Genomic DNA, 72,089 nt, shown 5'->3' with positions numbered 1-72,089 from the left:
CATAGTTGAGCTGTTTTCATTGAGTCAACGGTTATCTTGGTTTAATAGCTTTTAATGGGGTTTAAGTCATTCAAAGGTCGTGGTGAATTCTACTGTAGACATGACTGCATCATGATTATTTTAAAGTCAACAACATTCAACAATATGATTTTAGCTCCGCGAAGCGAAAAGTAAGCTACGCGTAGCAGCTCCACGTTGTGGCGGTTACGGCCAGCCATATACTGATCCTGCGAAAATCGTAAAAACATAGAATAGAAACACTGTGGCAGACTCTCAAAATCTCACATTGTATGCTTAGCCTGAGTCGCTCGGCCTATCTCGAATAAAATCACCATGCGTAGCTGTTGAAAAACGTGAGGATTCATCGTACTATCACGGCAATTTTTGACACGAAGATATAGGGACGATGACGGTGTGCCACGTACCAAGTATCCAAAACGCAAATAATGGCAAACATACAGAATCATTTGAACATGAAACAGGATACAATGAACAAGGTGGTGATTTAGGACTACTGGCTACTCAACATAATAGACTGTCCTCTCTTACACCAAATAAAATCCCCGATGTTCGGAAAGCTGTAAAGAAGTATAGTAAAGATGATCTCATCCTGAAACGTAGGCGGGATAGTCTGCTTTCCGCATCGGTATCTCGACTTTTAAGCAAAAGTGCTGAAACTGTAGCGGGAATTAATTCACATGGAAGAGCTCATACCAAAACGGGGATATCCTATTCAGATTTGGAGGGAGAGACTAGCGCCCAAACTAGCAAGCGACGCGGGTCTGTTCGTTTACGCGCCTTTGTGACTGACAACCTAACGTCCCCGAAACAAACCTCTACATTAGGAACCCGTCTTCTAATGAGGCCAGTTGTTGACTCGTCGTCTAATCTGAGTTTCTCTAAAAGTGTAAAAATCCACGATTCAGACTCCGAAGATGAAGGTAAGCCTCTAAGAACTACGCCAAAACTTGACGTTAAACGAGTTCAATCCAAAATTGCTAGTAAATGGCGAAGCGGTAATACTTCCGGCAAACCACCTGGGTTAGAACGCGATAAGGAACAGCTGAAAATGCTTCACGTGTTATAAGAGGGCGTGATTTAGAACGGATACAAGGCGAAAAATTCGTGGATCCTAAAAAAGAACTCGACGATGGAAGGAAAGCTGGTATGTTTTCCAAAGTACAAGCATTTAATGCTTTTTTGGATAATAAGAAGAAAGAAGAAGATCGAAAAGAAAAAGTGGTAAAACTTATATTGAAGATGGCTTTTAGTTATGTAAAAGAACGCAAAAGAGGTCCAGTGTCACCTGCATTGAAGAGGTGGCGTCATGTTGCCAGAAAAGCAATTGGCAAAGAGTAACGTTAGGCGACAGAGTCTTTGTGGGTTTTTACCCAAGATAATGTTAAAACAACATTTATATTTTTGCAATCAAGTTTGTAAAAGAAAACATAAATGGTGATAATAGTTTATAAAAAAATGGATTCATTCTCTCAAACCCGCGACCAGAAGTGACTACATATAATTTAAGGCTACAAAAAAACAGCTATGCCTCAAAGTCCATGGCAAATTCAAAAGCGAATACAGATTTTCTTCCTTTTTTTTAGATTCTTAAAAACTCAATTTTGAATATGATGTCATTTTCGAATGTTCAAAATTAAACAGCATATTATTGTGGTTGCTTTTCACATTTAAACTACAAACATCAATTGTTTTATACCTGAATAATGCGGCTTTGAGACATAGCCCTTTTTAAGCCTAAAAGGGTTTTAGAGTTATAAGGGGTAACTAAGTATTGTTGGTCGAAGCAGCCAAAAAGGTCGATTTCCATTATCTAAATTAATATTATTATTGAAAAATAACACATTGTTAATAAAAGTTCATTGTTAATGTTTTGAAAAAGTTAATTCTACAAATCGTATACTTGATTTATTGTTGATAATGAGTTACATTTTACAAAGGTGATGTTGTTTCAACCCTCTTTGCAACATAACTCAAGAACAACAGGGCCTACAAAAGTATATCTGTGATATTTGAATTCTTCTACACGCTCGCCATGAAATGATGAATGCAATTTTTGCCAAAGTTCACTACCATTCACAAGATGCTATGAACTACCAAATCGCAATAGTCTGAAATAGTTACTAACCTTTAGCTCTGGTATGAACGTTTCGACAATATTTTATGTGAGACTTGCGAGCACATCAGATATATCAAATTGAATTCTGAATATGAGGAATGTCCATCTGATATCAAATAATTTTGATTTTTTGTAATTCGCGATATTATACAAATTTTATGACAAATTATTAAAATTTGATATTTTAAAATTGTTGATATTTAACAGTCCTCGAAGTAAACTTTTTAAATCTAATACTCAAAGTGTATGCAGCTGGGATGAAAAGCCGACGATCAATTGAAAATTTGAACCTTTCATATTTAAGATATACATTTTCCCCCCCAAAGACCTATTCTTTTGGGGTTTTTTTGGGGGGGGGGGAATCATATCGTCAATACGAAATGTCAAAAATTTCAATTGATCATCGGCTTTTTATCTCAGCTTCATACACTTTAAGTACATATCATTAGATTTAATTCGATGACTGTTTTAAAAATATCAATTTTTAAATATTTGCCATAAAATACTGTCCAACGTTCACACACCACCCTTTAAGTCAACGCAATAAATTTAGCAGGCACTTATTCTCATTTTGGAGTACACCAACATGCTTCTACAGGTCCCATGTTGGACACATTTAAATGATGCCAAAAATGATAGTGTAATCACAGTTTGCAGAATGCTGTACAACTTTTCTGTCAAACCGAAAATGACGTTGTTCACTTGATTAATTTCTGTTTTAAAGTATCTTTGTCATTACCTAACTCTCCTGCACCTAATACCAAAGACGCCTTTTGCCCGTAATTTAGATATCGTCTTTTTATTATACATATGCATTAAAAGTAATGATGACGCAAGGAATCCATCTAGCATAACAGATTCCTGCAAAAATGAAAAATGAAAAGTTTTTAAGGACAATAGACAATACCGATATCAAGCATTTTAGGCAATATCTGTTTAAATTCACACATTTTCTTTTAAACAATTTGGTTTAACAAGTTTAAACAGAGAAGTATAAGATCCGTTAACTTTTCACAAGTTAAAGCCTTTAAGGAAGTGGGTTAATTACAGGAAAAAACCTAGTTATTTAAAGGGACATTTTGTGAGCATGGTCACTGGAAATTTTTATAATGTTAATATTTTGATGTGGTGCAATCAACATGAAATAACAAATGAGAGTTGCAACATTTATATTAACAAAATAGCATGATTTGTGAAAGTTTCTCATCACTAGGCGTACTCAAAACTCACAGATAGATATAAATATAACTAAAGGACCAATCACAGGACGCTGGAGGAATGACGGGTATATACAAACTAGGAGATTGATATTTATGTCCATGGTGTAATTTTGAAAATGACGAACATTTGCACTTTTGTTTTCATTACTACACCTTTTGCATTTTCTTTGATTTTGTTTAGAAAAATAGACTTAATTTTGTCCAAAATGAAATAACAGCGTGTTTTGGGATTTATTCCGTATTGAAAAACGTTTTCAAACGATCCTGGTTATCTCAACCCTAGTAAATATCAATTTATTTATACACAATGCAATCAGATTCAATTGGTTGAAAGCATTGTTTAATACAAACCACTTGAAAGCTGCACGCTGTATCAAAAACATCTTATACATAATGCAAGCCGCTTGGTATTGGTAAGCAAAGTTTAGTTGACACCACTTAAAAGCAATGCGCCGAAAATAAATTTCGATAGATGCCAGTTGTTTTTTATCTTGTAAAGAAGTCACCAGCTGCGATAAAACGCAAGCAACTTTATTTCACTAAAGGAAATTATTTAAATAAAAGCGAAATGGCATTTTATTTCTCATAAACAACAAACAGTGGACTTCGGGTATATATATAAATGCGCATTTATAAATGCGCACGTGACATCTACAAGTCGCCATACCTTGTTCAACGATGTAAGGTACCCGGATGTGCACAAATTCCACACGCAAAAGTATAGGCGAAAATGACAGGTTACAAGGGAAATTGGTTTTGCAAAATAGTGGCATTGATTGCAAAGGGCAAAATAATTTGACCCGAAACATAAACTCTTTATTTGGATTTTCCATTACGGAAAAGCTAGATATAGCGGATTTAAAAAGTTATATTTCATTATTTCCGTGCTAAATGGGCGTGGCAATTGGCCATATTGATGACGAAATGTGATTCTTACTGGCATTAAGGTCAGAACTGGGTAGCTGCCGATGATGTTATTTGATAATGTTTGCACTTAGGGAACTTAGGGGGCTGTCATTTTCTTCGGAAGGAAGGGGTCATGGATTTATTTATTTGGGAGTCAAGATACGTACCCCCCGTAGCGCCGCCAATGAACATAACTCTGACCCTAATTTTAACTCTAATTATAACGTAAATTGAGGAAACTATAACTTTAGCCCTTTTCGGTATAATAACCCTCTCAAACTAATAGGCTAGATGTCCCCGCCCGACCTCCTCAATTCTAACTTATTCATTCGCTCGCAAATGGACAAAAAACAAATTCAAAATGTGTTTTTAAGCACCTTTTTGTGTCCCCCATGCTAAATCGGTAATCTGTACACCCCTTGTCACCCTTTGACGTACAATTTAGAGTATAAACACGTAGATGACTGTACATGATCTAATCATCCCGGCTGGAAGATGTTGAGGAAGACTCGTATACTATACATCACGCTCATACGTTATATGACAATATGACGTACAATCACGTATGCTATGTATGGTTTCAGGTTTATACTTTACACGGAAGGGGAAAGTTAGCAAAAAACAATTAATTTATGAGTGTAAAAGCGGGGAGGGGTGGTTTTGGGGGGACAAATAATATTTATAAAATTATAAGTAAGGCGAGAAAGAGAGAAACCCTGTTCTACGGGCGAACGGACCTTTCAATAACCCAAAAAATCACAATAATCTGTAAATAAATTTCAATTTGAGAAAATACACAAAAAAAATTGTCCTGAATTTTCCGAAATTTGGGGTCGGCATTCATTTGTACAGGAAAAAATTGTTTCCCAATTTGTTCAAAATATAACAGGGTTTTCGTTTTTCGTCGAATAAATAAATAAATAAATAAATAAATAAATAAATAAATAAATAAATAAATAAATAAATAAATAAATAAATAAATAAATAAATAAATAAATAAATAAATAAATAAATAAATAAAATAAATAAATAAACATTAGTTATGTTTGTACATGGGGTGCTGTGCAATAATCATGATCCTTTGATATCCATGATTTATCCTTGCAAATTTATAGCATCGAACCTCCAGCCAATGTTCCTTGCCAGTGCTAGCCACGAAACAAGGTCACAACTGTAGCCACTCCTTCAATGGTCGCCATTTCAGTGATTGACAGTGATGTAATGCAAATATGTCGCTGGCCATCTGGTCACGTGCTCATTTATAAAAGCGCATTTATATAATACAACCGAAGTCTACTGACAAATATGTCTCTTCCGATTCGTCACAAATCATCGGTTCTTATCTTTGAGCTCGTAATATGTTTCACACCAAACGATGTGAGCGATGGAGGTAAGTTCATTTAGCAAACAAAAACAACCTCATCATGAAAATTTACTTAATTGGGGAGGAGGATGGATTTAGTAAGCGTACATATTATTAGTATGAGTTTATTAGACCCAAAGCTAATTAGACCAAAGATATTCAATACATATCTTTTGGTCTGGCTAATAATACATAGGTCACAATTGGGGAATAATCATAACAAACAGTGCAGTGATTTACTCAATAGTGAAAAGATGTTCATTACAAGTGTACTTGGTATGATAATTTTAAAGGCTAAATCCTCTCTTAATTTACTATGTTTTGTAGAACCGAGACTGTAGAAGTATCTTTTTAAAAACCTGATTTTCGCAAAGCAGGTTTCAAATTTGATGGCACCCCTGTGCCTTATGTTGGGAACACCATGGGATCGTGAGAATGAAGTCAACAATTATTTTGATCTGTTTTAAAACGTACGTGGTCCTTGCGAACCTTAGTCTTATAAGATATTTTAATGTCAATTTCGTTGTCATATTTCCATCTTGTTCACAACATTAACATTGCGAGTATACGCATTTAGGTCTAGCAAATTCTGCATGGGGTCAGGTCAAAGGTCATGCAGGGGTCAAATTTTAGAAATGCATTTTTTTTTACATCTGTAAGGGGTACGAGGCTCAAACTCGGTGACAACAAACTTAAAGGAGTATTTCGTGGTGCACCAGAACGAAATTCAAATTTCACGATATCTTTGCTAAACGAATTAATCTGCAAGAAATATTTTGTACATAAACATTATGTAGCCAGAGGTTTCCAGTGATATAAAAATCTCAACTTTTTGAGGAAAGTGGGGGATGAGGCTGTGGATCACGAAATGCCCTTTTAATGACCAGGGAATATGTTGGAACACTTTGCAAGGGTCAGGTCAAAGGTTATCTGGGGTCAAATCTTATACCGTAATTTCATTTTTGTAAGGGATACGGGGGCTCAATTTCGGTGACAACAAACCTCGTGACCAGGGAAACCTTAAGGTCAAAGGTCAGGTCAAAAGGTCATTAAAGGGTTACATGCCTTGCGATTGTCTGCGCTCTGTGACCGCAAATTATCCCTAGTTCTTCTTTCTTTCTTCCTTCCTTTCTTTCTTTACCTAGTTGGGGGTTTACACCCCCGCTAGGTATTGTTATGCTATCCGATTCTTCTTTCTGGCAACAAAATGCAATTTTTTTGCTCTAGCTCAGACATACTTCGACCGATTTTGACCTAACTTGGTCACAAGCATCATTGACCACAACCATATATGTCACCTGACTTTTAATGGGTTAAAGGTCACCGAGGGGTCAAATAGGCCAAAAATGTAAATTGAGCTAAAATAGCTTTTCTTCCTACATACAACATCCTACAAAGACGTCACTTGCACATAAGAATCGGCTATATCCAGTGTTTATAGGGTGCACACCGAATTGGGGTCAAAGGTCATTAAGAGGGCATTACCGGTATAAAACCAGCAAAAGGTCACAACACAATATGAAGACAATCATTGATATGTTACAATGATTAAAAAAAACACATTGAAGATACAAATTTTACCATGTTTACATAAAGTTTCCAAAAAAGACAACAAAATTGCAAGTTGAGTGAAATTCAAGAGGTCCTGTCCTCAAATGAAACCTGAATTACGATAATAAACTACAAAGTTTATGTCATGTATGTTTCAGCTATTCGGTTCATAAACCAAAGCAGGATCCGACGTGTAAGGTTTGACGCGAAAGGATGGAAAGGTACTGGAAGAAGTCGTCTGTTTACGGGCAAGCCAGAGGTCCTGCTAAACGGTACAAAGTGGATTAAAACCTGTTTATCAGCATCTGTAAGAGAGAATTTGGATCTTCTGTGTGATGCTATCACTCCTTTAGTTACATTGAATGAAAATACTATTGACGTTAATGAAGAAATAGTTTACAAAAATTCGCAACTTTTTCTTTTCGCTGAATATGACAGAGATGAAAAATCGCTATTAAGCTATCTATACCAAAATGTCAGCGACTGTAGTGATATAGATACAGATGCAGAAATTTATACTGTCGAAGTTTTTTGCCACGAAGGTAAATATGACAAATTGTTTAACTTAAGATATCTATTTACTCTATTGCAAGTATCAAAAAACAAATCGTTTCAAATTATGATATCACTAAAATGAATTTACTCATAATAAGTGGACATTTTTAAATTATTATTATAGTATTATTATTATTATTATTATTATTATTATTATTATTATTATTATTATTATTATTATTATTATTATTTATATCATTTTAGTATTATTATTATTATTATTATTCCATATTCCGCTTTTCCATATTATTACCTTTATTGTTATTATCGGGTTTTTTTTTTATGTAGAGGCATTCATAAAAGGCGAAAGTATTCGTTTGCTAGAAGGTGAACACAGTTGTCTCGGAAGTTGTGGTGAAGATAGATATGGTTCCCGCGTATACCGTTGTTCTTGTGATCCTATGTGTAAAGTGTTTTGGGACTGTTGCTTTGACTACGATAGCGTTTGCTCTCATCATGGTGACCCAACAGGTAATTCCACCATTCAGCAGGACGTAAGAGATTTCCATCTATCGTCGTGTACACATCTTTTCAGATTATCTATAGATATTAATAATGTCATGGTAACTAAGTGCTCTCCAACTTGGAAAAATGAATTTATCAAAGAACAATGTGAATTTACCTATGATCATGATAATATGTCCTTATCGTTAGGTTGGCCCGTGATAGACGTGCCGAGTAACCTTTTATTTAAAAATATTTATTGTGCTTTATGCAATCGGGTTGACTTATCTGAGCTCGAATTATTTATTATTAATGAACCCAAGATACCACATGACTTCATCTACGATCCCTGGGGTGTGCAAGACTCAGTACCCATATCAAAATATAATAGGTATCGGGATAGTATCTGATACTAATACCGGAATAGTACCCGCTACCTAGTGGGATATTAGTATCGGTATAGTATCCGGATATGTTTCACATGCACATTTTTTGCCCATATATGGACATATAGTATCCGATACTGTTACTGGGAGACACTGACAAATAGTATCGGAATAGTGCCCGATACTAGTATCGGGATAGTACCTGATACTAGTATCGGGATAGTATCTGATACTATTTGTTTCGCATGTAAATTGTTTTGCCCAAATATGGTCATAGAGATATGTCCAGAGATTTACATGGTATACGGACAAGGTCACTGGAAAATTTCAAATGATTATAGTTGTACATACATTAAATGTGAAATGTGTAGCAATTGATTATTGCACATACATGCAGCATTGAAATTTGTGGCAAAAAGCATGAAAATGTACCTTATGAATGCTCAATTGCATGCTAAAAACATATAATATACACATTCACATTTATTGCATGCATTGAGCACCATTTTGTCTTGGGTGCAGAATTCAACATACTCCGTGGTTTGATATAGCCTACATTGTACGATGTTCTTAAGCTTATACTAAATTTAGATAAAATAATTATAAAGTTCTGTTCAAAAACTGTCACCCAATACAACCATACCTGTATTGTGAAGCCCAGAAATAGAACACACTGTACAATTCCTTGTACAACAGTATATATTATCCTTTGAATCAGAGGAACTCATTCCTTGACTGTATAGCAATTTGGCTCCAAGCCGATATGGCAGTTATTCTAATTAGTCATGTGACCTGGATTGGCGCCAGCTGAAAGCGGGTACTATTCCGATACTATAGTATCAGATACTAGTATCGGGATAGTATCGGAATAGTACCACTATACCGATACTTAGTATCCATCTAGTATCTGCTAGCAGATACTTTTGGATAGCTCCAGAATACCTACCGGATACTATCCCGTATAGTAGCCGCAACTATACCGATACCTTTTCTTTTTGCTATGGGTATATGCTAATTATAAACTGAGGTTTTGTGGTTTTTCAAACCGAAGTCAATGTCAACAGAATAATAACAACACGTTGATTAAAACCCTTTGTGAAAGTTATCAAGCAACTGTTGCATGTGGAAATGACAAAAGTTTATTTCACGGCATAAACCCAAAAGATGTTATCATATTCTACAAAAATCCACATTGTGCAATTTGTAATAAGAAAATTGATGATGTTCGATACTGTGAGACCGATCATCATTGGCATCTTTCTTATGTGTTCATGGCGGATACACCATCGTTTGCAACAATCTGGAATTTCCAACCAGTAGACAAAAATGCATTTAATCAACGTGATCAGTTGTGTATTAATAAAAATCAAGTATACGATTTTGTGAGTAAAACTTGTCGCGATTTAAGTTGTTTAGAAGGTTTTACTAGAAATGAAAATAAATGCGGTCCGAATTTTGAAATTCCTTGGATACTAGACAATGGATACTTTGATTATTCATTCACCGAGATCATGTACGAAGTGACAGAAAAAAATCGTGAATGTTTCATGGATATTCTTCTTGGAAACCACTCTAATGCCAACCAGGAGGTGTCTGGATTAGCTTTTCATGGGTTCAAAATTGAGTTTAAGCTTGTGCTTACAAATCAAAACGATGATGGTGTTACTAGGGGTGATTATGGAGTAGCTTTGGTGCTAGATGGGGAGATAAACTTGAACTTGTCCAAGGTGACTGAAATTATTGATGAATTGTTACTATCATCTCACAACAATTCGATGTGTGACGTATCAATGGTGGAAGTCATTACTTTACTTGAAAACAAAGGTGACGTAACTAGACACCCCGGGCTAAACACAACTGCTCAAGTAAACAATGGTACCAAGCAACTCCTGAGGGGATGGATAAACGGCGAGTTATGAGGCGGTAAGTTATGGGAGAGTTACAGTAAGGACAGGTGGCGAGTTACAGTAAGACCAGGTGGCGAGTTACAGTAAGGCCAGGTGGCGAGTTACAGTAAGGCCAGGTGGCGAGTTACAGTAAGGCCAGGTGGCGGGTTACAGTAAGGCCAGGTGGCGAGTTACAGTAAGGCCAGGTGGCGAGTTACAGTAAGACCAGGTGGCGAGTTACAGTAAGGCCAGGTGGCGAGTTACAGTAAGGCCAGGTGGCGAGTTACAGTAAGAGTTTTAAGTTCTCTATTGCCTTCATATTTCTGAAGACCATGATCATTATTGGTCCATTAAGGGAGAAAGGATGTCATTTAATAGTAATTCTTTTAGTTTTATAATGCTTTCATATTTCTCATCATGATGTTAAGGATAATAATATGTATCTACATGCTATACTATAAACAATAAACTGAGAAAACTGAATATTATCTACTCAAAGGCGTTCTTTGTCAGTGTGAGCACTCATAAGCAAGTTGTGATTTATCATTTATGGTATTCACAAAGAATATGATGATGATGGTATGATAGGCTACCCCAAGTGATTACAGAATACTGCTTCTGTTTCTCAGTCGACCATCAGTACAAGATATGTACCGTAATATTAAAAATTTAATTGCGAGACTTACCGTTGTATTTTCAGAAATGTAATCCGAGTATTTTACATCCCCCCTCATTAAAACTAGTTAAGTTAATAATAGGCCTTGGTTGATCTTTTGGTTGGTTAGGACAGTAATTTCAGTGTGTCTTATTTTTTTAAACCAAAACTAATTTTAATCCTAAATCCTGTATGTGAAGATGTAGGCCTATATGAATTACGTATTAATTAGGGAACATAGAATATTAATGCTAGGAGGGAGGAAGAATTTTTTAGTAACAGACACAGAATTGGCTAATGTTATCAAAATCACTCATAAAAAGGGAAGGAATTCATAAGGTATATTTTTACAGCAAGATCATTTAGAATTGCATGCTCTTTTTTGGAATTTTTAAGATGCGTTATACAGTTGCGATTTTTTAGTTGAAACTATATTGATTTGAGACATCGTTTTACTTAAAATTACACAAAATCCTTATTATTCAATATGATTAGATAACATTTGCCTGTCAAATTTAAACTGTTCTTTTATGCATGTGGATGTAAATGAATGGGATTTTACTATACCCATTGCTTCATTTAATCAAGATTAAATATGCTCTATTCCTCAAAACAATTTAGCAAATTTTGTGTCTACACATAACTTCGTTGTGAACTAAAAAAGAGAACATGCAGTGAATTTAAACACAAATGATATATTGCTGAATTCCTGATATATATATATATATTTTATATTGATGTGGTTTCTGTTAATTAATACAAATTTGTATAATCTACACCCTTTGTCCATCCTAAACAAAGTTATTGGCATTAATTTTTTTGTACCATATTATAAGGTTCTATAAGGTTCTTTTTGATGTAGGCCTACAAAGAACCTACACAAGCCTTTGATTAGAAAATTATAACTTCGCCCCTTGTCCTTACTGTAACTTGCCGCTTGTCCTTACTGTAACTCGCCACCTGGTCTTACTGTAACTCGCCACCTGGCCTTACTGTACATAGGGCCTGCACTTTGGCTCGATATTTGAAAGGGGTGTGAATTCATTTTTGGATACGCCCCTATTATAATTAGGTAATACTCGAACACATTCCCTATATGTATATACATGTACCACATGTAGTAGGTCTGCTTTATCTGTATTGTGCCTTTCTTAAGCAAATAGTTAAACACGATTTCATCAAACATTATAACAATAGCTCTTTTACAGTGTGCAATCATCCCGGGCAATAATTGGGCAATAATAGAGGATGTGCGTGAAATTATTGATTAGCTCCATACAAAGGATTTGAACCGGTGTCCTTCACCGTAATCATGGCGCAATGCAGTGCATTCAATCAAACGTTGTCGTCAACCTATTTGATCCTATAGTGCATTTGTTATGTGTGTGAGACGAGCTGTCGCGGTAGATTGCAATAGCTTGTAATCATGCTTTTGTTGAATGAATTTGAGTACTCCGCCATATTTACGGTATGAACGTCATAATCTAGGTGATTATTTGCATTGGATGTCTTGAATACGCTGGCGAAGTTGTGTAATAATCGGATTAATGCTATAACAGTAGGTGAATACAAGTTTTGAATATATCGCGTTGCAAAGCCCCATTCAGTGATCTTAGCGAAAGTGAAAAAAAAATCAAATTGTTACTTTTATAAATTTTTTTAATGAAAAAAATGGCAAAAAACCCCAGAAAACGGCAGTATCGACGAAGTTGAAGCCCCATTCAAACAGGCCTACATGTAGCTAATTTATATATACTGTCAGTATATAAATTAAATCAGTTCAATTCACGCCGAGTGTCCTTGACAGGTTTGACTCTGCTTCAGCGGTCATGAAAGAATTCAAAAGATAACCTCTGCCCCAACAATCCCAAGCAATTGTCTGAAACTGCTCTTCGGATGATGATAGTCATATAATGATCAAAAGATTATTACTGACTTATAATGATCAAAAGATTATTACTGACTATATCATTGTACAAAATCTGAATTTTGATGATTTTTACGATCGTCCAGATGAAAAAATCACTGAATGGGCCGTTAGTGCCCTCCACTCCTTACCCTGGCAATATGAATCAAAGAAAAATAAAGAAAAATTAAATAAAACAAGAAAAAAAAAAGAAGAAAAAAAAAGAAACAATAAAAGAAAAACAAATATGAAAAGTTCGAACAATATTTGGTTTATAAAATTAATGTGACCGTGATGAGGCTCGAACTCACCACCTTCCGATTTAAAGTTCGAAGCGCTCGTGTACCAAATTCTGACGCCTTACCAAGTGAGCTGTGCTCCTGAGATACGAAATAAAATAAAATAATACACTGTATACCTGCTTGTGTCGGTAATTGATTTGCTCAAATTCCATAATGGTACAGTGCAACAGAGCAAAAATGCCCAAAATTTAAAAGCTATATAATTTATGAACAATATACACTACACATAAAAATACTAATACAAGGGAATTTCAACATAAGAATCCAAACAATTAAGTACCAACATGCACAGCTTTGTCCTTATATCACATTTGGGTTTTTAACAAAATGTTATCAAACCTCTACTGTGATTGGCAGCTGCACAAGGCATCTCTTTGATAGCTGATAATGGCCATCCATTCAGCAAGTGGCTACTAACTGACCTTGACAGGCTTGAATGAGCACTGTCATCTGCTACAAAACCATCACACTCTAGGACTACACCACATTTCGCCATACTGCATTTTAGAAACGCTTGCTGTTAGAATAAGAAAAATTTTAATTGTAATTATTGCACAGGTCACGGCGACCCTGTGACCTTTCCGGAAAAAGCCGAGTGGCAGGTTTTTCAAATAAATATTTTCTGTGTAAAAACTGTACCATCAGATAGGTAATGGAATATATGAATATTAACTGTACATCTATCACAACAATTTTTGATAACAACTTGCGTCACAATTGATCTAGTATAGAAGGTAGAGAATTTATTTCAATCTTATATACGCCATTTTTTTTTTGGAATTAAGTGAAAATTAATTTTGTAAAACTGTATTTTTTAATGTAATTTTCACATTAGACCCGACAAAAGATTACCGTTTTGTTGTTATGATAATCTAATCTTTTGATTTCGTAAGTAAAATTAGGGGTCTAATGTGGATTTTGGATGCAAACTGGAACAATCCAATGCCTTGTCAAAAGCATTTGCTTCAAAATGGAGTTCGGATGCACTTCGTAATACAACTTCCGCCACTACGGGAAAGCACATGCACAGCAGAGCACGTGGCCGATATCAAAATCGATTTTATGTATTGTGTATGTAGACCTATTCATAGGACCCTCGTATTAATTATCTCTATGCGCTTGAGAATTCAACAATATAAATAATGGTAGCTTTATTATAAATACACATTAATGTTTTAAGCAGATAAAATTCCGAAATATGATGTAGTAATGAAGTTGCGATTTATTAATATTATATGTTTAAATTTTCACGATGACACTATCAAGTCCTTCGTGGTCGAGCGGTCTAAGGCGCTGGGCGTATGGTATACGTGATAGCCAAAGCGGTGGGGCCGTGAGTTCGAACCCCGCCTCTGCCAAACTTTAAAAGAAGTGAAATTAAAATTTACTTTTTAAAAATTTCGTATTGGGGAAATGTGACTGGGAGAATTTATGTATGGCGTGGAGTGGTGTGCTCTAGGACCTGGTCGCCTATATTAATTTACTAGTCAACATTTGCATAGGAACCGCATAGTCGGAGGCAAGGTTCATTATTGATTGGAGATTATATACGTATTTATTACTAATAGACAAGTAATATATATATATCGTGTGTTTGCGATTTATTCCGTAATCAATAAGTATGATGAACAAACGCATTTCTGGCAGAAGCACTCACAGCGTAGTGGTATTTGATCTCGAATGTTAAATAAAAGGTTGTGGGTTCGAACCCTGGTAGAATTTTAATTGGAATAAATTTGTTTTTCTTTTGTTAAGTAAGAGGTAATAATTATGGCAATAAATCCGCCGTATAAAACTGAACACAGCTCAATCCAGCCTCATATAGGCCTATATCATGTAAATGTATTATGTGATGCAAATGTTGACTAGGAAACAAATATCGCGACCTGGTCACTATAATGCTACAGGGAGCACAGTACTTTGACAATGGATTGAAAGACAATTATTATTGATTAGGCGCGGATTCTAAAAGTACAGCTCCTATGCGTGTGTAGCAAAAAATGGAATAGAAGGTTTGGCATCATGTAACTAAAATACTAAATGCATTCTGCAAAATGTGCTCTTACCAATTTATAAAGCATTTCATTAGCTTTAATTTGACATATTGTTTGACATGTTTGGAATTATGGTAAATCATTAAATAAAATATTTATTAATTAATCAATTATGTCAATTAATAAAAAATTTAATGCAAATATGCATATTTTCTCTGACAGAATTGTAGGATTTGACAAGAGCCATCTTTCTTGTAAGTTTGATTCTTATAACATACCGGTATCGTATTGCGTCCCGTTATAGTTGCAGAAAAATACGCGTGCAGGACACACATACGCACACCCCCACACACACACCCAGAGGATCGTACCGTTTTACAATCGTATAACATTCATTGGCGCTAGTAGTAGTAAATTCCAATTTTCTTTGCTTTACATAAATTGTTCTGTACAAAATTAAAAGGGGACATATCTGACAGTAAAAGCTTACATTTTATGGAAATTATGTTTAAATTTGCTTAAACAGCACAAAACAGATAAAGCAGACTAATGTACTATACATAGGCCTATACATGTATGGTATGCCAGGGACTGTTTAAGAATATATCATTAGATTTATGATATTTACTTCGAGGACTGTTATATATCAAAAATGTGAAAAATATCAAATTTTAATAATTTGTCATAAAATTTGTATTATATCGTGAATTCCAAACAATGAAATTTATTTGATATCAGAAAGACATTCTTCGTATTCAGAATGCGTTTTCTTTGTCTTCTTCTTTTCGTGTTTTTTTTTTTTTTTTTCTTTCTTTTTCTTTGATTTATATTGCCAGGGTAAGGAGAGTAGGGAACTAAAGGCCCATTCAGTGATTTTTGATTTTTTTTTCATCCCGACGATCGTAAAAATCATCAAAATTCAGATTTTGGATACTAGACTGCGGAACTCAGTCTTCAATGATAGTCAGTAATTTTTATATTTTGGACATTATTATGACTATCATTTGAGGACTGAGTTCTTATGATCCGAGGAGCAGTTTCAGATAATTGCCTGGGATTATTGGGGCAGAGGTTATCTTTTGAATTCTTTCATGACCACTGAAGCATAGTCGAACCTGTCAAGGACACTCGGCGTGAATTGAAAGACCATGTCACTCGCCACAAAAGAATGTCAAAGGTCATAAAAGGCCTATGGCTGATTTTGTACGTTTCGTCATTGTCATAGATGTGCTAACATAGCTTGCTAGTGTAGTGGTTCAGCCGAAAGCCGTGTGTCTAAGACAAAAAAATAATGCATTTACGTGAGTCTGTAATTTATATACCGGTACTGACAGTATATAAATTAGCTACATGTATTTGAATGGGGCTTCAACTTCGTCAATACTGTCGTTTTCCTGTTTTGTTTTTTTGCCATTTGTTTTTCATTAAAAAATTTATACACGTAACAATTTGATTTTTTTTCCTACTTTCGCTGGGATCACTGAATGGGACTTTGTAGCGCGGATTATTCAAAACTTGTTTTTACCTGCTGCTATATAGTATTAATCCGATTATTACATAACGTTGCCAGCGTATTCAAGACATAGGTTATGTAAGGGATAAACTGTACATGGGTATAGGGTATAGAGGCCCTGCATGCTTTTATCAATTGGCTCCAAACAAAGGATTTGAACCGGTGTCCTTCACCGTAATCACGGCGCAGTCCATTCAATCAAATGTCGTCAGTGTGAGAGACGAACGATGTATAAATCTGGAGGTCACATCATCACTTATCATGCTTATTGTAAAAAGTTTGTCCAATGCATACACTGTGTGTATTGTTCCCGGTATTGTCAATGCAGTCAAGCAAACAGGTATTATATTTTGAAAAGGCCGCTATAGTATATTCACAGGGGTGTCTTGAATGGCCAATCATATGGGACATAATCAAATTGCAGTGACTGCTTCCTTTGTTACCACATGTCAGTCATCTTGTGATTATTGGACCATGTAAACCTGCAAAAAACGAGCCAAAGTGCAGGCCCTATGACTCGCCACCTGGCCTTACTGTAACTCGCCACCTGGCCTTACTGTAACTCTCCACCTGTCCTTACTGTAACTCGCCGCCTGGCCTTACTGTAACTCTCCACTTGGCCTTACTGTAACTCGCCACTTGGCCTTACTGTAACTCGCCACCTGGTCTTACTGTAACTCGCCACGTGGTCTTACTGTAACTCTCCCATAACTCGCCGCCTGGTCCTACAGATTTTTACTAAAACTCTCCCATAACTCGCCACCTGGCCTTACTGTAACTCGCCGCCTGGTCTTACTGTAACTCGCCACCTGGTCTTACTGTAACTCTCCCATAACTCGCCGCCCCATAACTCGCCGACTTACCGTACCCACTCCTGACAATGTAACTCTGGTTAATACACCAATCAACGAAACAGCGTATCGTGTCAATGGTGAACTTATTATCCCTCAATTTGTCATGCATTCATCCACATATACATTTCAAACAAACTCACAGCAATTTCTTAAATAAAGTATGTTATTATTTTGTGGCACAGCGATTCCTATACTGAATTGTCCACTATTGATTTTAAAGGAAGAAGACTTTCAGGTACACGGTGTAGGTGATAATATCTTGTTGTTTTATCGTAATGAAACTTATGATTCAGATCATTTTATTTTATTTAAAGATGGTAGAGCTCAAGTTTGTAACAAGAAGGATAACGAGATGTCAAATAGCTCAGTAGTTAGCAATGATCATGGTGATGAGGAAGTTATTTTACCAATAGACGTTGTTAATACGTTTGGCATCGCTTTATCATCATTTGCATACCTCCTGACAATTGGTGTTCATTGTATGTTGTCGAAGTTGAGAAATGTTCATGGTCGTGGTATCATGTCACTCTGTCTATCGATGTGTCTGGCTCAAATATTTTCTGAGTTTTCTACTAGGTTAGATATTTCAAGTTACACATGCATATTATTGGCAGTCTTGACCCATTATTTTTGGTTGTCTGCTTTCGTCTGGATGTCCGTAATTACAGGAAATTTGTTCCACACTTTCGTAATCAGTTCGTTGGTACAAATGGAAGACAATCTGTTTAATGTTGTCGGTCATCAGCTGCTTGGTTGGGGTTTACCACTTGTTATTGTCTCTACCACTATCATATGCCATTTCACAAGTGTACCGTTAGAATATGCTGGAGGCAATACCTGTTGGATATCTGGTGGACAAGGACTGGCAAACTTTTTTGCATTTGGATTGCCTGTTTCAGTATGTCTGATAATCAACGTAGTTTTCTTCGTGGCTACAGTGGTGACTTTGTATAGGAAACAAATGACATCGCGAGAACTTCGGAGCAATCAGTCAGCTGAAATTTGGGAGCAGGTAACTGTTTTTGCGAAGGTAGGTAGTAGAAATTCTTAGAGTAAACAATTTCGATCTTAAAGGTGATCTACCTTGACCACCTAAACTCGGATATCTGGTACGTACACTCTAAATGTGACCTGTTTCCATAAAATGAGCGGAAAGATGGAAGTTGGTGGTTTGTTCCGTTTTGAATAGGGACATGACATACTTTACTCTGTATTAAAGTCTTCATGAGTAAAGAACATCTACTCAACAATTGAAACGTTTCAAAATTTCCAAACTACAGTCATTTCTTGGGAGCATGTTGCAAATAATATAGTGGTAAATGGCTTCCTATGCGATACACAGGTCTGTAATATGATTCACTGTGTATATCAAAATGGCCTATCAATATTTTCATTCAAGGAGTTTCTTTGTGTGGGGTGTGTGGAGGTGCGTGGGGGATGGAGGTGTGTGGGGGTGTGTGGGGTGTGTGTGGAAATCTTTCGGTAAAATAGAATAGCATGTAGAGCTACGTAATAATAAATAATAAATTTCGGATTTATATAGCGCCTTTTTCCAGCTAGATCTTGAAGGATTCAAAGCGCTGTAATTTCGCTGCCATGGTGAATCATCACAATCAGATCGCATCATCTAGGCCATTTGCAGCCGAACCTCAGGCGCAGACCTATCCGCACTTAGATTGTAACATCCACAAATTATCTGTGCAGCTCCCCAAATTCCATTGGGTGAATGAAGTTTTTGATAACCAAACAACTAATCACCGATAAACCAAATGCACATGAGTCCTTGGGCCGCGCCAGGGCTTGAACCCGGGACCTCAGTGGTGCAAAGCGAGGGAACTACCGCTGCGCTAAGTCGCCCTCCCATAAAAAAGATCGAACTATCATGACGAAGATCAAACGATGCACATACGTGATGCTTGGGTTCCAATACAAATTGGATGTACACTTGGTATTTAATCGAAAACTGAATTAATAAAAATTCCCTTTAAAAGGGAAAGCCAGCCTCAATGTAGAAGAGGTCTTGTAATTAGTTTTGGTCAATATGAAAGTCATTTTTAGGATCACGGCTTACATCCATGTTACATGACAGTCCACCAAACCATCAATGATGAGAACATGTACACTCCCTCATTTCAAATATATAGTTTTGGTTTCTCTATTGTTCAGAAACCAAAAATCAAGGGATTAAAAAGTAGAGCTGATCTGGTTTGCAATCATAACACTATTATGCTGGAAGGACACAGTATAGGGTATATAACCAGAAGTATACAATAGCCTATTGTGCTAACATAATTATTATCATGATTGATATCGGAAATCTATCCCTCGGACGACAGTTGATGCTCTCTGTCGAAGGTAGGTGGCATATTACACTCACGAGTTCTATGCCTAGAAATCATATACATGCGCGTATATTGAAGGATGGGGTGGGGGATTTGTTTGTTTGTATGAAACATAAACGATGCATGGAGATGATTTGATTATGAATTAGTTTATTATCCCCAGGAAGCACAACCCATACCTCTTTAAGAGGGGCTCCCTCCCTATATAACCACCTCTTCCCTAAATTACCCCTTTCCCCTCCTCCTCCCCTACATTCGATATCTTCATCTCGAGCTCTCCTCCCCTTCTCTTTCACTTCCAATGCTCTCTCTCATCTGTTTCTCTCTCCCCCGGCCCATATCCCCCTTCCCCTCCAACCACCCCCCCCACCACTCACACGCACACACACCCCACACAATCTCTTTTCCCCTCTATCTTCTTTTTTTTGCAGTAAAAATTGCTTCAGTAAAAGTCATTAGGTTATTAGAGGTCATATAATGGCCTTCCATCGATTCTGGTACATGGGATTAAGGACATGAATCGATTTTGTTTATAGCACCTATACAATTACAATAGTGACCCCTTTTGTAATGTCGAATGCAAATATTTCGATGGTCTATATTTTTTCACAGGTGAATTAATCTGAATGAGTCTTACTTTTGACGAAGTCTGTGGTATATAGGTGGCGTACTTTCATATCACCGTCAACTTGACATGTTTGAAGACTATTTACCAGACATGAGTAATAAAAATTCCCTTAAAAAGGTTAAGTACCGGTTTTGTTTTAAAATTATTATCGTAGGCCTATGAAAATCATAATGGGTCGTTTATCCTTACGCCACTGCCCCCCCCCCCCCCCACACACACACGCTAGTCTCTCCCCGAGTCCCTCATGTAATATTGCCATTGAGATATTCGTTGTCCTGTTTTTAAACAGACAAAGCTACCTGGTATACTGTTGCCCCACCCCTCGATCCGTGCCTGTGTCTTAGTAGGTTTGTGCCCCTCCCAGAAGCTGAAGAAAATTGCAATTTTGTAACTTAATTTGCACGATTTAGCCCCTACCTTTTGATGAAAAATTGATTCCTCTTTTTCCCTTTCTTTCTCTCCCTCCCCCCCCCCCTCTCTCCCCCCCTTTCTCCACCTCTTTCTGTATCTCCCCCCCCCCTCTCTCTCTCTCTCTTTGCGATTCATACCCCGGGGTGATGCAGCCACCAAAGCAGCTCCACCCCCCCTGCATGAACTGTTATCAATCTACTCCACTCTCGAGCCCTCCTCTCCCCATTATTTCCTTTGCACTTCCAATGCTCTCTCAAATCTGTTTCTCTTTCTCCCTCTCCTAACCCCCCCACCCCAACACACACACACACACCTTCTCTCTTTCCCCCTCTATCTTCTAATTCATTTTCCAGTAAAAATTGTTTCAATAAAAATCACTAGCCTGTATCGGAAGTCATAAGGGAACAAACCAACAGATCGATGACGTCCTATAAACGTAACTAGTTTCGTTTCTCAGCCGACCCCCTCCCTCCCTGCCAGAAACGTAATAATGAAATGTTGACAATTTAGACATAATAATTATAATGACACATTCTTCAGACCGATGTTTTGTACAAACGTAATCGAGTATTTTACCCCTCCCTCTAAACGAAACTAGTTTCGTTTATATGACGTCATCGATCTTTTGGTTTGTTCCCTAATGGCCTTCCATCGATTGTCGTATATACATTCGATCATAACATGAATCGATTTTGTTTATAACACCTGCGTGGGCGCCTTTGTAATGTGGAATGCAAATATTTCGATGGTCTATATATTTTCACAGTGAAATCAGCTTAGGCTTATTTCGTAGTCTCTTGTCAATGCTTTCAAACTAAATCAATGCTTTCAAATGTAGACTGCTTTGTTCGACTTCTCTGCTCGTGAATATTGCACTGCGAAATTTAAACATTTCTTTTGTATACTTAGAGTAGGTAACTTCAAATCAAATAATTTTACGATCCACACCACTTATAAGAAACTGAAACCAAAACCGAAACTGACTGACACAAATGTTCGGTTTTAAACAAAAGGTAGCAACAATGAGTTCGATATCTTATGATTCAAGTGGTTAGGCAGGACAATGGGAAACCACGTGACCAAAACCAAAACCAAAACTAAAACTATATATTTGAAATGAGGCACTGAAACAGCAGAAAACATTAACTCCTAATCTCCTGTCAACTCTTTAATTCATTGTTCATTATTGTTGATTCATTATTGTTCTCCAAATTGTTCTGTTCTGGTTTGTTTTGTTTTGTTTTGTTTTTTTTTGTTTTTTGTCTTTTCAGCTTTTTACCCACGATATCTCAATTTCCAATTTTTTAATACCATAACTTACGAACTCAATATCTTCGCTTAGGAATGCCCGATTTTTATTGGGGAAAACTGCGTTGTGGAGCAAAATAGCTCTTTATGTAAAAGCCTCAAAATTTATAAGCTGCCCAAAAGATGTCTGTTTTTGACATGATACGCCACATTTCTTAAAGACACATTCAGTGATTCCAGAGCAAGAGTAAAAAATTAAAAGTGTTTATAAATTGCTTCAAAGAGAAGGATAAGTCATTCAAATTGTCATTTGGTATTTTTGAAATGCCAACTTTGGCAAAAAACGAAGAAAACAGCAGTACTGGTGAAGTTGAAGCCCCACCATTCAAATACATGTAGCTAATTTAGACACTGTCAGTATCTAAAAAATATACAGATTCGTGTAAAATGTCTTATTTTGTCTTAAATAGGCCTACACGGCTTTCGGCTGAACCATTCGCAGGCTATGTTATCTATGTAATAACAAAGGTACCAAAATTTTGATGATTTTTACGATCGTCCGGATGAGCAAATCACTGAATGGGCCTTTAATATTAATAATAGATAAGCTGCCTTTAAAAATATTATTGACAATGTTGAGAGTAGGAATTACCTTGAAAAATGTCTCAAAAATACAAGATGCCATGCAGTTAATATTCCGGTCTGAAACGATCAGACAATATTTTAAACAATAACATGATTAATAACATCATAAACCCAAATCGTGAAAAAATCACCCCGGGCAGATTTTTTGGCTATTTCTCCATTTACGATTCTGCCCAAAAGTGTCTGCTTTCACTGCACTGACTGCAGGTTTCAGTTAATTCGCCATATAACACGATATAAACTCACCTTACATGTACATTTTATTTTAAAATAATTTGATATTAATTCGCAATGTATAGTGTACTATGATAGATGGTGGCAAGCACATTTATAAAGGACTGATTACTCACTGCAATCTTCACTCTTGTGTGTTTTCTCTTCAATAATTTTGTTGAATGTAAGTTTATGAATCAAATAAAAAAGATAGAAAGTAGCTTTACTTACGTTATGTGTTATTTATAATAAAGTAGTTATTAAATTAATAAAATAAGACAATTTATTTATCTATCAGTGCATGTCAAATGGGGTACATTGTTCAATACTATAGGCCTACATGCATAAGTCATTTATTTATAATAAAGAAGTTATTAAGGGCTGTGCAATAATTATCAGCCCCCGGGGAGGTAAAATTTCCGAACGGCTCGCCAAAAATCGCTTGCCCCCCCCTCTCGGCCTGCCAAAAATCGCTTGCCCCCCCTCCCTCTCGGCCCGCAAAAATTCTTTGCCCCCCCCCCCTTGAACATGCCAAATGTTTGGGATCACAAATTCCAAACTTTAAATGGTCTAGATGTATGTTGCGAGCGCAGCGAGCAGGAAAATTTGCATATTTAAGGGGGTACTACACCCCTGTCCAATTTTGTGCATATTTTTGCATTTTTCTCAAAAATTATAGCGAATTGGTGACAAGTAAGATATGTATATTATAGGGGCAAGGACTACAACTACTGCACTGAAAATTCAGCAACTCAAGACAATTAGTTATTGATTTATTGATCAAATATTGGTTTTCCCTCATTTTTGACTGTAACTCCACAACTGTTGTCTGCACTGAAATAAAATTTCCAGTGCAGTAGTTGTAGTCCTTGCCCCTATAATATACATATCTTACTTGTCACAATATGCTATGATTTTGAGAAAAATCCAAAAATAGGCACAAAATTGGACAGGGGTGTAGTACCCCCTTAAGCGTTTCCGTACCGTTTTCCTAAGCCTTTTTAGAGCGTTTTATTAAAAAGGCGCCCTGTGAATGCGTGCCAAAAATCGCTTGCCAACCCCTCTCGGCTTACCAAAAATTGCTTCCCCCCTCCTTTCGGCTCGCAAAAATTTCTTGCCCCCCCAATTTTACCCTCCCTGGGGCTCATAATAATTGCACAGCCCCTAAATTAAAAGAGTAAGACAATTTATTTATCTATAAGTGCATGTCAAATGGGTACATTGTTCAATACTATAGGCCTACATGCATAAATTATGCCCATATTATAGCTAGGCCCTAAAATCTTTATTTTTCCCGTTGAAAAGACAAAACTGATGTTTATGATAATAACTATTTCATCAATAACATTTTGAGTCATTTTTATCCATAAAACGACACAGGATAGGATAGATAATTACTTTGACATCAATATCGTCCATATGATGAAGATTTTGATTCTTTGATTTGTTATCAACATGATATCACACTGTTCAGTGGTCAAAGACCCCGGATCAAGGACACTATCAAATGACATAATTCATGAATTGGTGATGTAATTTTCTTCTGCTGACCATATGATGCTGTATACCTATACCTAGAAGTCGTAATTAATTCAAACATAACTTTGGTAATACTCACTCGTTTTCATTCGTTGAAACGGCAAAACATACTTACTTTTCCTTACAAATCGAATTACGATAATTTAAAAAAAATTCCACCACAAGAAATTTAAAAAAAGTCATTCCAATACCAATAAAAGTTAATCTCTTGAGCAAACTGACCCCATCCCAGAAATATATACCAGCCCCGAATGGGCTGGCGAAAAGACTAGTTTGCGTCTGACGATCAACTCAACACAGCCCGTGATTGGTTATTAGCGCGTAAAAGGGAGGTTGATTCATCTTCAGAAATGGTTTAAAAAAATGGCGGTACTGTTATTACAAGGCAAAGGCCAACATTTCTAAACATCGTTGGCAAAGTTTTCAAGTACTAAGAACTAACTTTTGAGACGGTTTGTATGTTAGAAATGGCAACCCAGCAAACACAAAACGTTTTCGACATCATTCGCAAAAGGTTATAAAAGGTTGTCAGAAAACGTTTAAATGTCGGGTTATATAAAGGGTATACTAAGGGTATAAAACGTTTTCATAACATTAAAAAACATTTTTTGATAATCTACTGCTCAGCAAACAGAAAATGTTTTACAGAAAACGTTTAAATGTCGGGTTATATAAAGGGTATAAAAACGTTTTAATAACATTCCAAAAATGATTGCCCAAAATATTTGCAATAACGTTTTTAAAACGTTTTTATGACCTTTATATAACCCGACATTTAAATGTTATTAAAACGTTTTGAAAAAAGAAAACATTTTAAGAACATTTCTGTGTTTGCTGGATGGAAATATTTTAACATCATATTATTTAAGTGTTGACAAAATATTTGGCAAAATATGTTTGCAAAAATAGTTTACAATAACAGTTTGAAAACATTTTAAAAATATTGCTGTAGTGTGTTTTCGTACAAAACATTTTAAAACGTTTTCATGACCTTTACATAACCCGACATTTTAATGTTATTAAAACATTTTACCTAAACCAAAAGCCAAAATATACCTTATTAAAAACGTTTATAAAACGTTTTTGTGTTTGCTGGGAAGTAACCATAGGGGACACTCTTTTACCGCTGCGTTCAGAAATTTCAATCATCACGACAAATCGTCAGCAAATCGTTTCTGAGTATATTGACAGGTGACGTCGGAAACAAACTAGTGTTTTAATTCGGTTTCCGATTATAGATTATAATTATTTTATCAGTAACAACCGGAAGTAACTATCTTTATTGTCTAAACTATTTTACTCAGCATAATATTTAACGTTATAATTTCCCATTAATTCTTCCAGATCAGTAGCATATAATAGGATTTACCTGGTTGCTTGGCTACGTAGCAGGATTTACGAATATTGTGGCGATATGGTGGATGTTCATCATTGTTAACGCTCTGCAAGGAGTGTTCATTCTCTTGGCATTTGGGATGAATAAACGTGTTAGATCTATGTTTCCAGATAGGTTTGGATCCATAAATCGTGATAATCATAATGTATAAATTCTAGTGAATATTGTTAAATAGAATGAAGACGGTTAGAATCTTTCTATAACGAAAGAAAAAGAAAAAAAAGAAATAAGAAAAGAAAAGAAGGAACGAAGAAAGAAAGAAAAAAAGAAAAAAAAAAAGAAAGAAAAAGAAAGAAGAAAGAAAGAAAGAAAGAAAGAAAGAAAGAAAGAAAGAAAGAAAGAAAGAAAGAAAGAAAGAAAGAAAGAAAGAAAGAAAGAAAGAAAGAAAGAAAGAAAGAAAGAAAGAAAGAAAGAAAGAAAGAAAGAAAGAAAGAAAGAAAGAAAGAAAGAAAGAACGAAGAAAGAAAGAAAAAAAGAAAAAAAAAAAAAAGAAAGAAAGAAGAAAGAAAAAAAGAAAGGAAAGAAAATAGAAAGAAAGAAAGAAAGAAAGAAAGAAAGAAAGAAAGAAAGAAAAAGAAAGAAGAAAGAAAGAAAAAGAAAGAAGAAAGAAAGAAAAAAGAAAGAAGAAAGAAAGAAAGAAAGAAAGATAGAAAGAAAGAAAAAAGAAAGAAAGATAGAAGGAAAGAAAGAAAGAAAGAAAAAAAAAAGAAAGAAAAGAAAAAAGAAAGAAAAAAGAAAGAAAGAAAAAAGAAAGAAAGAAAAAGAAAGAAAGAAAGAAAGAAAGAAAGAAAGAAAGAAAGAAAGAAAGAAAGAAAGAAAGAAAGAAAGAAAGAAAGAAAGAAAGAAAGAAAGAAAATTAATACAAAGTACATTTATCTGGGATTCAAAGCGCTAATCACTTGTATTTTTGTCACAACATGATCATCAGGATTAGTTGTAAATTGCAGACTTTTACAGCTATATAATTATATAGCTTATTATTTAATCTAGTTTCAGAATGAGCTTGCAACAAAAGAGTATTCAAAAAAATAGGCCAAACTTTTAAGAGTAGTGATTAAAAAAAAATGTTCTTCAGTTTCAGAAAACTACCCTTATTCTTAAAAATCAGTGTTTTTAGACCCTAAATGCGTAACGTGCGTAACTTGCCTTGCCTAAAAAAACACCCCTTTTTACTTGTTTTTTTTTGGTCACGCATGCGTTCAGACTATTTAGGTGAGTGCCCCCCCCCGGGGCATCCAGATAACCAAAAACTAACATTTGTCGACTCTGCTGCAGCGAAAACTGAAAGAGTTCTTGACCAACAAATTATGAGTAGGCCTACTTGCCAAATAAAATAATTGACCATCAAAGTTGCTGTGTATAAACATACCAACAGTTGTTTAAAGTCGTCTGTGTAGATTTTAAATCTTTATCGGTATTTGTCACGAAAATAAGAAAATATTGTGTGAAAATATTTTATACGTTACATGTTATAAAAGCTAAGGGCTCCTATGTGCAGGGCTGTCAACTCTCATGCATTGGCCGCGAGTCTCACGCATTGGGTCACTTTCTCACGCCAAGGTAGTATAATCTCACGCCTAGGTAGTAAATCTCACGCAAAAATCTGGTAAATTAGTAAAATCTCACGCATTGTCATGAATAATTTGTTGCTACCAGCCCCCCTTTTTTTGACTTTCTCGAGCACCGTGGCTCAAATGATCATGGTACAAAATGAACATTGGAGTCGGCAAATCCTGGTACGCCTCTGTCTCACGCTAAACAATTCCAAAAAGTTGACAGCCCTGACTATGTGTCAATCAGTACAAAAATTTAACAGGAGAATAGATCAAAATCACGCGTGATATTTGTTTGTAATCGTCAATATTTAATGATTATTTATTATTATAAACTAAAAGTAAAGCTAATTTGCTACGAAAATATTGTATTCGTTAACTCTATTATTAAAACATGTACTTCGGGCTGTGTAAAAAACGCTATTAAAAGCCCTTGGCAGATTCAAAAACGAATGCGGAATGCCGTGCGGTTCTTTTAAAACTTAATTTTAGATTTTTAAAAACTTAATTTTGAGGTAAAGTTGGATTTTGCTACAAAAACGGATATAAATCCATGTCCAATTACTGGTAATTACCCTCACCCCCTTTGGCCAATTTTACTCCCATCTGGTCAAGCCCACGTCAATGATAAACCAATAGATAAAACTATGTAATATAAATATTATATCACATGTTTACAGCTCTAATTAATTATGGACCAGCTGGACTATACGCTGGCGAAGTTATGTAATAATCGGATTAACTATCATAGCAATATGTGTAAACAATTTTTGAATATACCGCGCTGCACTGGTACGTTTACATGGTATCTCTGCATTGTATGAACATATCATGCTGATCACTCGCACCCGTAAGATTAGTATCTTTGAAAATACAGGTATTGTATTCAATCTATGATTGCAGACATACACAGGTAATGAGTGCAACCTGCTTGTAGTGAAGCGCGATATATTCCAAATTGTTTTCATCTATTGCTATGGTAGTTAATCCGATTTATACGTCACACTTCGACAGCGTATAAGATGTCATTTGCGAGTGATCAAAGTACACAGAATAAAATTGTGCTCATTTATATAATTGAAGTACAATCATGACAATTGAAGTATCACTTGTTTTATACCTATAATAGTACATTTTCTTCGAAATATTTCTTACAATTTCATGATTTTACATAGACTTCTCCGTAGTCCACTTGCCCATTTTGCATACTCTGGCTATTACATTTAAGCATAAAACTCTGATTTGTATTAATTTGTGTGCAATTTATAGATTTTCACATCTGATCTTTTCAGTCACCGTACTCCGCGCTAAAAAAAAACAAAAAAAACAAAAAAAAAACGTTTTGGACAGTGTATTATGAAGATATGATAATAAACACAGCCAAAAAAGAAAGTCTCCAGTAGTTCCATCACCATTTAATCAGATTCGGATGAGTTTATGGCAAAATAATTTATATAATAATTTTCCATACACTTTCCTGCGAAGATTGATACCAAATTTGATATCAAAAGTTTAATCATCATGAGCAAAGGAGCCGTTGTGTGGAAATTCGTGCAATTTTAAAAATGACAAATTACGAATTGACCACGCAAAAATCAATGCATGGTATCAGCTTATTATGTGGCCTGAAGCATGCCCGCACAGGAATCATTGAACCCTTGCCTGCGCACAATTGAAAGAGCGGGGTATTTGATTTGCATTTTGACATGCATGGGCAAACCTTTAACCTGCCGGCCTATTCAGGCGACGTAATTCTTGGCACTCACGCTAGCTCTGCTACGTGATACAATTCCTATGTCATTTTAAAATTGCACGAATTTCCAAACAAATGTTTCTATGCTCACGATGATTAAACTTTTGATATCAAATTTGGTATCAATCTTCGAAGGAGAGTGTATAGAAAATTATTATATAAATTATTTTGCCATAAACTCATCAGAATCTGATTAAATGGGGATGGAACTACTGGAGACTTTCTTTTTTGGCTGTGTTTATGATAATATGATAATATGATACATGATCATGATATGATATGATATGATATGATATGATATGATATGATATGATATGATATGATATGATATGATATATGATATGATATGATATGATATATGATGATATATGATATGATATGATGATATGATATGATGTGATGATATGATAAAATATGAAAATATGATAATTTATTCGAAATGTATTGTACAAACATACAAAAAATATATACATGTATAAATACATGCCTACAAATACATGTAACTGAGACGCAGTTGTGAAAACACATCATATAGCGCAGAACTGAAGAGACAAAACCACCAAAAAGACAAAAACTAGGAAGAATTGAGCCATTTAATTACAGGTATTAAGGAATGGAAAGAGGAACGGCTTGCGGGTTTCAGCTGGTTCGCCATCGAAGTATAAACTGTCAAGCTTTTATGTCGTCAGGATTGGCAATGACTTTTTTCAGGTCAAAACTAATGAAAGTTCTATACATGTCGACTGCCCTGTGTTTACAATGTCTACAGAGTATCATTGTGGGTTGCCCATTGTGGGTTGCCCAAGTGATACAGCAGATTGCTCCTTATCTCGAGATGGTGTCTCTGAAAAGAGCCGTGTGAGGAACAACGTCTTGGTACGCTTGGTATATTGAGTAGCTGGTAGTAGAAAGAGCATTTTATAACACAGCAGAAAGGTAACATTTACACCCATCCTTAGGTTTGACGGTAGTTTCTTCCACAAGACCCATTGACTGGTCTGGTACCCATTTAAACTCAAACTTTTGCAGCAATTTTGATAATATCACACGTGCCTGGATCTGAAAAAAAATGTAAAAATGTGTTATACAAATAGGTGAAGCTTGTAAGTAAAGCTTTATAAACGAGCAAGCAAACAACTGTTTCGCTAAAAATCATGAACATTATCGTTTCACATGAATTTTCCAGAAGTCATAGAAAGACAAGTAAGAGTTTAAACGTCCCATGAAGTTTTCGAGACACTACTCCCGAATATAGAGAATGCCCGATTCTAAAATCGTAATAGGCCTACTGTCAGACACACGTGCACCGGGCGCTACCATTAGGGGCGCCAAATCGGCTTCACTTAAAAAAGACTCCATCCTCACACCCCCGCGTCTAAGATATTCTCGGGTGGAGGGGGGCGCCAATTTTGTTTCTTACCCCGGGCGCTACCAACCCTAGTTACGCCACTGCAGATATAAATTGACTACCAACTCCAAAATGTTATCCGCTAGAAGCGATGTACATCACATCTCCGTGAGGGAATAATGGGGGGCGTTACAGGCATGCATACATCCAGGTACCCATTTACTATATGGCCTCATTTTGAGATCATAATAATTTAACAGATTTTGAACATTTTTCCCATGTCATTTAGTAGCTATGGGTAGGTAATCTTACCAGTGCGAATTGCTGTCCTATACACATACGTGGACCCAAAGAGAAGGGAAAATAGGCATACATGCTCGCGCTCCTGTAATATAAGTATAATCAAAATGCAAATACATATAGTCTTAAAATGTGTGCAACGCTATATATTCCTTTTCAAGCTTACACTAGAAATACGCAACTGCATACTGTTACATCAAAAACTACGATAACACACAATCAGTCCACACACAAACATCACATACAAATTAAATCGAGACGCATAACAATTATTGCTAGACCACTCAGGTATTTAATAGAAGACCACCAAATAGCATAGGAAACATCATATTGTCTGGGAAATTAAATACCATAAGAAAATACATAATAAAACAAGACGATACACTTGAATACATCGAGATGCATATCTAATTGCTAAACCATGTTTAACAGGGACTTAATGAAAAACCACCAAATAGGCTATCGATCACAAGAAAATTCATATTTGGCACCTTTGTCATTGTCATAGATGTGCTAACATAGCCTGCTAGTGGTTCAGCCGAAAGCCGTGTATTTAAGACAAAATCAGACATTTTACATGAATCTGTAATTTATATACTGACAGTATATAAATTAGCTACATGTATTTGAATGAGGGTTCAACTTCGTCAATACTGCTGTTTTCTTCGTTTTTTTGCATTTTTTTTATTTTTTTGTCATTTCAAAAATACCAAAAGACAATTTGAATGACTTTTCCCAGAGGGGACTTATCCTTCGCTTTTTAGTCATTTATAAACAATTTTAATTTTTTTTCACTTGCGCTGGGTTCACTGAATGGGTCTTTAGTATAACTGAAATTGGTTATAAAATTGTCACTTCTGAAAACAGCAACAATTAATTTCAAGAAATATCATCATGGTACTAGTTTTGCCAAATTGTTGTGGACAGCGTAATTTACTTAGTCGTAGCACCAAATTATCATTGAAGTACACAACATCAATTTTGGATTTGTAACCTATACAAGAATATCGGAATAGGAATTGCATCCAATCTCATCTTTTTGATTGAAAATCCTGAAGATCTTATTTGCAGATCACTAGTTGCATTGTTCTGAGGCACCACATCCAATTTGGTACTATAGAACTATCGGTGCCCGGTTAGATACCGATGACTCTTAACATCACACCATAGATATGTAATGCATTGTATCAAGCATAATAATTAACGTCTGCATAGTACAAATGTTCCAGGTACGAAAAAAAAGTGCCATCGGTACCTCTTCGGGCACCGAGAGCGCTACAGGACCAAAAAGGATGTTGTCCCTAATACTATACTTACTTGTCATCATTGTGCAAAAATCTATCTGGGTCATAGGTCTCCGCGTTTTGAAAGTACTCCTCCATCTTGGCCATTGTGTAAGAAAATACCTATCAAAAATGAACATGCAACTATTATTGCACTTAAAATGGCAATCACAAACAAATATAAACATTCCCTTTCATCCATATTTGTAGGAACACCATGCAAAAAATATTGATGTTTCACTTGGAAATAAGTCTGAATATGATCTATAGATCATGCGAGAATTATTCCACTACTCGTGTGTGTTACCAATCTGCCAAAGGAGTTTACAGGCTGCTAAATGTCAAAATGTCCATTTTTTGCCATACAATTTGTATTATATCGCGAATTTGACAAAATCAAAATTATTTGATATCAGAAGGGCATCGTTTTCTGAATGCACTTTTGTGTGTCCGATGTGTAGGTCTGCGAGCCCTTAACCCTAACCCGCCAGGGGCTTTTTCGCGACGGGAAGGGAAAAAAAGGAAGTAATAAAGAGAGAAAACAAAGAAAGAAGTGGTTTGCTCTGGGTGGGATTCGAACCCGAGACCCCTCGCATGCCAAGCACTGGGTCGGCGACACTTTGCCACGGGTCTTGGGATACGCTGGCCAGAGAAACCATGCCTAGACATCACTTAGGGCGCTTGCGTTATCACACCACGTGGGATGCACGCACGAACAGCGCATATATCAAGTAGTATTTTGTAGTACTCAGGTGCGTCAGGGTAAATTGAGCCTATATTGAGTTCCGATAGTGGTCACTAAGGCAGCAAAAAACAACAACAATCAACTCACTATAACTGGTGTTCCAGCAGGTATCTTCATCCCATCAAAAGAACAGTTATGTGGAGCTACACGTGTAGAACCAGTTGAAGGTGGATGCAATCGTAGAGACTCCTTAAGCACCTGTGTCGAATGTATGACCGGATAATGTAAGTTTACAGGTTTTATGTCTATCGTCAGTTTGTGTTTAATTTTTGACGTTTAAAGGGCATGTCTATTGCAAAAACAAGTTTATCTCTGTTCGAAGAAAATAATTATTACATTACAAGTTGATACTCGTAATTTTTTTATGTGTATTTCTCCTGAAAAAAGAGAAATTGTGTGGGTGAAGTTCGGGCTCGCACGTGTTCTGAAGCGAAATTAATTTTCAAGGCAGCGGCTGATGACGTAAGTAAATGAAGCGGGCACTGTATCATGCTCTCATTTACTTGTGTGATCACTTTGACAAGTTTGACATTAGCAACAATGAGTTGTACTATTATTTACCATAACAATGCTGCATAACAATATGCAGACTATTGTTCTCATTTGGGAAACAAAGCGTCACACAGTATTGTTACTATGCGTTTGCTTTGTAATATTTCATCCAACTGAAACTATAATAACTATAGCATTGCAATATCGCACAGAGAAATCAGATACACTTTGTGGACTTAACACGGTTTATATGCTAGTCTCAGATTGATCACGCTGAAATTATTTTTATATTTTTAGCCCAAATATTTCTCATGATATATACATATGAATTGTAATTATCACAATTTACTAATATATAAAAAAAAAAGCGGCTGATTTTATCTATATGTTTAAACATTTGTAATACTTAATTCAGAGGGTTTTTTTTCTGTGAACAACAACAGTAATCGTTCTGTGCATTGAGAATGTTTATAGTCCTTACTCGCAAAACAGGCACAGTCATTTCATGACGTCAACTTTTTCCTAGGTAAAATCTGTCTCGTTCGAAGGAACTCATCGCTTAAGTTGGTTTTTGCGGAATATCAATTTTAAACGTCTTATTTTCTCATTTTCATTGTCCTCATAATATTAGCTTGCCAATGATATAATGTTGTCCGAGCAATATATATGACCTTTAACTATGGTGACCTAATCAACATGATTTCCATTTTACATAATTTACAATATTTCAAACTTAATTATTGACTAGGAAAAGTGGTTTATTTGAGTGATATGGAGAGTCGTACTGAAGATTTACAAAGAGAAGTTGGCATAATACCTTAAACTGTAAGCTTCTAAAAATAACTTTTATAATTCAGTATGTAACTTATATGCAAATGAGCATGAGCTTTATCAAAAATTCTTTTGATTGACATATTTGAAGTGTGTGGATGCATCAATTTTGTATGTTGTTCTAAATAAAGTAATGTGTTCAATTTTGTTTTCTTCCGTGTTTAGAAAAAATATATCCTAAGCTTTACAATGATATATCATTTGACTTCAAACGATATCCAGAAGCGGAGTTATGGTTTGTTAAACTTTGCTCCTTCACCAAAAGGGTACATTATTTCGGTGCTACATTATTTCTCTTTTTCCACATTCCTGGTATTCTGGTCATAATTGGCGATCACTTCAAATCATCCCCAAGTCAACGAGGTTAGGGAATGTCCTCTCATTGTTCATTTTTGGTCCACCCACCACTTGAACAGGATTTAGCCAAAACAAACGAAGACTAGAGCTATTTACGAATTCTATACATAATTAGAAGCTTATTATCCTCCTCAACAATAGGATTAATGCTTGGTTTATAAAGGGGTTTGACTGGCACTAGCAAAATGAGAAACATGTAGCACCAACTTGAGGTACATATTAATACAACCATAATGCATATTTTACAATGAAACACAGAATACAGTTTACCGACTTTACGAGCGATTTGTGGTGGACGGTCATATAATTTATACCACTGATAAAATAATACTATGCAAATGTTCACGTTCCGATATAAAAATCCATCGGCACCTATCGGGGAATAGATAGCACTACAGAACCAAACTATACCTGTATACGTGTTGCCTTACCTTACCATATCTCATTGCCAGTTCACAAAAGTTAAACAACGCCTTAAAGGAACTTTAACTATAAAAGTTTATCAAGTTACTATACTGCGCCAATAAAGTATCCTTACACTAGGAAAAATAATCACAATTTCCAAACTGAACAATATTGGGGTAAATTTGTTTTTTTAATAGATGCACTATCTAATCCTGCACATTATGACACCCCATTGAATCCAATGTGACCTCAAGAAGTAAAGTTACAAGCCATTGAATAAACTAAGTCAAGTTTTAAAAGTGACAAACTGGCCTATTCAAAACTCCACGGATTAGACATCTGGTTTGAGAGTGGTGAATGGCTAATTTATGCGTTTGGCTTTAATTTAAAACAAAAGGAACGAAAGAAAACTGAAACAAAAGAACTAACAAATAAAGTGAAAGTTATGAAAAGTACAAAAACTGAAATAAAAACTGCTTTAAATAACGCTTCAATTAAGAAACTGTGTTGTCTTTTGTTTCGCTTGTTGGAATCTTTTTGCGCCTTGTATAAGCCAGTTTGTCACTTTTAAAACTGTTCTTTTGTTTCAGTTTTCTTTCGTTCCTTTTGTTTTAAATTAAAGCCAAACGCATAAATTAGCCATTCACCACTCTCAAACCAGATGTCTAGTCCGTGGAGTTTTGAATAGGCCAGTTTGTCACTTTGTATTTAATTTGGTGTCATAATGTGCAGGATTAGATAGTGCATCTATTTAAAAAAATTACCCTCATATTGTTCAGTTTTGAAATTGTGATTATTTCTAAGGATACTTTATTAGCGCAGTATATGCATTTTGTGTAGTGTCTCAATAATATTCGTTCCCTTACCGCCATCATATATTCTAATTTAGATAGGTCTTCAAATGCTACATTGCCCTTGTCTCCAATAACTGCGTCTATTTCAGTTTTTAACCTAAAGGAAGAGACATTGATGATCGATTAAATCATTAATATTAGAACTGAAATCAGGATGTTTCAAATGAAATAAATGTGACTTATGACAACTATAAATATGCAAAGGTATGAGGTATGAAACGGTAAGAAACTTGACAATGACACCGAAATAATTAATGTCTAATCACTGTCTTACGAAGATTATTGTTTGCGGTCCATTTTCAAGGAAAACACACCCAAACAAATACCGTACCATCTGCTTATGATCGTGTGATCACCGATTGCGCTTACTGGGGAGGCCACAAGATAGTGATATGCTATAGAGTTGTGGGTTTGTTTTTACTACAGTAAGCCAAATAATTAAGTTACCAGTTATGTTTGCCCCTGTATATGCTAAACAAAGATAAATATGTCAAAATTAAAACCAGCAGCCAATACCTGTACCCTTTAGCTCTGATTTAAGATCTTACTCGTTGAAATTATTTAAGAATTATAGAAACGGTGATCTAAAACCCAAGGAAGTAACGAAATAATAAAATCAATAAGACAAGTAATGGAGGAAAACTGCAACTTTTGAATTTGCATCTTCCTGGGGTTTTGGATTTTTATGGCTTTATTTCGTAACCGATTTTAACGAATGGGGTTTTAATTCCGAAAGATGCAACTATTGGCTTCTGGTTCTAATTATGATATATCTGCCTTTGTTTAGGATATACACGGGTACCAATAACTGGTTGTTATTGTTTTGCAGACTGTACTATGACTATTATTTGAAGCGGGCTCTAATAATAATACGGATGGTATTTGAGTAAATATAATACCTGTAGACGATGTCTGGGTGTTGAGTGAGTTCCATAAGAGTCCAGGCAAGTAAGTTGGCAGTTGTCTCTTGACCTATTATCATATATATTTAAAATGTTAAATTAATACGACGAATTAAATGTTCTAATGGATAAAATGGTGTCTAAATAATTTAATGTGAAAATAGTTTGCAGAAGACATCGTTTACAACATAATCACGTGTATTAAGCCAGATAGGTTGGGAGCCCGGGATGGCATGAATGGGAGCAGAGAATAGGGGTTACCATGAGCATGATGGGAAAAATCGAAGCTGCACTACTATCTGTTGATAGTTGACACATGACAGGATACACCAAAATGCACACAGAATAGTCTGCACAATCTGTGATGTTTTGTTAGGTAATGCCAACAAAACTAAACTAGGCCTCAATTGGAGCTGAACAATTTTAGGGAGCAATTTTTTGTCATCAATTTGTTTTTATATTAAAGAACTAGAAGTGTTACCCCCCCCCCCTACCACCACCAATTAACCCCACCCCTCGAGCGGTGGCTCTGCTGGCGACCAAAAAGATATAGTTACAGTAGTTTTACCAATTCTGCCCTATTTTCATTAACCCTAAGCCAACTGAGTCTCACTAAAGCTCACTATTAAAACCACTCTGCTTGCATGCATTCCACGTGACTTGCCCAAGTCATTATACCCAGGGAATTGCTGCCCGGGGCAGCCAAACCTAGGTAGCTACATGTCGGTGATCGTGTGCGTGGCATGCTAGGGGTCCCGGGTTTGAATCCCGGGGGTACCAAGTGACTTCTTTCTTCACCTTCTCTCTCCGTTTTCGTTTCTTCTTTCCCTTCCGATAGCAAAAACATCACGGGTAGGGTTAGGGTTAATAATACTTCTTGCCGCCCATTCAGCACCGTCATTTTTCTTTCATTATTCTTCTTGCCGTCCCTTCATCTCTCGCCGCCCCTTCTTTTTGCCGCCCCCTGTTTTTATCCGGGCTCGAAGCCCCCTCCCCAAAAAATATATATACGCGCATGGGAAGCGTAAACTGTTCTTTATTTGAATTGTGATAAATGTGATATCAGAACATTTTGACACCTCTTTCGTCAAAATTGGAGCATGTTCATGTTTTGGACCTCAAACGAGCCAAAAATTTGATGTACTCCGGTCCAATTGTTATTATGTATTTTGTGAACCACCATGATGTCAACTATCTCTGGTAGCAGTGCAGATTTGCCTCCCTAACGGAACCAAACCCCAGGTTAGAGGTCATTAGATTCAAACAATATTCAGAAATAAGGAATAAATAATTATAATAATATAGAATTAACTTCATGTCACATCAGTTTTGAATCGCTACCGGCACAATAGACCTACTAAAGAATAGGACGTTAATGATCCCATTTGAATAGTAACACCTTTAAAATACAGGTTGCTCAAATTAGAGGATACTCCATGTGATATGATAAGGTTCTATGATTGCTTACTTGCCATGGTTACCATGGTTACTTGCCTGCCATAAAAAACGTAACAAATTCGTCCAACATCTCCTCCATTTCTGGAAGGCCTTCTCCTGACTCGCTAGAAGTCTGTATGATGTAGGCGATTATATTGTTGGATAGTGGCTGCCCCTTCTGGAGCATATCAATTTGATTTTGGATACATTGTCGGCCAGTCTCTCGGATGAATCGGCACGATTTGTCAACTTCTTTGCGATACTCTCTGGCAGATGGCAGTGGGTTGTACTATGGGATGAAAAAATCAGCCCGATTACACACAAAACTCTTTTAAGACCCATAATCAGATAATCTATAGATCTTGTATTTTACACGTAAAGCATGATATTGGGAGTTAAGAAGACCTAGACACCAGCTGACACCTTGGACAATATCTTTACTCCATCAAGCCAAAAGAGCTCTAAAAAAGGGTGAACCTTACTTCGGATATACATCATGCAAAATACTTTGGAAAAGCTGCCAACGGTCCCAAATCGTCTATGTTATATAAGCAGTTGTCCCTTTCTACCCAATATAGGTAAAGCTCATAAAACTCATAATAAACTACCGCACCATAGCTGAACTATGTGGCTTCGGCTTCTCTTTCATGTGATACCACCCGGGGTCACACTTTTGTTTTCGAGATATTTTATCCCGAGTTTTTTTTAAAGTTGACCAGGGTCTTATGAGGAGTGTCACCCTGGGGAAAATATTTTTTGCAATATTTTTTACTTTTTCTCTGTCATTTGACAACCACTCGAGGAGTTACACTTTTGTTTTGTTTTCGTGATATTTCGTGAAAAAAGACCCAAATTATAAATATTCACTCTTTATATGGCCTTTTATAGGAATAGTGATCCGGGTTTTAAAGAGGAGTGCTACCCTCGGTGGAATAATTATTTTTACTTTTTTCTCTTTCATTTGACACCACTCGGGGAGTCATACCGCCTTAGTATTTCAAGATACGAAAATATATGAATATTATGATGGGTGGGGAAATACATTCTTCTCTTTTTCCTCTTTCATTTGACACCACTCGGAGGTCATACCTTCTTGGCATTTCGAGATTACAAAGGTTACTGAGTAGGTAAGGAAAGAAATTAGTAATATAAGCTGAGACCATTTCATGGTGCAGCAAAAATGTACGTAACATGTTAAAGTAATCAAGTAGAATGCTCCTATATCTCTTCTTTAAATCCTGTCAGTGATTTATAGTGAATCACCATTTGTTAATATGAAACGAAATATACTAACCGCTAACCAAGGCCGACGAAAAGAATCAGAGAGAGCTCTCAATGAGCATGTTACAGCATCAATGAAAGGTTTCGAACCACCACTGTAAATACCGAGGTCAGTTCCGAAAGCAACCTGAAGAAAAACAAATGTGTGTGATATAGAAACGACATTATAGCAACGGTGACATTATTCGGGTATGCATCAGCAACCATACTCACGGTCAACAGCGCTGTGGCGGAACCGGGCCTGTGCCCCCCCCCTACACACACACACACCCCACACACCCCCACACATATTTCAACCGGCCTTCCATAATGTGCTGGGAGAACATAAATAATCAAACATAAATGTGATGCGATCAAGCAAAATCAATCGGAACTCGGAGATATTAAATTTTCAGTTTCTTATAGAATAGCAAAAAACACTTACAAAGCTGCATTTTCCAGAAAACCCCATGAACAACCGGTTCCAAAGATATGAGCAATTAAGGAGTTTCCAAAACAAGAGGAAACAAAAGGAAGTATTTCCTTTGTTTGGCCCCATATCAAAAAATAAGACCTTTTCGGATAACTTCCCGATAGTCACCGGGTAGACACCGGCAAATTTCACATGCAAATTAGATGGGTAGCGGGTGACTACCCGATAAATTTTTGGGAAACAATAGTGGATACCTTTCAGGTAATAGGTACCGGAAGACTACCCGATGACTGTTTTGGGAAACTAGCGGGTAACCACCCGATGACTTTTTGGGGAACTAGCGGATAACTACCCGATAACTTTTCGGGGACCTAGCGGATAACTTTTGGTGACGATATACCTGGTGACCTCTTTGGAGACTTCCTGTTGACCTTTTGGGAATGCAGAAATACAAATTCATGAGTATGCACAAATTTATAGGCAATTTAGCTTATTATTTGAATTGTAGATTTTGGATAAATATAACTCTGCAGTCATGGCAGTTGAGCTTGTGCTATCTTGCTTTAAGAAACTTGAAAGTGTACAATGTAATTTTAAATATTCCTGATTTAATTTAATTGGTTCACACCTTTATAAGGTGCATACCTTTCAATTAATTACAACCAAATTGTTATGATATCAGCATAATTTATACATGTATTACAGTACCTACATGTAAATGTGATCACATCACTGACACAGCATAATAATTTTCATATCAAATATTATAATTTATTTACAACAATTATTAATTGACATTAATTTACTGTCAAAATCATGTATGATTTACTAGAAAAGATATAAACTAAAACATTCAAATGTGTCATATTAGGTACATCAATGTATAAAGACTGCATCAATACAAATCATTTCATACAAATTTTCCTACCTGCATTGTCATATGAAATCAAGCATTCAATGCTTTTATAATTCCTACAGCATGTTCCAGATTAATTAGTAAACATCTTGTAATGTCCTACATGTAAATCCATACATTTTGGACCACAAATAACTTGAATATTCTGCACAAATATATTCCAACTGCCAACAGCTAGCTACTCCATTATTTGAATTCATTCAGTGACCTTTGACCACATACCCACCCACGCATTCTTCTTCTTATTTTCAAGGTCAAATTAAAAGTGGATAACCACCGGGTAACTCCTGCAAAGAATATAAGTTTCTGGGAACCTTCTGGGTAACTCATTTGAAATATTTGAGTTTTTGGGAGACTTCCGGATGTCTACCCGAAAACTTTTGGATAACTTCATTAGGTATCCGCAAGGTATCCGCAAGGTATCCGCTAGCGGGCACTTTCGGATAACTCTGGAAAAGGTACCCGAAAGGTTTCTGATGACCACCGAATGGTCATCGGGTGGTCACCGGGAAACTTTTCTTTTTACTATGGGGCTACATCTCAAAATCAATATTTCCGAGTTCCGACTGATTTTGCTTGATCACATCACAAATAATCAATAATCATTCTAGACCCTGAAGGAACGTTTAAAAATGATGCACCAATTCCATATGGCTTCAATAATTGGATCTTCATTTTCCAAAATTTTCCAAATCCCTGTTATGAATAACCAAATCCCCCTTTTCACTTCTGCTTTTGACATCCAACACTAATGCTTAAAGCAATAATTTATACAATACTAGTTCAAACTTGTCCACGAATGGCTTTAATTTGGGCCTTCATTTAACCCACTTCGGTTTTTCAAACTGAAATTGTACACAATAATAGTGCCAAAATGGTCCACCAAATGGCTGCAATTGGGCCTTCAATTTGCAAAGGATTCTCCCTTCTGACGGGGGATATTCCCTTCAGACACCCCCTTTTCGGGACCCCCAAATCCGTGTTATGATATCACACCACCAAATAAATCCCCATAGAGATATGTACTAAATTCGCCTCAAGAAAACGTCATTTTTTATTCGCAAGATGCAAGAGCGACTCGGTTCTTAGCGACAGCAATGATGGTTGAAATTAGCCCTGGCATGATCCCTTGACCCTCTGTCTAGGAAAAAAATATAGGCTACCGCTTTTGACATCCAACACTGATGCTTCTCCTTGAGTTACAAAGCGAACCGCATGGCCCTTAGTTACATCCGTATTAAAACAATAATTTATACGATAACAGTCAAAACATGTCTCCGATTGGCATGGCTTTAAGGGTAGACAAGGTGCTGTTGGTCGAAGCAGCCAAAAATATCGACTTTCATTATGTAATGACACCATATACTTTCAAACCTTGCTTGATTTATCGTTGTTAATTGAGTTATGTACGTTTATGTAAGTGTTGCAGGTGTTTCAGCCCTCCTACAACATAACTCAAGAACCACCTACAAATGTATATTTGTGATATTTGAATTCTTCTACACACTCGCTATGAAATGAGCAATGCGATTTTTGCCAAAGTTGACTACCATTCGCAAGATGCTGTCAACTACCAAATCGCAACACTTCAAAATATTGTCAAAGCTTAATTCGACCTTCATTTAACCAATTGCCAATATTCGGCTTTTTCAAACTTAAAAGTGTACATAATAATAGTACCAAAATGGTCAACCAAATGGCTACAATTGGGATTTTATTTTGGAAAAGTTTCTCAATTATCACACATCCCCTCCTTCGCGGTCCTTATTTACATTTTCAACAACCGCCACAGACCCCCCCCCCACACACACACACACACACACACTTTCAAACCCGTTACCCGCCGCTGGGCACAGCACTGCTGGGAATCGAACAAGGGCTGCTGTATTGTTTAGGGATCAAATCAAAACTCGACCGCCGGTTGCCCGCCGGTTCCGGGCGGTTCCGTCCGGTTGGCAGAGGTCATTGGTATATGAATATTCGAGAATGCATGAGTAGCAACCGCCGGTTGGTTTAAGCACATAACCGGAGAGATTAACAAAATGTCGATATGTTTATTTCGCGATCACAATAGCGCATACTTGAAATTTCACGGTCACAATAGCCATGATAGCCCATACTTTAAAGTACTGCACGATGATCGATTTTTCTTAGTCGCGTGTCTATTGACTTGCCACCAAAGCAAATTAATTTTGGAAATGATTTCTTGTTTATGGTTAAAATTGCTTGAATATATCACTATTGTTTTAATCAGTTAATTTAAGTTCAGAACAGTGTTTCAATGATTTCTATAGGTTAAGTAATTTAGAAGTTGTGAATTTATTATTTTGTGAATCACATAGGCCTGTATTGGTGATGGACAATTATACGAAAGGTCATTAGTTCAAAACTGCCTCCAGAAGATATGATGCGTGCATAAATCACAAAAGAAATCCCCAGTTGAAGTGATATTGATTGACTAATTTGCTTTGTACTTCAACTGGGGATTTCTTTTGTGATTTATGCCAAAAATGTAACTTCAATACTAAAATGAACAAAATTGAGGACAACTTGCCAAAGGAAGATGCATAGGCCTTTTACAACTATTGGTTTTATTTTAGTCCCGGTAGGCTTATTTTGATCCACCTAAAGAGTATTATATCAGAGGAGCTGATCTAACACTCCCGACACACCCCTAAGCATGCAAACATTGTATTGAAATCAGTCTTTTTGAAGGCAACAAACACACTATCTGTGGTCATCTTATGACTCCTACATTTTGGTCATCAAAGTTTTTATGACCCCCACCCCATTTTTTCTTTCCAAACATTTATGACCCCTCCCCCCTCTCGTATATTTGGGACACCTCTCCCCCCTTCCGAAGAAAATGATAGCCCAAAATGGTACAAAATGGGGTTGATTTTGGGTCTAAAATAGACCAAAAGCAAGATTTTGTAACAACATTTCTGACGACTGAGCAGGAGAGGGGAATGACTTGCCACCCTGCCCCATGGCTAATCTCCATTGGTGCTGATGACGGGGGCGGTGCCGAGGGGTGATGGGATTCGCATATATTTTGTCGATCTTGCAAAATCATTAGTTCTTCTTGCACATCACCTCAACGAGCCTGGCCAACATCATTGTAGGCCCAATATACCAGCCTAATGGCCTAGGCCTATATTACGAACTTAGTGTAGTTTTTATCCCCTCTCTCTCATGTGATTTGAGAGACACATCTCATACTCTCACCCCTCTTCCACCTCTCCCCTCCCTCCATTTCCCCATCTCTCCCTCTCTCTTCCCCTTCTTTCTCCCTTTCTGTCTTGTTTTTTTTTTTTTTTTTTCTTTCTTAGTGTGTGACCCTTGCGTTTTAAAACATGCAGAATTTCGTGATCGCGATTATCCCCTCGGAAATGAAACCTGTCACGATGTAAAATAATTTGAAATAAATAGACCAGGTCTCTGTTTATATTTTATCAAAATAAAATGCTAAAAGTAGCTATATTGATTGAGAAGAACTCCGAGAAGGAAAATCGATTATTCCTATTGTACTAAATTTGAAAAGAAACCACTTGAAATCACTCCACTCATTCACTCGATGATACCAACCGGCCATATGAGCCAGAGTGTGACGACTGACCTCATTACTGTGTATAATTTAGAACCGGACGGAACCGCCCGGAACCGGCGGGCAACCGGCGGTCGAGTTTTGATTTGATCCCTTAGGCGAGTGTATCGTTCATTACATCAACCCAAACGTATCATTTAAAAATCGCAGGTCCCAACCGTCAAAGACAACTTGTGAAAGTGATATCGTACTGATTTATAGCATCATACCTTTGCAATGATATCCAATCCAACTTTGTTTAATTCTTCCAGCATCACAACCTCAGTTTCACCGTCACTTCTACCTACAAGTTCTTTAATCAGCAGATCAGAACTCATATTGAACTGGTTCAGGCACGTTTTTAGGTAAGGGCTGTGCAATAATTATTTTCCCCCCCGGGAGGGTAAAATTTCCGAACGACCCGCCAAAAGTCGCTTGCCCCCCCTCTCGGCCTGCCAAAAATCGCTTGCCCCCCCCTGTCGGCCCGCCAAAAAATCTTTGCCCCCCCCCCCTTACACATGCCAAATTTTTGGGATCCCAATTTTCAAACCTTAAATGGTCTAGATATATGTTGCGAGCGTAGCGAGCAGGAAAATTTGCATATTAAAGCGTTTCCGTACTGTTTACCTAAGCCTTTTTAGAGCGTTTTATCTAAAAGGCGCCCCATGAATGTGTGCCAAAAATCGCTTGCCCCCCCTCTCGGCTGGCCAAAAATTGCTTGCCCCCCCTTTCGGCTCGCCAAAAATTTCTTGCCCCCCCCAATTTTACCCTCCCCCAGGGCTCATAATTATTGCACAACAGGAAAAAAAGTAAATTGCAGTAAATTGGAGTAAACATGTAATACCGTACAACTTCATCTTCCTCTGCTTAAAAGGGCATTTCGTGATCCACAGCCATATCCCCCCTTTTCCAACAAAAAAAAAAAGATACCTTTGGAAACCTCTGGCTACATAATATTTATGTACAAAACATTTCTTGCAGATTAATTCATTTAGGAAAAATATCGTCAAATTTGAATTACGTTCTCGTACACCATTGTACACCAGAATGAAATTACAACAGTGGTCTATGGTGGAGTAGTGAAATACAGATCATACATGGATAACTCGCAAACGCAAAATCGAAATCAAATAAAATTTTAGGAATAAACCTTTTTTTAAACTCCTTTCATATAGATGAGTTGACTTCTGACGTCAATGCCTGGCAGTATGCGCACGCATCATCACAATTTCCATTGTTTTTTGCCTAGCAGTATGCGCGCGCATCATATTTTGTTCAGGGCTCGTGTTTTTAAAACTCCCGCCACGTCACAATAAGGCTATTGAACAGTGTAGTGATTGCATGGGGTTCACTCAAGCATATCGATATACCAGTCCCTTGCCTTTGTTGATAAACATTGAGGTCAACTCATCTATAGACGAATATTTTAGTACCTCAGACAATACTTTAAAATGAAGTGCGCCCTCATAAAAAAAGGTCTTAAATTATAGCTGTATCTTTTAATTCGGATTTAAGATTTCGTTCGTTGAAATTGGTAAAGAGATTATGGTGATCCAAAATCCCAAGGATGAAGCCCCGCATGAAGCAAATTTAAAATTTGAAGATGCCACCGTTAGACGCCCTATTGATTTGTACACAAAGCGTTCTCTCGAACATGCACCGTCCTTTCCATTGATTAGAACATTTTATTTATATGCACTTTTGATTTTATTCCTTCCTTGGGTTTTCAATTAATTCTCTACAAATGAGTTCTTAAATTAAAGCTAAAGGGCCTACTGGTTTTAATTTTTAATATAATATGTGTCTTTATTTAGGATATACAGGGGTGAACATAGCTGGTACCTTAATTTTTTGGCTGCCTGTATTTCAATACCTACCTTCTATGAAAGGCTGGGTTAAACAGCGCCCGGTTTCGCGCCCATCGTTCAGTCCGCATCTCTGAAAGCAATCCATTGCCCATAAATCGTGATCCAAATACGGTATGTAGATTTGAATAAATCCAGGAATATTTCGGAAAATTCGCTGTCACTAAAATTTGCTAGAATATAGAGTCATACAGTACAGGCCGTCAGTTTCCAGTGAGTATGAACAAGGCACATCAAAATGGCACATAGGAGCTACGTCAGCTAAAAGTACATTGAGGGCATTTGAAGAAAATCCAATGTTGTAGACATAATATTGTCAATAAACACCAAAAACAAATGGGTACCAATCATTTTGATACAGCTTGTATTAAAGGGCTTCATGAATACGCAAACCACTTACTAGACCAACCATGGCAAATAAGGGGGGAATGCAGTAAAGCTATTTTGCTGATGATTGGAGAAGTTTGAAATTTGGTTGTATTGTTTATCATTGTCAATGATTGTTATCATGTGTGTGGTTATATATGAGCTTCGTTCATCCCTAATTCGCGCCCAGCTAAAAGTCAAGGGATCATGATAATGACCCTCGTGGAGGACTCAATACTAAGATGTACAGTGCATTATGTGCATTTGTAAAGACTCCTTGTGTATAATCATCCTTCCCACCCAAGACCCCTATTTACGTAGTTTTGCCCCCACCAAAAAAGAAGAAAAAAAAAACGTTTTCCCACACGCTATATTTTCTTGTTTCCCTCTCAACCCCTAAAAAGTCCCTACTAAAACCTTTTCTGTGGAAAAATTCCTACTGCTTTTCCCAAACAGGAATAAAGCCGCTCAATTTTAAGCATCTGTCCCCGAAAGATTTAATTTTTAGGTACTTCCCTCGAAAGGCTCCTATTTCTTAGCATCTGCCTTTGCAAGAACCCATTTTAGGAAGTTGCCAAATGCGCTTTTTTAGTACGCACATGTATGAATAATTTATGTCAACTTACTTTGACTGCACTGGGCGTGAGACAAATGACACTACTATTCCACAAGAAATGTACAGCAAAAATGTGTCCATATTCTTTTGCACTGCGCTTGGAAATGGAAGAAGATAGAGAATTGAGGAGAAGGAGGCGAAAACGTTGAAATATGAGGAGGGACGAGAAAATACAATATAGACGAAAAAGTAGAAGCATAAGAAAAGGTAGAAAAACAATAAGAATTCTGGTATAAATGTGCTGGACAATTATCAAATAAAGCTGAACAGAGGAGTACTAGCGATCAATGATTATCATTTATCATTATCACCCAGCAAACACAAAACGTTTTACAGAAAAAGTTTAAATGTCGGGTTATATACACGTTTTAATAACAATCAGAAACAACGATGGTGTAATGTAAAACATTTTAACATCTTGAAAAATATTTTGCAAAAACGTTGAAGATGCGGATATGGTGCGATACCATAAAAGTGAGCCCAATTGATTAATTCCAATGACTTGTTTATAACACGTTTATAACGTTTTAAACACTAAATGTTCTATTTAATGTCATTAGTGATGTGAGAGGATATTGTCATTTAGAATTTAAATACATGAGAGAGTCCGTTGCAATTTCAGTGTCTGGGTTCATTTTTTTACCTTGGGGTGCACCCCATTTTGAAATTTGTGGTGCCATTTTACCTGATGCAGCCCAATAATTGAAGTGTAGTCTCAGAACAATCCAAATAAATTTACAATTTTGCAGGACACTTACGTTCCACATGGGCCTAAATATTTTGCACAGACACCGATTACCTGTCAGCTCAACAAACCCTCTCCCAGGGTCTGAGCAGGGTTCATAATTAATTATTGCACAGTCCCTTAGTTGAATAATGTAGGCCTTCAATGCATCCAAATGCTTAGCCTTACAAGACTTGCACCTGCATTGCTGAAAAGTCATCCAATTTTTTTCTTAACCATCTGTTTCTTTGGGACATGACATTGTCGAAAGTCTCAGGAAAATCTTCAAAAGTCACCCATTTAGGCTACCAAACCACGGGTTTGGCAACCCTGATTAATTTGTCCTTCAACACAAAAGCATCAAACACTTGACAACAGGTTCTCCATAAAAAACATTCACCTTTTGAACACTGATTACATACTAATGTTGACAAATTACCGGCCTACATGTTAATTACTTGTGAGTTTCACCTGTGTAATATAATAGTTGATGCCGTGACCGGACTATGAGACAAGAAAGTAGTATGCGTGTGAAAAATATGACAACCTTATTTTAGTCCGAAAGGCCCTTTCAGTGCATTTGAAACTAATTAACTTAATTTGACCCCGTAACGTAAACAAAACAAAATTCGATGTTTTATTGAAGTGCGCACGACCTTTACATTGCAAAAGTCCGTTTTCCGAAATGATATAAACCGTAAAAGATTTTAGCCTTACCAATTACCAACTCAGTAATTTAGTATAGATATTTTTGTTTGCTGGGAATCTATGAGCGCTCGTACATTATCGGAACAGACTTAAAATAATACGTGCTGGTTTCCTTAATATGCCACTAGTTTCCTGTTGACCGCTGCCACACAATAGCCCTGCTAAAGGGCAATTAGCCCGTGACAATCCAAAACCATACAGCATTAGCATAGATCCTGGATATATCCAAAGAACTGCTAAACCCAGTGACCGCTCCTCCCCGAAAAAAATTAAATGGAGGCCATCTTGGATTTGAAACCCTTAATGGCCCATTTTGGAAAATGCCGGCACCCATTTTTTAACACTTTTAATACAATTATATTAGTCAAAGTATATAATTATGTATGCACTTTATTCCGTAATCAATAAGTAGCATAGTGGTATAGCCTGTGGACTATGGATCCATAGATTATAGGTTCGAACCCCGGTTAAACTCTAGTAGAATTTTATGAATATCTTTTTATTTTGTTAAGGGGAAATGATAATGGCAATAAACCTGTGTTATAGCTATAACTATGTTTCATCGCATTACGGTCCATTATGGATGCAAAAAGAAATTACACGTATATGTATTGTAAGTCTCATTTTTGCATCTCTGGTGTAAAAATGGTACCATTTATGGTAAATGTTAATTTTTACGTGAGTTTTTTTTTAAATAATAATACTATTGTATAATCTACTACTAATAATAAATAATACGTGTGATGGTAATAAGTCATTATTGATTCTCAGCTTATTTTTCTTAAATGTGACCAAAGCATTATAGTATACGTACCAGTCTAACGCAAAATCTGCCAAGATTTTCCCGTTCCGGTTGTATTTCGCAAGGTTGGTTATATGTCCTAGAATGTAACTGAAAGTAAGGTATATGCCTAATTAAAAAAATCGTATTCTAGCATCTAATTTGCATGAAACATTCCAGCAAACACAGAACGTTTTACAGAAAACGTTTTATTTTCGGGTTATATAAAGGGTATAGAACGTTTTTGAAAACAATGTTATTTGACAATTGACAACATATTTTGAAAAAATTTTGCAAAAAATACCCCCCCCCCCCTTAAATAGGGTAAATTGAGGTAAATGGAACGGTGGGGTAAATGAAACGCTGAGAATACAATTTCCTCAATCAAGAACAAAATTGGGTAACATCATACCGAGAGTTCCATTTATCCCAACGCCATACGTTCCGCTTTTGTTTCATACCCCAAACTTGGGTTTACTCGGTATGGAGTGGAAGAAAATCTCAAAGGTTGTCACTGACCATGAAGTAGTGCTACGGTTCAGTGAACAATACTAATTTAAGGGTATTGATTCCTAAATATTTGAATATTGTTCTGAGAGTTGTCATACAATATTGGCAATATGTTTATTATGTTTAAACAAAAATATAGCAGATTTTAATGATGAAATTATGCAATTAATATGCTAATTAGCTAATTAATTAGTTAGTTTGGTGTTCCATTTACCCCACAGCAGATCCACTTGAGGTAAATGGAACATGGTTGACTGAATTTAAATATATATATATATATATCATGTTAATATTTTTTTGCTGATTGGTATCTGAAATGAAGGGATCTGGAATGAGCGTTTTGAGCGTTTCGACAGTATTTTTGTGGGACATGAGAGCACATCAGACATATCGAATTGCATTCTGAATACGAAGAATGTCTTTCTTATATCAAATAATTTACATTTTTTGAAATTGCGCGATATGATACAAATTTTATGACAAATTATTAAAATTTGATATTTTTCACATTTTGATATATAACAGTCCTCGAAGTAAATTTTATAAATCTAATGACATATTCTTAAAGTGTATGTAGAAGGGAAAAAAAGCCGAAGATCAATTGAAAATTTTGACCTTTCATATTGAAGTTATGGATTTTTTCCCCCAAAAGACCTCATTTTGTTTGGTGTTTTGGGAAAAAATCAATATCTTCAATACGAAAGGTCAAAATTTTCAATTGATCGTCGGCTTTTCATCCCACTTATACATACACTTTAAGTATGAATCATCAGGTTTATAAAGTTTACTTGAGTACTGTTAAATATCAAAAATATCAATTTTTAATCATTTGCCATAAAATGTGTATTACATTGCGAATTTCAAAAATCTAAATTATTTGATATCAGAAGGACATTCTTCGTATTCAGAATGCAATTCGACATGTCTGATGTCCTCTAATGTCCCACAATAGATACTGTCCAAACGTTCATACCCCACCCCTTAAATAATATGAAATTATATACTACAAATAACTAATTCATGGTATATTAGGCTCATTATTGATGTTTGTTTTTTAATCTAAAAACCATTTTTTTCCTGTTATGTACGGTACTAAGAGAAAGTGTATTTTTACGTGGTATATCACCATGTTTATAAAAAAACATGAAAACAAAATTATTGTTGTTATTCTTTGTTTAGTCAAGAATTATATGTTAAATAAAATATTCTGATGTCTTTTCAATGTAAATATAGCTATGAATAGCTCCTTGCAAGTAATGCCCCTTGTTCCAATTACCCACCCTGCATGCTGTTTCCAGTTACCGTTTTGTAATACCCTGACCATGTATGCATTTGGACCGAGTACAAGAAACACAGCATAAAATAGGAGTTAATCTGTTAAAACAAGTTGTAAAACATAGTATCTACTTATTTTTGAAACAAACAAAAATCATATATTTGTAGCCATTTATAATTGGAATCAACTAAAATTTTTGGTAAACGTCTTTTGTCTATCCCAGCAAACACGTTAATATCCCGGGGTTAATAGGGACAGTTGGGCCTGATGCAAAAACAAAATTCATCGCGAAAAATTTTCCGGGCCACCGGCCTTTTCAAGACTCAGCTTGACAAGTTTTGGTGCAAGATAGAAAGTGGATACGGGGTCAAAAAGGCTGATGCCTACATTATTCCCAATCATACCTTTAGTGTAAGCTAGTGTATGATCATGATAATGACATTCCCTAGCTCGAGATACTCTAGCTAAAATACAGGTTTACATTTACTATCTTAAATTATCTTGCTGTATTTCAGCTAGAGCGCCAGACAACAAGCTTCCGGTTTTTTTGGAGAACAATACTGTTACGTAAGATGAAGAAGAAACCGGCCTCGGAGCCCGCCCTACTCATTATTTCATTGTACTTATTGCAATCTGCCTCCACACATTACGTAATCAACACAAAGCTTTTGTGAGGATTAGTGAGTGGATAAGAAATTGACATTGGAGGATATGAAGGACACGCCGATTTTTAGTTGTCAATTATGAATTGCTGCACCGTTTTAATATTTTACTGCTTGGCATTCCGCAAGCACCAAGACAAATTATGCCGTATTTTCCCAAAGATCATCTCATATGAAGTAAGCTGAATGCGATCTGTACTTTTGTAACATTCCGATCGCTTTTGATCACCTATTATCGGCGAATTTGCTTGAAAACACGTGAGTTCATGTTGTGTAAACATAATTAGCATCTGAGACGAATATACCTATATATTCGTCTCAGATTAGCATAGACACAAATGAAATTACGATGCAATACAATGCAATTTGAATGCGCAGCAGATCTATAGAAATAAGGCTGCCCGGTTTTATGCACGTCTGACATTCCCAGCAAACACAATCAATCTTACTATAATTCATCTCTGTCTGTCTGTTTGTCCGCAGCTTTTCTCTGAGACTAGGGGTCGCACATTCCTTAAACTTGGTGGGTGGGTGCAGTTTGATATGAGAAAGAACCAGTTTATATTTTTTAAGGTCAAAGGTCAACGACCGGGTCAAGTCCAATTGAATTCTAATTTCAAATTTCCACGGTGACCTTTTTGTCAGACCTACGGTTAAGAGGTCATAGGTCAAAAAAGGTAGAAATTTCAAATTGCCTCTATGAAGCTCAAACGTGGTGGGTGGGTGGATCTTGGACTAACAAAAGTTTCCACGGTGACCTTTTCGTCAGACCTCCGGTTAAGAGGTCATAGGTCAAAAAGGTAGACATTTCAAATTGCCACTATGGGGCTCAAACTTGGTGGGTGAGTGGACCTTGGACCTTTTTGTCAGACCTACGGTTAAGAGGTCATAGGTCAGAAAAGGTAGAAATTTCAAATTGCCTCTATGGAGCTCAAACTTTTGTCAGACCTACGGTAAGAAGGTCATAGGTCAAAAAAGGTAGACATTTCAAATTGCCTCTATGGAGCTTTGGCCAAGGAAGCTCAGGTTTGCGTTTGTTAGGTCATCCGTGGTCAAAGGTCAGGTCAAATTTCAAATTGAGAGCGAAAGTCAGGTCAAATTGCAAAATCTGTAATTGTGCTCAGCTGTGAGGAAAGTGATCCCATACAAAGGACACACCCTGATTTTGAGATCTGCAAAAGCCAATAACCATGATAGCCAAAAACCGCGAAATACGGGTAACCGCCTAGTTAATATAATGTTACCTCCTTTTTTGAGGCTATCGAGATCACGAAATGCCCCTTATAATTCAGTAAATATTAACGTTCTTTCTTTGCATTTTTTACGTTCCTTCAAGAATATGAACATTTAATGTAATTTTTTTCATTAATGTAATTCCCAATCAATATTAACTTGACATTCTAAAAATGCAGACAGACTAGTGGCGAAAGTGGTACAACTCGTTCTATATGCCTAATCAGACACAGACTTTTAAGGTACATATTTCGAGGTGCATAACAAACTCCAAATTGGTGTCATAACAAACACCAAATTGGTGTCGTATGACCTTTGACGTGCATGCATTCTTTTGTCGAGAGTGACATGGTCTTTCAATTCGTGCCGAGTGTCCTTTGCAGACTTGACTATGCTTCAGTGGTCATGAAAGGATTCAATAGATAACCTCTGCCCCAATAATCCCAAGCTATTGTCTGAAACTGCACCTCGGAAGATGTATGGTAAGAACTCAGTCCTCAAATGATAGTCATATAACGACCAAAAGATAAATGACTTGACTATCATTGAGGACTGAGTTCCGCAGTCTAATGCCTAATGCCATGAAACTTACTTGGAAATCGGCGGAGAGGGAATATGTCGCAATGGGTAACGTCTGTAGTAAGTAAAGACTGTAAGACCCAGCAGAGTAGACAATATTACAGTCGCAGATATGGCGATGACCCCGAAGAATATGTACAAAAATGCCATGTTTCACGGTCCGGTTTCAAGTATACCAATTAGGTACACTGCCGATTTGGGGAATGACCACTGTCGATGTACGCGATTGTTGTGCTCGCAATTAGACTGCGGAACTCAGTCCCATGTCACTGCGAGCCTACCAGGGCACTCTATTCACGTGGTTTCTTTTCCAACGCTAAAAGATCACGAATTTTGGTGGTTTGCAAATGAAAAGTGTCCGCACTATCGATTGATTACGTAACTGTTATGAATAATTTATTAGGTTTTTCAATGCAATCGCCTCGACCCATTAATACATATTATCTGTATTATCAAAGTACTTGGAATAGCAATCCGGTGTCACCGGACCGGTGAGTTCACTGAACAACGGCCTGATACTGATGGAGTTTTAATGGCGTTTCTCCTCTCCAATGAGTTGAACAAATACAATAGATGAAGGTCAACACGTATGACCTCCTATGAGCGTGTTTATAGTGAGACAATCTTTCCGTTATTTAGCTAAACTACCGCATAGTCTAGATTTGCAATGGTTAGTAAAACATAAACAAATATAGACTGCGTGGCAGTCCAGCTAAATACCGCATAATCTGGCTCACAATAAACACGCTCTATGTGACATGTTATATGTGATGTACAAAAACCTGAATATCATAAAGATCAGTATTCGTTTGTGCATATGAAGTGCACATTTACGTTGCTAAATATTACTCATTATATATTATGACAAATATTGGTATTATGACAATACGGTATATACATTGTATATCAAACGACTAATAGATCCTACTATCATGGCGTCATGTCAATGTTCATCATATCCCACACCACTCTTCGCCATACATACATTCTCCCAGCCACATTTCCCTAACATAATATGAAATTTAAAAAAATAAATGAAATTTATTTTGTCAGAGGCGCCGGCGGGGTTCGAATCCATGCACGCTGCACTCAGCCGCCATAAGGCTGCGTTCACATAGAAGTATACTATTCGGGTATACGGTGCACGTTTTGCAAGGTGCACGCGTATAGCTTAAATCGAGCAAGGCAATTTCATAGTACCGGGTCACATAAGGCTACGATCACATAGAAGTATACTATTCGGGTATACGGTGCACGTTTTGCAGGTGTATGCGTATAGCTTAAATCGAGCAAGGTAATTTCATAGTACCGGGTCACATAAGAGGGCACTATTCGAAAAGGCCGTATACCTGCGTATAGTAGTATAGTGGGAATAAGTGGGAATCGTGCGTGTTCGATTTTAGTGCAGCGTATACCGTCCTAATTTTAAAACTAAACCATATGTGGGAAAATTCATTAGTTTTTAAATAGATGCACTATCTAATTCTGCACATTATGACACCTCATTGAATGCAATGTGACCTCAAGAAGTAAAGTTACAAGCATTTGATTAGACGAAGAAAATGGGTAAACTGAACTATCATGCATACTCGCTAATCGCTATACGAAATACGCTCATTCGATCAGGCTGAGTTCACATAGTATACTCCTATATGAACTCAGCCTGATCGAATGAGCGTATTTCGTATAGCGAATACCGTATACCGTATACTTCTATGTGAACGCAGCCTAATGTACTCCTATACGATTTTGACATAACACCAGCGCCTTAGACCGCTCGGCTATCAGGCTTGATGGTGTCATGATGAAAATTTTAAAATATAATCGCAACTTCATTACTTCAACATACCAATTGACAAGCAAAGACAGAAAATGTACCATATTTTGGAATTTTATTTGTTTAAAAACATTAATGTGTATTAATAGCGCTCAATTGTTGATAACTAGGCCTACGTGTTATAAATGAGGCTATACACGCACAATAGTCGGGACAATAGTATATCGATTTTGATTCACACGTGCGCTACGAACTCGCCGTATACTAACAGCATAGATTATCAATGTGGCGTGGCCTACCATTTTTCTTGTAGCTTCTTTTTAACCCACATTAGACCCATAATTTTATTTCAGGAAATAAAAGATTAGATTACCATAAAAACGAAACAGTAATCATTTGTTGGGTCTAATGTCATTTATACATGGAATTTTCAACGTTTTTTCTATCGCCATTCTCGCTCAATTAGAAAAATATTTTGGCGTATATAAAATTGAAATAAAATTCTCTGCCTCTTAAACGACATCAAATGTGCCACAATTGGGTATCACGAATCGTTATATATGATGTGCAGTTAATATTCATATTTTCTTTTATACAGAGGATGCTTCAGTTTTGACAGGAAAAATATTTTCTTGAAAACCCTCTCACTCGGTTATTTTATAAAGGTAACCACGCTTCCCTAGAATGTGCAATAAATTAGCATTAAAATTTTTCTTATTCTAACAGCAAGCGTTTCTAGAATGCATTATGGCGAAATGTGGTGTAATCATATCCCGTATGTTTCTTAAAATTCATTCATATTTGAGACACATTGCTGTGCCCATTTTAAGGTGCACAGGTAGATCCGTGTTTATTTTAATTTTAATTTCTTTTTAATGAAATAATTAAGGTTTTCCACTGCACGGGGGCCACAAGGGTGATACTAATTTTAATGCTATATTTTCAAAACGAATAGGCCTACGTGTTCCCGGTTGGCTCTATAGCGATTTCACAGACAAGGTATTTCTAGTACAATGCAGTGTCGGACTCTAGCTGAGAGCGTAGCCTAAGTCATTATAGACTCCAAGAATGGCTCTCCATACACAAATGAACAAACACAAAGAAGGGTAGTCTCCTCCGTGGCCAGCTTGATTTCGATGGAGCGAAACCAAATTGGCTGCGGAGGAGACGGGTAATTTTGCCATGCAAATTATTCAGTGTCGTAGCCCTGCTTAGCTCCTGCACTAGGACCCAGACACATATTTAATCCCAAGAAAGTCAACAAATAAACCCCATTCATCCATTTGACTGAATAGGAATGCCATGGAGCTATTATAAAGGTGGAGATGAAATAGATTACGTAACGCATTGAAACCATGTGCCGATTTGAAATCTGACAAGCTATTCATCGAAAGGTACCTTTTGTTTGGGACAAAGGGCTTCCGCCATTAAATCGGTAAGCTAACCCGACAGTGTATTAACGCTTTACCTAGCAGGCTACTGTCAATAAGTTATCAAATGAAAGTCGCGTGAAAGCGCTTACTTTAACGAAAAGTACCTTTTGTTAGCATAACACACAAGGGTGTGATTGAGTAGCCGTAATCACAAAAGGCACACATTAGCCGCTGATGTATAGTTCGTTGTCACCCCACTGACATTAGGTGCTTCATTTAAATAAATTGAATGCGCTTGGTGATGATTACGCATCAAGGCTGCCATGTCTGCATGTCTGTATATTGTATAATGGTAATAGCTACGTAGGCCTATACAGTCATGTAACATATAATAAGTATACCGGTATAGGCCTATATAAAAGTTGTTTCACAAATTGACATTTTATTTTATTTTAAGAAGGACTGTGAATGTCATAAACAGTGGCGTACTGAAGGGGGCAGTTCTTCTGTGAGAGGTCTTGGTAGGGGATGAGGGTGGAGGAGGGGATATGAAGAATGAGAGGGGACTGGAGGAAGAGAGAAAGAGGAAGAAATAAAGAGAAATAAATAAATAGACGTAAATAAATAGAAAGGTAAGGAAAATGATAGGAATGAGAGGGGGCAAAACGTAAGAGGGGATGGAGAAGGGAAGGGAGATAAGAAGAGGGAGTGATACTTTATCAAGGAAAGAATAAGTACAGAGAAAGGAAAAGAAAGGAATGACAAATAAATGTAGGCCTTATAATAATTATTATAGAAACTAAACACAGCCCCCCCCCCACACACACACACACATAGGCCTAACACTAACAGCACTATAGGCAGCCATTCGATGATGTCAATGCCTTTATGTGTTACGTATTTAAAACGCCCAGTCAGATGTATTTTACACCTGCCAAGCACAAGTCACCCAATTTCGAAAATTGGACGTTGAATGTACACTCTCATGAATATTGATTGGCAACATTATCCAATATGTCAGCGCTCAAATCGGACACAATAGAACAATAGACCATTCAGTGCGTTGAGGAATGCATACACAGTCCATTCATAGAATTATCACCTACAAATAATAGAGATAAACCAATGAAGGACAACTGATCACATAGTACTAGGCCCGTCCACACAGAGGGCTTTCTGCTTATGCAACGCGGTTTTCAAGCAAAAACTTGGGGTAATCTGCCATGTGAACGCTCTCGAGGATTCCAATCCCTAAGTTTGCCCAAACATTTATCCCCAAATTTATCTCCAAGAAATTTAGGGGATTTCACGATTTCCCCCGAGTGATCCTCGAGTTTTACTGCCGTGTGAACGATACATTTTGCGATTATCGAGTGCTGGGCATAACTTATGACCTTAATACGCGGCTCAATTCGGTGCGCCACAGCCGCCACTAGTAGGGTCACAGAAAGTTACCGGTTGCAATTCCAAAGCTGACGACATGCATCAGACATTGCAAAACTCACGGATTCCGTCCAGGATGCAATTGAGTCACATGTGGACACGCACTCATGGGTTGACTTAGGAATCGCAATTCTCGAGCATGCCGATCCTCGAGAATCCTATGACCGTCTAAACATGACTAGTATTGGGCTTAGTACACAATTTCACACACCACTGGTTAAAGATGTTTGGCTTAACCCTCTCCACACGGATGTCGACTGCAGACGACAAGTTTCAAATTTTGTTAAACAATTCCAAAAATTTAAGAATTGTAAATTTTCATGACCATATTTAGAATCAGAATGTAAAATGCATTAAAATGAGTACAAATAAGTCTAGTATTGGTACAGTGGTTCTTGAGATAGCTCTTGATAGTTTGTGAAAATATCTCAAAACTTGGAATTAGGCCTATTTATGTCGAAGCCTGTGGCTAGCATGCAGAGCGTTAGGCTGCGATCACATAGAACTATACGGTATACGGTATTCGCTATACGAAATACGCTCATTCGATCAGGCTGAGTTCATATAGGAGTATACTATGTGAACTCAGCCTCATCGAATGAGCATATTTCGCATAGCGATTAGCGAGTATAGGCATGATAGGTCAGTTTACCAATTTTCTTCGTCTAATCAAATGCTTGTAACTTTACTTCTTGAGGTCACATTGCATTCAATGAGGTGTCATAATGTGCAGAATTAGATAGTGCATCTATTTAAAAAAAAATGATTTACCCACATATGGTTTAGTTTTAAAATTAGGACGGTATACGCTGCACTAAAATCGAACACGCACGATTCCAACTATACTATACTATACGCAGCTCGCAGATATAGGCCTACGGCCTTTTCGAATAGTGCCCTCTTAGGCTGCGTTCACATAGAAGTATACTATTCGGGTATACGGTGCACGTTTTGCAGATGCACGCGTATAGCTTAAATCGAGCAAGGCAATTTCATAGTACCGGGTCACATAAGGCTACGATCACATAGAAGTATACTATTCGGGTATACGGTGCACGTTTTGCAGGTGTACGCGTATAGCTTAAATCGAGCAAGGTAATTTCATAGTAGCGGGTCGCATAAGAGGGCACTATTCAGACTATTCGAAAAGCCGTATACCTGCGTATAGTAGTATAGTGGGAATCGTGCGTGTTCGATTTTAGTGCAGCGTATACCGTCCTAATTTTAAAACTAAACCATATATGGGTAAATTCATTTTTATTTAAATAGATGCACTATCTAATTCTGCACATTATGACACCTCATTGAATGCAATGTGACCTCAAGAAGTAAAGTTACAAGCATTTGATTAGACGAAGAAAATTGGTAAACTGACCTATCATGCCTATACTCGCTAATCGCTATACGAAATACGCTCATTCGATCAGGCTGAGTTCACATATTATTCTCCTATATGAACTCAGCCTGATCGAATGAGCGTATGTCGTATAGCGAATACCGTATACCGTATACTTCTATGTGAACGCAGCCTTATGTGACCCGGTACTATGAAATTACCTTGCTCGATTTAAGCTATACGCGTACAGCTGCAAAACGTGCACCGTATACCCGAATAGTATACTTCTATGTGATCGTAGCCTAAGGCTGAGTTCACATAGAAGTATACGGTATACGGTATTCGGTATTCGCTATACGAAATACGCTCATTCGATCAGGCTGAGTTCATCTAGGAGGATACTATGTGAATTCAGCCTGATCGAGTGAGCGTATTTCGTATAGCGAATAGCGAGTATGTCAGTTTACCCATTTTCTTCGTCTTATCAAATGCTTGTAACTTTACTTCTTGAGGTCACATTGCATTCAATGAGGTGTCATAATGTGCAGAATTAGATAGTGCATCTATTAAAAAAATGAATTTACCCCGGCACATGTGGTTTAGGTTTTTAAAATTAGGACGGTATACGCTGCACTAAAATCGAATACGCACGATTCCCACTATACTATACTATACGCAGGTATACGGCCTTTTCGAATAGCTCTTATGTGACCCGGTACTATGAAATTACCTTGCTCGATTTATGCTATACGCGTGCACCTGCAACTGAACGTGCATCGTATACCCGAATAGTATACTTCTATGCGATCGTAACCTTATGTGACCCGGTACTATGAAATTGCCTTGATCGATTTGAGCTATACGCGTGCACCTGCAAAACGTGCACCATATACCCGAATAGTATACTTCTATGTCATCGCAGCCTTATGTGACCCGGTACTATGAAATTACCGTGCTCGATTTAAGCTATACGCGTGCACCTGCAAAACGTGCACCGTATACCCGAATAGTATACTTCTATGTGAACGCAGCCTTAAGGGGGTACTACACCCATTGCATTTTTTTTGCTTTTTTTTGCATTTTGTGAAGAAATGAGACAAAGAAATTGGACAAAGTGGTATGCAAAATGAAGGGGCAAATCTTCTCGTTCAATTGGTGGCATCAGTATCAATGACGCGTACATACTTCTAATGGTATAAGCCAAAAAGTGGTACATCACTGATGTTTTAAATTCACTTCATTTTGGAAAGCTTACTATCAACGGATTTCGTTAAAATTTTGGATATGTGTTGCTAACACATTAGGGAAATAATGTTGATATGTAAAATGGGAATAAGTGGTCCCTGATTTCTTTTATGACTTCATGAACTTGGAGCTCCACAACTATCCAAAAACGAACCGGTTAAAATGCTTCTATTTTCAATGTTGAGCTATATTTTGTATTTTGAACTTGCGACACTATTTCACTGACACTTAATTAAGCCATAGGTAACAGGTTACCACAACCACACTACAGCAATGTTGAAAAAGATTGTATTTTTTGTCACCTATACCACCATATTAGGTAGGTTTCCGTAAGCTTCATTTTTGTGATTTTGGTAACTATTTTATATTTATTTGCCCAATCCCTCTCAACTAGGCAATCTAAATTGTACTCACCATTTACATCCCAAGGTATTTTAGTATATCCACCTCACATTTCCATTATATATCCAGTAACAGACAAAATATCAAAATTGATGCCTCATTATGACATGTATGATATCACAGACTATCACATGTATTCAAAATTGATGCCTGAATTTGACCTGAACCAATTGACCTATAACCTGACCTTTGATGACCTTATAGCCTTTTTTTAATCTCTTTTCCTAACAACACATTATAGAAGATACATACATGGTGTAGTATTAAATTGTCTATGTGGAAGAGATTAGGCGTATTTAATTTATTCAGTGTTATAATCAGTGAGTACATTTCTATAGATAGTATAACAAAGGATTTAATGTATTCTATTCATGTATTCTACTTGGACATGTTCAATAGAATAAATTATGGTTTGTTATGAAACACACATCTCAGTCACTAGGATACAGTAAACAAAAAATATATAGGGCTAAAATGACTTACTAAAATGGTTTAAAAACACTTTGTATGTAGATATATTTTATAAGTTCATGACATGAGGTGATGAACATATATATGTACTTTATAAATTTGCAAGAAAAAAAAGAAGAGGGGTACTGATGAAAATCAGGGTATTATTCCCCCTTAAGTACATAATGATGATTGGGTGGTGTAGTAGCCTATTGTTAACGCATCAGAATGGGTTTGAATGCATCATCAATTTTCAAATTTTAAAACAAGTGGTCGCATCCTACATCAACCTGTTTTGACTAGGAACATGCATTTAATTATTTTACAACTATGTTTGATTTTATACATAAGTAATGGTACAGTTATTTTCTTTGTTTATTCATCATTATAGTAATATAAAGCAAAGTCAGAAAGTAGCAAATGGAAGTCATTAAAAGTTATTTTAAAAGAGAAAATCCAAAATAAAAATAAAATAATTAAATATTTTGCAATTCTCTACTTTGGACGCGCGCGGGAAACAGGAAACTAAGAATTAATTGTAAAGGGCCTAACACAATGTCGTCACTTGCATACCTGCATCGCCTTTAGCCAGTGTCTAAAAGTTGTACAAAGAATTGGGGTCAAAGGTCATTATAAGGGGGTAAAATCTTACAATTGCATTACCTCAACATCCGTAAGGGGTATGGGGCTCAAGCTCGATGACAACAAATCTCATGACCTGGGGAACATTTTACAGGGGTCAGGTCAAAGGTCATACAGAGGTCAAATTTTAGAAATGCATTTTCTGTACATCTGTAAGGGGTACGGGACTCAAACTCTGTGACAACAAATTTAATGACCAGGGGAATATTTTGGAACACGTTGCAGGGATCAGGTCAAAGGTTATCTGGGGTCAAATCTTATAATTTCCTTTTCTGGACATCTGTAAGGGGTATGGGGCTCAAACTCAGTGACAACAAATCTCATGACCAGGGGAACATTTTGCAGGGGTCAGGTCAAAGGTCATGCAGAGGTCAAATTTTAGAAATGCATTTTTGGACATCTGTAAGGGGTACGAGGCTCAAACTCGGTGACAACAAACTTAATGACCAGGGGGAATATGTTGGAACACTTTGCAGGGGTCAGGTCAAAGGTTATCTGGGGTCAAATCTTATACCTATCTTATACCGTAATTTCATTTTCTGTAAGGGGTATGGGGCTCAATTTCGGTGACAACAAACCTCGGGAAACATTAAGGTCAAAGGTCAGGTCAAAAGGTCATTAAAGGGTTACATGCCTTGCGATTGTCTGCGCTCTGTGAGCGCAAATTATCTCTAGTTTATTATTACAATTATGATCGGACTAATGTATTTAATAGACTTTAAATAAAGATTACATTTTATGTAATCCCTCCACCACCACCGATACACATTACCCCCTCAACAGCCTAAAATTGTATTGAAATCAGTCTTTAATATGAAAAAAATAAACACACTATCTGTGGTCATCTTGTGACTCCCTTCATATCGGTCATTAAAAATTTTAATAACTTTTTTGCTTATTTTCAATTCTCATAATTTTCCTCATAATAGAATGAAAAAACAAAAGAAATAGATTTTTAAACCGTAATAAAAACAAAGTCAAATATGAGAATAAATTTTTTTCTGGATGCTCATTTTAAATTCTCAAAATTTTGCTCATAATACAATGAAAACAAAAGAAATATATTTTTAAACCCTAATAAAACAAAATCAAACATAAGAAGTAATTTTATTCTCATAATTTTCCTCAAGTTATAATTCTCACAATTTTCGTCATAATACAATGAAAAACAAGAAATATATTTACATATCCTATAAATAAAACAAAGTCGAACATAATATTTTTTTTCTAGATGGCCCATTCCATGTCAACTCCAGGGATGTGCACCGCAGCACCTCTTCAATTTTTTTTTTCTTTTTCTGTGTGGTGGTAGATATTGATGAGAAAGTAAAATCCTGAAAATTTGAGCTTCATACTCCATTTCGTTTTCCCGTGGCATCAATTTGAAATTTAGGGGGGTCAGCGTACCAAATGTGTCGCTACACTAAAGACGCTGTTTGGAGGTCCATAAATGTATAAAGGGAACCCTTTAAAACTTTGAAAAGTATGTATTCTGGGGTACTTTTTGGTTTAGAATTCAAATCTGCTATCAGTCTGAGAAAATGTTGTAACTCCTTTACTTTGAAAAGATATAGGGCCCTCAAATGCAACTTCGTCCATCCAGGACCAACTTTGGGGGGTCAGAACTCCAAAAGTAAAAATAATTTTACTGTCCATTTTTTGTCAGTCAGCCCTTAAATGGACATTCTAATATGCTCAATATTGAGCATATTAGAATGTCCACCTAAGGGCTCTGACTGGCAAAAAAATTGACGCTAAAATTACTTTTTTACTTTTGGAGTTCTGACCAAAGTTGGTCCAGACGAAATTTTGAGGGCCCTACCATCTTTTAAAGTAAAAGAGTTACAAGTTTTTGATAGCAGATTTGAATTCTTACACCAAAAGTACCCCAGGATACATACTTTTCAAAGTTTTAAAGGTTCCTTTATACATTTATGGACCTCCAAATGTCGTCAACTTTCGCGTTGCGACACATTTTTACGCTGACCCCTAAATTTCAAATTGATGCCACGGAAAACGAAATGGAGCATGAAGCTCAAATTTTCAGGATTTTACTTTCTCATCAATATCTACCACCACACAGAAAAAAAAAATTGAAGAGGTGCTGCGGTACATCCCTGGAGTTGACATGGAATGGGCCAGATGCTTATTTTCAATTCTCATAATTTACCGCAGTACAAAAACCGAAATAAATACATTTTAAAACCCAAATAATACAAAGTCAAACATGAGAACAGTTTTTTTCTTAATGCTTATTTCCAATTCTCAAAATTTACCTTATAATATAATGCAAAACATTAGAAATAGATTTACAAACCCTAATAAAACAAAGTCAAACATAAAACTTTTTCCTAGATGTTTGTTTTCAATTCTCATAATTTCCCTCATAACACAATGCAAAACAAAAGAAACTAGGCTCAGCTAGGTAAATACACAGATGCCCTTGGAAGGCTCTGTAAAGAGTGTTTACCTATATTAGCCTTGCATGCAAGGACATACCTATTCTTACTATAATGTATACTTTAAAGTACACATAAGTGAGGAATGATCAGCCCAATTATTATTATACATGGCACATTGAACCACAATGGGCTTGTATAAGGACTATATATCTTTGCTGTATGGATGACACATTTGTGTGCAAATCTATCATGGGGTCATAGCCCCCCTAGTCAACTTTAGTGAAAATTACGTTTTTGGTCATTGTCCGCAAGTGGAAGAACTTTGACCGCAAATGATCATATGGCATTTGTGGCACCACCCAATGGTCCTAGTGCTCAACTATGGTCAACATAGCAAAAAGCATATGGCTATGATGGCCGATTTAAGATATTTGGTTACATGCCGGAAATGACCCCTAAATGACCTTTGACCCCAATTCTATGTACAACTTTTAGACACTGGCTATAGATGATGCATGTGTGCAAGTGATGTCACGGTGCTATGTAATATGGGGAACAAGTAGCATTTTAAGTGAAAAACACGTTTGGGGCTATAATGACCTTGAGAAGACATTTGTGCCAGAAATTTTCACATGACATTTGAGACCCCCTAATAGTCATAATAACCAAATTTCGTCAAAATTGATAAACGAATATGGCTACGATGGCCCATTATACGATTGGTAGAAGAAAGAAAGAAAGAAAGAAAGAAAGAAAGAAAGAAAGAAAGAATCAGAATCTAAGAAAAAGAGACCCTTAGCCAAATGCCATTTGGCTAAGGTAATAAGGTAAATTTTCAAACCCTAATAAAACGAAGTCAAGCAAAAGAATAACTTTTTTCTAGAGGCTTATTTTCAATTCTCATACTTTTTCCTCATAATATGACTTACTTGACTTATCTGCTCAGGCCGGTGTGGCCCTTTGCACTCTGCCGAGTAAGCCTCCTCCACTCAGTTCTGTCTGTTGCTTGTGTCTTTGCTTCAAGTGGGGTCTTCCATCTGGTTGGTGGACGACCTGGTGGTCTTTTCTTGCTGAAGTCATTAATGTAGGCTTGGTAGGGAAGCCGATGTAGAGGCATTCTGAAGAGATGCCCAGCCCATTTCAAACGTATCCGGCAGATAACATCATTGATGGAGCTAGTGATGTTGAGACTCTGTCTGATGGAATTGTTGCGGATTTTGTCAAGTAGTGAAACTCCAAGCATTGCCCTAAGGCATCGCATTTCAAAAACATCCAATCTGTGTCGATCAGATTCAGGTAACGTCCAGGATTCTGACCCATAGGTGGCAATAGGGAGGATGAGCGACTGATAGATCCTTACTTTCAGCGATCTGGTGGTTAGACCAGATGGTATTTTTCAATCTACCAAATGCCCAGGCTGCCAACTTTGTGCGACGTTTAATATCCTCTTCTACTGAGGGCACACTACTACCCAGAAAGACAAAGTTATTTACTTTCTCAATGGGCATTTGGTTCAGCATGATATCTCTTGGATCGTCAGACATGATCTTACATTTTGTTGGGTTAATTTTCATTCCCCAGCTGCTGCATGCTTTTTCCAATTCATTCGTGGAGATTTGCAGGTTCTCAAAGTCCATATCCATGAGTGTGGTGTCATCTGCATATCGGATGTTGTTAATGCACATGTCACCCATCTGCACAGCCTCATAATATAATGAAAAACAACAGAAATAGATTTTCAAACCCTAATAAAACCTTAGTCAAACATAAGAATAACTTTTTTCTTGATGTTTGTTTTCAATTCTCATAATTTTCCTCATAATGCAATGCAGAATAAAAGAAATGGAATACATTTTCAAACCCTAATAAAACGAAGTTAAACATAAGAACTTTTTTCTAGATGCTTATTTTCAATTCTCATACTCATAATATAATGAAAACGACAAACCCTAATAAATTTATTTTTCACCCGACTTACCCGGCTGAAAAGTCAAAAAAATAATTAAATCCAAAGCTGACGTTAAATAGGACGCCTCTGCCTAATGGTTCAGTGCTTAAGGGACCATGATGCTGAAAAGAGGGGTCTTCTTAACACCCCTATACACGTCACCTCCAAAGTTTAAGTCCCACCCCCTTTTTTTTTTCATTATGTGGTTTGTTTGTTACTAAAAAAATTTAGATTTTATCGGGCCTGGAATTTTAGAGCGTATCCGAAACCTATTTGTGTCCATAAAACCTAAACATTATTGCAGATTCAGTCGTCTGACAAAGACATCAGGCAATTTGTATTTGAAGACCTAGTGAGCGCAAGAAGACCGTAATTCCACTTGGCTCCTCAACATGTATACACTCAAGTTGCGTATAGTTTCGTATAGTTTGGTAATGTTTTATACATGTTCAGGGGCCAAAACAAATCTTTCACAACCTTTCATGATGTTTTCACCCTGGAACATGTATTAAACATAAAATCCTAAGAAACTATACGTAACTTATACATGTTGAGGGGCCCTGTGGTCTCCTTGCGCTCAGGTCTTCTGTGACATAGCTAAATTCTGCATATTCAGCTTATTTGTGAAAAAATAACCTAACCGAGTCAGAGAGTCTAATACTTAACAAAGGGAAAATGTCTAGCATTGTTTGCCTCTCAGAAAGAGAACTTTATTAACAACCTCAAATTTTTCCTTATGAATATTATGAATAGGATAATTATAATATTAGAGGAACTGTGCTTCAGCACAATAAGTTTGGCAAAATAACCAATTTAATAGAAATGCATATCTATTGTGATCTCAGGGTTGCGGAAAAACCAGGACATTAGGAGGAAGGTGCAGGATTGGTCTTTTTGGGTGGGTGAATGATATTTTACGTACTAATAGATAGGGAGAAATTAAGATATTTTTGATAGTGCCACGATATTTTGTGATATTTAGACATATATCTGATAGTTAGACAAACGATACATATCGTCTAACTAGATTTATATGGCGATAATGATAGATATCGTCTAGCTAGATTTTGCGAACGATAGTTAGACAAAGTAGGAACTTGGAAATTTTATAAAATATCGGCGATATATCTGATAGTTAGACAAATGATAGATATCGTCTAGCTAGATTTTGAGAACGATAGTTAGACAAAGTAGGAACTTGGAAATGTTATAAAATATCGGCGATATATCTGATAGTTAGACAAATGACAAAGTAGGAACTTAGAAATTTTATAAAATATCGGCGATATATCTGATAGTTAGACAAATGACAAAGTAGCAACTTGGAAATTTTATGAAATATCGACGATATATCTGATATAGTTAGACAAACGATACATATCGTCTAGCTAGATTTAGATGGCGATATTTAGATAAGACAAAGTAGGAACTTGGAAATTTTATAAAATATCGGCGATATATCTGATAGTTAGACAAACGATACATATCGTCTAGTTAGATTTATATGGCGATATTTAGATAAGACAAATAGCATAGAAATTTTGTGAATATCGGCGATATATCTGATAGTTAGACAAAATGATAGATATCTTCTAGCTAGATTTTGAGAACGATAGTTAGACAAAGTAGGAACTTGGAAATTTTATCAAATATCGGTGATATATCTGATAGTTAGACAAATGATAGATATCGTCTAGCTAGATTTTGAGAACGATAGTTAGACAAAGTAGGAACTTGGAAATGTTATAAAATATCGGCGATATATCTGATAGTTAGACAAATGATAAATATCGCCTAGCTAGATTTTGAGAATGGATTTTGTTTTTGATACATTCAGAGTAAGTCCATTTTCTTCCATCCAAATTGCAACTCTAGTCATGCATGCAGTGAGATTTTTAGCAATTTCAACAGCTGATTTACCGGCACAAAAACAGCAGTGTCATCTGCATAAAGATTGATTTTACATGGCAAATGAGAAACCACAGCAGTCAGACTATTTATGTACAATGTGAATAGAAGAGGGCCTAGTATGGTCAGTGGGCGTTTCTCAGAGTAATTTTTAACATGTTTTGAGAATTTGCAGATTTGGTGTTAATTTCTTTTAGACAAAAGAGGATCATTGGGTGTTAGCTGATGAAAAGCGGGGTTCATTGGGTGTAGAGTTTGCTTCAACAAGCTTCCTCCAGGCACATGACACGTACCAATCTATGGGAGTACCCGCCCCCTCATTTCTCAATCAGTGTATAGAAGAAACTTTGTGTTGGCATTGTTTGAGAACGATGCATACACATCCCTGGGTATTAGGTATTTTGCGAGTTGCGTGTTGGCACATGACGCGTACCCAGTAGCGTAGCCAGCGGGGTGGCAGGTGAGAACTCGAGAATCGTGAAATCCCCTAAATTTCTTGGGGATAAATTTGGGGATAAATGTTTGGGCAAACTTAGGGATTGGAATCCTCGAGAGCGTTCACATGGCAGATTACCCCGAGTTTTTGCTTGAGAACCGCGTTGCATAAGCAGAAAGCCCTCCGTGTGAACGGGCCTAGTACTATGTGATCAGTTGTCCTTCATTGGTTTATCTCTATTATTTGTAGGTGACAATTCTATGAATGGACTGTGTATTCAGTCCTATTCAGTCAAATGGATGAATGGGGTTTATTTGTTGACTTTCTTGGGATTAAATATGCGTCCTAGTGCAGGAGCAAAGGTAGGCTCGCAGTGACATGCGGAGCAGTAGACTGAGTAGCCGGAGCAGTAGACTGAGTAGCCGGAGCAGTAGACTGAGTAGCCGGAGCAGTAGACTGAGTAGCCGGAGCAGTAGACTGAGTAGCCGGAGCAGTAGACTGAGTAGCCGGTGCAGGCACAGGGATTGGTGGCTGTTGTAGGGTCAGTGGATTTGACCATGACACATGTAGTATAGGCCTACTGACAGATCTTGAGGGCGGACTTACCGGTGCCCGTGAGATGGTACTGGGAGCAGGACTGCGAGCTGATGGTGTCTTATACTCGAATGATCTGCTCTTTCCAATTGTATGTTGCAGTTGGTCAGACATTGCTCGTTTTTGGCCGTATGACACTTTGCAGTAGCTTTGAAGACTGTGCGGGTTCCTGTGACCTGACAGTGAACATATGGTGCGATCGCTGAATTTGCCGCTATCATTCAGAGCCGTGAGGACTGTGACGCGAATGCTATGATTCGTGTATATCTTGCTTAGGTTTGCAGACTTTGACAATTCTCTCATCATGTTGCCAAGGGTGTTTACTCCAATTGGCACTCTGCTATACCAGATAGGTCTTCTGGTTTCCATTTGGTTAGTGGCTTCTGATAGAAAGACTCATTCATAGGATTTAATTTGCTCATGTAAAGCTTCATAGCCTTCAACGGGTAGTCCGAGGCTCCGGTGCCATACATAACTGGACGCTCTTCATTTTCTTTGCCATCACCCTGATGGTTTTTCTGATGATCTTTGTATTTCAAGCTCACATATTCCCGCCCTGTGTCATCTGTTAGGAACTCCCAGTCTCCTTTCTTGAGGTTCCTTTGACCCTCTCTTCCGCGCCTACAAAACTTATACTGGGTGTTAAACCAAACCAGTTTAACCAAGCCATATGGCGTTGTCATGTTCATGATGTTGCTGCTGTGTAAGCGATCCAAATCTCCATCCGATATCGGTGGAAATGAGGTTGTGGTGTCTCCACCTGCTCGTTTTTGTCTTTTAAAGTCACCTCGAAAGACGTTATTTGCTGCCTGAAACTCCACGTTTGTGATGATATTGAAGGTCCTGCTATTTGGTGGAGAAGTCAGGTGTCTCTGTAGTCCTGCTCTAAGATTCGAAGTACTCGATTTGGAGTATTTTGTGCCGTCGGTTTTTCTTACGCTGCCGTAAAACCTCCGTAGCAGGTCTGCCATATCTTGAACTGGTAGCATTTCAAATTTTGGATTGATGTTATTCTCTGTGCACCAATGTGGAATACACATGAAAGAAAGTTTCGAAATAATAGAAAATTGACAGCTTCATTGTCTTCTGTGATCTTTCCTTGATTTTGTTTACTTTTAAAATCATGTAGGCCTAAATTTATTCCAAAGTTATCAATTAATTTTGTAGGACAGATTGGACATCAACTTCAGAACCATAAATTTAGCATAATTTTGTGTTCAAACTTCATTTTTCTCTGGGTATATTTAAGGACGTACTACCAAACCGATTTTCATGTAAATGGCTATAATTTAATTAAGATTTAATCTAAAATTAATGTCCTATTTATAAATGCCCTGCCATGACAAAATGAAGCAATGACCAATTGGACAAAAACATAATTTTGTTGAATAAGAAAATATTAAAATCACTTGATTTGATATTTTAGCACAATTAGTTGTAATTTATCAATTCTAGCCAGTAGCCATCTTTCTTTAAAATGATGGCTAATTTACATACAATTGTGGAAATTAAATTAATGTGGGCAAATATTTTGATCATTGCTTCTTTTTGTTGACTTTCGGAGATTTTCCTATAATTCTGGGTTTGGATTTAATTTTATTCAGGGGAAGAAACTTGTGTCTACTCTAGGTACATGTATATGTATAAAATGTATTTTAGGCTTCAATATACTACATGGAATTTTAATTACACTACTACGGTTTATTTTATTTTATTTGTGCAAGGTCAAGGAAGGACATGTGTACTTTTGACTCTGTGGGCGTGGCACACTCCCGTGTCTAGAAGGCATTGACCCGGTTGTACCGTTGTACCAGAGAGTAGTTATTCTTGAGAGGGCACTCACCTCATTTGCATGGCAAAATTACCCGTCTCCTCTGCAGCCAGTTTGGTTTCGCTCCATCGAAATCAAGCTGGTCACGGAGGAGACTACTTTCCTTTGTGTTTGTTCATTTGTGTATGGAGAGCCCTTCTTGGAGTCCGTTTGGACTCAGGCTACGCTCTCAGCTAGAGTCCGACGCTGCATTGTACTAGAAACACCTTCTCTGTGAACTCGCTAGAGCAAGGAAAATAAAAACTGGTTTCATTACTATCTGTTTTTGAGCTTTTTTGCAGGTCTGCGACCATGGTGTTACCACAACTGTCTTTGCGTCATTAACATGTGCTGGAGTCTAGCACAGGTCAACCAAAGTCCCGGATTTTAATAAGACAATAATGATTGACACACACACCAGGAAGTTTCTCATCCAAAAGAATGAGAAATCTTA

At 36.8% G+C, this 72,089-nt stretch overlaps 1 protein-coding gene and 1 long non-coding RNA gene across 2 annotated transcripts; both read right to left on the bottom strand.

Annotated features, from left to right (window-relative positions):
* Positions 1-29,842: 29,842 nt before the first annotated feature.
* On the bottom strand, positions 29,843-44,912 carry LOC140160610 (cholesterol 24-hydroxylase-like). The gene is made up of 9 exons (XM_072183857.1): positions 44,780-44,912; positions 39,649-39,762; positions 38,412-38,643; positions 36,915-36,987; positions 36,028-36,112; positions 33,164-33,274; positions 32,366-32,454; positions 31,061-31,133; positions 29,843-30,459 (listed from the first exon to the last, which is right to left on the bottom strand). Exons 1-9 carry the CDS (start codon positions 44,885-44,887, stop codon positions 30,319-30,321), a joined length of 1,026 nt encoding a protein of 341 aa, XP_072039958.1. The 5' UTR covers positions 44,888-44,912; the 3' UTR covers positions 29,843-30,318.
* Positions 44,913-46,384: 1,472 nt separating this feature from the next.
* LOC140160611 (uncharacterized) lies at positions 46,385-54,143 on the bottom strand. The gene is made up of 4 exons (XR_011859997.1): positions 53,883-54,143; positions 49,643-49,720; positions 47,407-47,488; positions 46,385-46,587 (listed from the first exon to the last, which is right to left on the bottom strand). It is a non-coding gene; the product is annotated as an uncharacterized lncRNA (long non-coding RNA).
* Between the last annotated feature and the right edge of the window lie 17,946 nt (positions 54,144-72,089).

The sequence above is a fragment of the Amphiura filiformis genome, chromosome 9, assembly GCF_039555335.1.
Source record: "Amphiura filiformis chromosome 9, Afil_fr2py, whole genome shotgun sequence".
Classification (NCBI taxonomy): Eukaryota; Metazoa; Echinodermata; class Ophiuroidea; order Amphilepidida; family Amphiuridae; genus Amphiura; species Amphiura filiformis.
This window is presented reverse-complemented; position numbering and strand designations above follow the sequence as displayed.

Bases quoted from the DNA above. Each gene is read 5' to 3' on its own strand.
- LOC140160610 (XM_072183857.1), bottom strand. From the start codon at position 44,887: ATGAGTTCTGATCTGCTGATTAAAGAACTTGTAGGTAGAAGTGACGGT. The intron at 39,763-44,779 runs GTATGATGCTAT...GTTTTTCTTCAG, and splicing joins GATTGGATATCATTGCAAAG to GTTGCTTTCGGAACTGACCT. The intron at 36,113-36,914 runs GTATTATATTTA...CTCTTCCTTTAG, and splicing joins CACCCAGACATCGTCTACAG to GTTAAAAACTGAAATAGACG.